Source organism: Fringilla coelebs (genome assembly GCF_963513975.1).
Source record: "Fringilla coelebs genome assembly, chromosome: 3".
NCBI classification, from domain to species: domain Eukaryota; kingdom Metazoa; phylum Chordata; class Aves; order Passeriformes; family Fringillidae; genus Fringilla; species Fringilla coelebs.
In genome coordinates, this window is record NC_140030.1 from 58,256,122 (window position 1) to 58,323,020 (window position 66,899).

Genomic DNA, 66,899 nt, shown 5'->3' on the forward strand with positions numbered 1-66,899 from the left:
GAGTGTGGAAGGACTGTGTAATTAACTCATCAGCACAAAGAAGTAATGTAAAATACTCAGAGAAAAATTCTGAACTAGTACTCTTCTTCCTGTCAGGAAGAAGGGGGTTCAACCCATTCTCACAGTAGCAGTGTTTTCTTCCTTCTACTCATTAATGTGCCCTAGGTTGTGCTGCTTTTGATTAAAATGCAGTTCACAGAAGGAAGACATGAGACAATTTCTTCTGAACTCTGAGTAACAAACCATGCTCATGATTTGTCACTTTGGTTCTATTCAGCTGATTTTAAACATATTTGGATGCAGTTCAAAAGATGAATAGTTACCTTTATGGAACCTTGATCCCTGTCCCAAGCAACGTGGAAGAGGTCATCTGCTGAAGTGAATGAGGGGAGGTTCTTGTTCAGAAAAAAAGCATATGGTGAGGTCACATGTGCACATTGTGCAGAACCAAACAAAAAATTCAGAGGGGAAGTGTTGCCTCACAGATGGCACAGGGAGACACAGGAGATAATGAGGTCTGAAATGGGTCTTTTGCATTTCAGGATGTTCAGACTTCATAGATCAGGAAGGGTAAATTAGAGTTTAAGTACTGTGGTATACAATAGGTGGCTTCAAGCATGGGGTTTAAGTTGGCTTTGTGGGCTCATACATTTTGCCTTTGTTGAGTCTATTTGAGTTTTGTCCATTTGCTTTTAACTGGGAAAGGTTGTGAACTGCAGACCAGTTGTGGTAAGTCACAGACACTCTTGGGGTGTCATAACCCCATTTTGCCTTTACTGTAAATAACATACACTTGTGTGCTCTGACACCCCAGCTGGCAAGGTTTGGGGTTCCATGCCTCAGCCAGGTTTGAGGAAATAAGCGTGGACTAAAACTTGGCCTTATGTTGGCAGAAGTGATGTAAACTTCCCTCTACCTGGCCTATTTACCTCCCACACTTCATCCTTGACAAACAGGGCTGCTTTCTGTTCCAGGTAGTAGTTTTGTAGTTTTTTACACAGCACAAATTCATGTTGCAGCTGATGCACTCTGAATTTTCCTATGAAAGGCTGCTACTGTTCTCATACTCTTGGCAGGGTGCTAATGAGATGCTCAGCAGGATGTGCTCAGGAAGTAAAATTGTATTTCTTTAAATTATTAATTGAGTGGACATAACTATTGCTGAAATATGTACGGAGGAGATCCAGCTGCCCATTGAGAATTGCCTGAAAGCTTCAGAAGGAGAAATGAAAATAACTCACTTTGTGTCTCATCATACCAAACTTAGAACTTGAGACAATTCTGTGCCTTGTAGCAAAACTTTTTTAGCAACAACAGACAATTTTAATAATGACTGTTTTTGGAGTCACTCTGAGATCACTTTGACTCTCTAAGGTTTCTTTTAGTCCAGCCATTTTCATCATATGCTTCTGAGCAACTGACCTGGTAGACAATCTTGAGAACATTCCCTGATGCTTCTGAGAAGCTGAAGTCCTTTTTCCAGCCATGGTTTGGCTTATGTTTGCATTTTATGTGTTTGTACTATTAACAGGCCATGTGTCTTGTTTATTATGCTCTGCCAAATCCTTTTTCAGCTATAATGTAGAAGTGGCATCAGATAAATCAGTAACTTTTATTGCAGGTGCCTTATGGGCTAGGAGGACACTCTTGAGGACACTCGCCTCTGGTTAGGAAAATGGGTGATTTGGAGCACCTGCCAAGGCTACTACTCTGATCAGAGCTCTAGAGAAGCTCCTCTCCTCTTGATATACAGGCAGCCTCAGGACAGTCATCTCTTGGGCACAGAATTAGCCTTCAGGAATACTTTCCCTGTGGGTCATCTTCCACTGGGCTTCCTGCTTTCAAGTCCTTTACATTCCTGCGCTCAAATAAGTTCCCCGCTCTCTCTATATCTGTGTTGTCCAGGCATTTTGTTTGAGTGTAGAAATATTAAATTCATCTCTTTAATGCATTAGGATCTGGTAGTTTTAAGAACTATGTTGAAATGTCTTGCTCTGCCCTCTTTAGAACAGGATTATACATTTCTGTTGGCCAAGGAAGTGGCGACTCTCAGTTGTTCACTGAACCTTTCTGCCGTGTCTGGTTTCCGCCAGCTTGCTCAAAATACACTTTTCATTGAATTATGAGTGGTTTATAACTGTCAGTCAGGAGTGTTATAACTGCAAAAATCAAAATTTTAGCAGGTGTATTTAAAAACGTGCTTCTGAAGTATGCTGATCCAGTCATTCTAGATTTCTCTTTGTGTTTCAGGACTCCAGTGTAGAGTGCAGCTCACTTTTTCAGGTGTTTTAAGTAACTATTACTTGAAAAATATAGAGCAGAGTTACTTTTACACAATTTCCCCCCCTTTAAATATTCCTTGTTTACAGCATGTTTCCCTGTCACGCAGCTCAGACCAATTGTGTCATGGGCTCTTTTTCATATTAATTACTCTGTGTTTATTGCCTGTGTCTGGTCTTTATGCCCATCAGCACTCTCTGAATCTTCTATAGCTTTTCCCTTTGCTCTTTTAGCTTTTGCCATTGGAAACTGAAAAATCCCAATTCCTGACGCACATGAAAACAGCCAGCACAGACCTCAGTGATGCATGACTATGGATTCTGTTAGGGCTTACTAGAAAGGCTCTCTCCCTTTGTTTTGGGGTGGCGTGTTTGTGTTGCTATTGGTTCATGCCTCTGGCTGGCTCTGTGCAGTTTGGGATTGAAACTCTTATGCTTTATCTAGGATTTGAAAAGCAAATGGAGCATCACACTGACCTATTTCAGCCTTTTTGTTTTGCAAATGTGCTCTTGGAACTGCCCCTGCTATTATCCTATAGTGCTATGGAATGATTGCAGCGAGATGTTCACGCTAGCATCCCCTGCAAAAGTGGGCAGCAAGCAGCCCATATCATGGAAAAAAAAACCCTTACTTCTAAATATGGATCAAACCTAGGTAAGTATTGTATTGTTTGCTACTCTGAAGTAATTTCTATCCTTAAGCTGTCTGAAGGGCAAAACAGTTTTAAAAAAATACTCTATGTGAAATAAGAATCTTGATCAACATTAAAATACACTGACAAAATAAATTTTAATGACCTCTCCTAATACACAGAGGAGCAACTTCCTCAGGGCTATGCAGTCAGGGTAGTCAATATTCTCTGCTTACCTAAGATACTGGTAAGGATAGGTGGAATAAGCATATTCACAGATATGTGGATAGACAAACATCAGTGTTTAGGACAGAAGAAACAGATCTGACAGACTTCAAATAGTGACGACTTTCACACAGCGTGTCTCACATCTTCTACAGGGTAAACACTTGTAGGCCCCTTTTGACACAGAATATTCTGTGATCTGTGACTGTGTAAAAGTGCCCAGCTCCGGGGTCTGAATGAGAGGCCATGAATGCAGTTTTAGTAAAGCAACCATGAAAATGGACTGGAAGCACTGCCTGCTCTGAGCACTCCTTTGACATCAGAGGGAGAGCCCCAGCCTTGGTAGTGGCTGGGGAGGGGCTATAGAAATGGTGTCAGCAGGAGGCAGTGACTGTGAGCTGCCTGAGGAGAAGGGGAAAAGCATTCTGAGCATGTTAACAGTATTTTCTGCTACTCCCAGGTGTCCTCTAGCTCAATAGTTCAATATGACTTACTTAAGATGAAATAGCATGAAAGCCATTAAATGCAAACACATGGTATTGAGACCAGTGTGTGTGTGCCAATTGCAGGAGCTGCCAAGCCAATCTGTTACTTTGCCAACTTTGTCTTGCTCTCCATCCAGCTGACAATGCCCCCAGGCTCTCTGTTAAGGTGAAAACTATTTTATTTCAGTCCAGCCCTGGAGTTTGCTGTCACCTGGGAAGTAACAGGCCTTAAGCTGGTGGCCCACAGGGCAGCAACTGTCACCATTTCCTGTCCCAGAAAGAAGAGTCCCTGGAAGACTGGCCACTCTAAGGCAGCACTAGACAGACTCCAGACTCCTGTACTTTGCTTGCTGTCAGCTGCTCTCTGCAGACCTTCATTCTCAGCTGTCATATGCAAAGTTCGTGAAGGTTTATTCACTAGCAGCAGCACAGAAACAAAGCCTGCTGTTGGGTAGAGTGACTGGAAAGCTGAGCAGCTTCTTGCACCGTGGCTGCACTGGCTGGCTTGTGCTTTGTGCCAGATCTTGCTGTTGTCCTGCCCAGCAGAACAAAACCAAACCTTTTGTTCTGCTGCTGGCTGTGTGCCGGGGTAATGGGTTTTGGTAATAGGAGCACAGTGGGCCCAGAGAGAAAAGACCACTTTCTTGCTGCTTTGGTAAGGTGGTGAAGGACATTTAGGTATTTAATTAAAACCCAATGCAAATTTCAATAATGGAAAGTAAGACCCCAACCAAATGGGCAGTGAGTCTTCCCTAAAAAGCTGCATTTAAAATGTTGCCTTCTGGGTCTTGTGCTATTTGCCATGTCTTCTGGGGGCTGGGATGGAAGAGAGGCTGTACTCCCAAACTGGAAATGGGCAGCATCCTCAGATGGTCTCCTGGACCCACTGTAACACTGAAGTACAAACAACCAGACTTTGCCTCATGTGGCACGAGCAAGGAGCACTGGCAACCAGATTCCCTGAGTGGCTGGTACAGCCAGCTCTACAACTGCTGTCCTGCTCAGCTCAAGCACTGCTCGAGAGACAGGTCACACAGGCAGATGCCCTGTCCTTCTCTGTCTCCCTGAAACAAGTATCTCAACAACTTCCCCCACCACACACATTCCAGCTTCTCGTACGGCTGTTTCACAGAAAGGAGAAATTCTGTCTGCTCTCACGATGCAGTCTTGTAGCACAGAATTTAGCTGGCAATGGAAACGAAAGACAATGCAATAAATATAAGAATAGAATCGGTTTATTAGAGCTATTTTACATAAAGTAATCAAGAACAAATTACTTGAAGAACTATTTGTATACCATGACAATATTCTTGCTGACTCAAAGTTACTGAAGTACAAAAGACGACATACAAAACAATGCATGCCTCATTTGACTCTGGTTTTATTGAGACCCATGAGGAATGTGACATCCTTGGGACAGCCAAACAAGACAGACAGCACAGTGTGTGTGTAAATATATATGTATATATAACATGTACTGTACACATTTTACTGGTAACACATCTGCAGTTCACTCACATATATCAATTACTTGCTCTAATTCTATGAGAATTTTGCTGGGGTGAGGGCAGATCACCGAAGCTTTCAAGCTTTGCAGGGAGCTATGGGATAACCAGCAGGAATCCTACACTCCATCATCTCGGGTAGAAACTGCTGTGTGCTGTTCTCACACTGTGTGAGGGTGGTGGGCTGGATGTGGAAATGGCTGAGCCCTGAGCTCCAGGGAGAGAGACAGCTCTGGGATTGTATGTGGAATCACAGAAGGGTTTGGGTTAGAAAGGACCTTAAAGATCATTTAGCTCCAACCCCCCCTGCCCTTGGCAGGGACACCTTCCACTAGACCAGGTTGCTCAGGGCTCCATCCAGCCTGGCTTTGAACATTGCCAGGGATAGGGCATCCACAGCTTCTTTAGGCAGCAGTACATGACTGCTGTTCAGCACTGGGAAGTCCAAGCTCATCCGCTGAGGAGCTGCGTTTTTTAATTTCAGCATTTAGCAAGCATGGCTGCTGCTAGCAGCACAGAGGTTTAAACCACGTGAAAATAACATGCTTTCTTCCTTAAATCCCAATTTTCTTTGCAAAAGCTGGTGCCTGGATAGCAACTGCTTTTAATTAACAAAGCAAGACACATTCTTTAATGAAAATACTCCCAGTGCATCAGGTGGAAAGAACACACCTGGTCTCTGCAGGACGGTGAAGGAATGTGTTGGCTGGAACATCCTGGTCCCCACAGTGGTGGCAGCACTGAGAACAGCAAGATGGACAGACTTCCCCCCACACCTTGGCCAATGCAGCCAGGCTGTGGAGCCTTGGCTGCTCCAGTGCACGGGCCCTGGGGTGCACTCAGCCCTGCCTGCTGTGGGAAGGGCATGAGCCAGTTTGGGGTCTCCCCACCTTGCAGTGTCTTCTGCACAACAATCAACTACAGCTACTCTCCAGAGCCTGAACGTTTTTTATTTTCTGAGCAACGTCATCTACCCATTTTTTATATGATCACCAAAGGGGAAGAGTATGTTCTTCATCTCATAGGCTTCTTCTACACTTGAAAATAAACTAAGGATTTTGGTCCTTTTATAGAGGCAGAGATTCATGGACACAGGAGAAAGGGGAGAAAACAACAGACCCAAATCCAGGTTTTAGAGATACATCCCATTGATGAGGTAATCGGACTCTTCAGATGTAATGGGTCGAGCTTTTTTGAGCTTCTGTTTCACTAAGCGCAGTCTGCAAGCAACCATAAGCAGCAGCAAAGCAGTGATTGCCAAGCCTAAGGCTAAGGGTAACACAGCACCTACAATGAGGTTAAGAGAAATTACATTTTATTTAACACAGTGAGACGCTGCTAGAGAAAACCTGAAATTTTTCTTTAAAAATACAGCTAGTCTACCACTTAAATGTTAGTAATTGGAACAACTCATACTATGAAACTAAACTGCAAGATCATGTTAGGGACAGTTCAGAATATATAAATACATGATTCAATTCTTGACCACTTTATCTATAGCACCTGACTGAAAAACTGATGTAATTCAAAATTAATTCACATGGTTGGTCTTACCTGTTTCTGGGACTGGACGACCACCTCCAAGCTGATCTCTCTTTGGCATCATTATGCCATTCCCATTTTTATCATCTGTTCTTTTCCCTGAGGAACTGTTATCTGCACAAAATCAAGCAAGATAAATAAATACTGCATTTCAGTGACTCAGGAAATCTTATCCACAGGATACTAGTATTAAATAATGTGAAATGCTTAAACTTATGGGGAAAAAAACAAACAAAAGAACAGTTTAAGAGCTTCTGACTTTGACTGTATAACTTGAATTTTTGAAATAATGTGAAACTAAAGCTAAAATTTAAATTCAATTTTACATCCCAAACTACAATGCATCTCAACCAAAAGCAAGGGCACTTTCACTGTGCTGTGATACATTTGCTGGCAGCCTTCAGAAGTGTTACAGAGCTAGCAGAAACACACTATGCTACAAGAGCTGTGAAATATGAATGTGAAATGTTGTAATTGGAATTACATGTAGTGGTGGGTACTAAGGAAGTGTTTAAGTCAATTAGCCTGGAACATGCACTGTGTGTAAGTCCCACCCACCAGCACCAGCTCTGAAGAGCTGCAGAAGGTGTCCCTGGCAGTGGCAGCAGCAAATGCATATGACTGCTAATTAAAGCCTAAATTGTTTCATCGGTACTGTCATGAAAGTCTATGCTAATGTTCCCACTCCGAGGCAGAAGGCAGCCTCCCAGGCTGTGGCTTTACTGCCCTGCCATTTCGGCTGGGGTGCATAAACACTGACTTCACCCACAGGGAATGCCGTAGAAACAAGCCATGGCCCTCTCCTCACTGGGCTCCTGATGTTGTCCTGGCATGTAGTGGGCTTGGAAAAATCCTAACAGTGAATGTACTGGCCTTAAAATACCCAAATGGTATCAGAGATGTGCAGGACCACCTGACTGTAACTGACACCAAAACCAGCAGCTGTTTTTCCTGAATTAAACTAAATGAATATTTGTCTTTATTCTGGAAATACCCAAAAGACATCAGCTCTTGTTAAAAGCTGCTCCAGCCTGCATCTAAATGCCTATTTTACAAACTTGTTTCCCTGCCATTTAAGTAAAGGGAATATTTAAGTCAACTGCTAGTAAAGAAATTTGGCAAATATGGAGAAAAGTTTAGTGGGAAATTTTTGGAAGGGTAGAAGAATAGAATTCTTTCAATAAAGCTTGTAGGGTTTTGCTAGGACTTGTGGCTGTTCTTACATGACTGGAGAGACTAACAGAGTCAATGCTGCTCAATATCTTATCTGTTATCTCTAGAACACAAAGAGCAATTTCTCCAAAGAAGATTAGGAGCCTGGCATAAAACATTTTACATGGCTTTAATTTGGTTTTCACTTTCTCTTGATTTTCTAGTCTACTCCAAATTGGAAATTGTCACTTACAGCCCTTTCCAATTACCCTAAATTACAGATCTAGGCTACGGCTACTGCTGTGGGTGCCTCCGCAGTAAAAACATGACTAAGGCTTGGGCACTCAGTCAAATGTTGTAATGCCAGCCCCAAACAGCACTGCACGGGCAGCCTGGGACAGGCAGAGGCCCTGTGCCAGGGGAATGCAAAGCTGTTATGGTGATTTATACACTTGGCTTGGCTGTGCTGGGGAGCGCAAATCTTCAGCCTGCTTGTAAATTCAACCCATCTGCATGACCCTGTTTGCTACTGGCCACTGCTGCTTATAAACCAGCCCCCTGCTCACTCCAGAGTGCTGTGCTGCTCCTGAGTGTTTTCTGTGTTCATCTGCAAGTTCAGGAGTACCAGAATATGCAGCTAGGCTTAAGAACTTCCCTGGAGAAGGACACCGGGGCTATTTGGAGGCGGCCATGCAGAAATGCTGCGCTGGCCTTTGTAGGAGATGCAGTCTGGGTAACTTTACTACCATGGAAACATGTCTGCAGAGAGAAAAAAGACCCTTTCATTGACATCAAATGCCTCTTCCTCCATCCATTCTCAACTTTGAAAGAAAATGTTTGGCCTTTCAGCTTGGACAAAAGTAGACCATGTGTCTGTTGCAGAAGACTCAGTGCCCTGAATGCCTGAGGAGGTTATCTCAGACTTGGTGTTCCCCTGGACTTGCCCTGCTGTAGAGGAATCTCACTGAAAATGCAGGAGTACAGAACAAGATTTATCCATCGTAAACAACCAACGATTTTTGGGTTTTGTATTGGTTGGTTGTGGATTTTTTCACTTTACTTTGAATAGATCCCCTGTTAGGTCAGGCAGAAATTTTATACAGTCCTTAACTTGGACTTGCATATTTTCATACTTCAGTGTAAATCCTTAAAAAGCTTGTATCAAGTCAGAGCTAAGCATGAAGGGCCACTGTAAGGAAGGTTAAAGGAAATTTGGAACAGAGAATCTATTAAGAGAAAATGGATTCTAGAAGGAAGTTCCCTTAAGTATCACCCTCATAGGTAGAAAGCTCATATATCTGCTGCCAGGAACTATATCTCACAGTCCAAAACATTACAACTTAGCCCAGCTCCTTTAGAGAAAAGGAGAAAAGATAAATTTGGTTATACTTGACAAGGAAGTCCCTTTATTAGACATCTTGACTGAATTCTCAGAGATGAAAGCTGCTTATGGAGAGGTAAGTAGCAGAAGGGACAGGCCTTTATTGGTACTTTAGCCACTACTAATAAACAAATGTCAAAAAGAAAACAAAGAAATTCCCAAGTCCTACAATGTCTTGGGAAAAACTTCTCTTGTTAAAAATCAACAGAAAGCTCCTGTACCAAGCACAGAGTGTAGCAGGCAGCTGCCATATGCCACACGCTGTCTCCAATAGGTGAAACCTTCACTTACTCTGCCTGCAGTTCACCTGATTTAAAAGCATCACGTTTTCCTTTCCATGGATTGTATTTCCATGATGATCTGAATCTGTTAGCTGAGAATTAAGAAAAATATGGCCCTGAATGGAGCACTTGCAAGTGAAAAGCCAGAACTTGTGCTGCCACTGTAAAGCCATATCCCCTAATATGTATCTTAAGTAGACAGCTTTTCACCATAGTGACACTAAAACCACTAAAGCTTATTTTCAAAATTTATGTTAAGTAGTATATAAGAAGCCTGGATGTTTGCAATGTCAGCTCCAGGCCAACTTGAACATGATTGCCTTGGTCCAATGACCTTTACAGTGATTCAGAGGCAGAGGTTCTACCTTGGCCCCAGCAGCAGGAGACAATCCCTCCCAGAACAGGATTTCTGCCACTGGAATTGTTGAACTTTTGAGGCTGCCGATATGATTTCTGCTCAGCATTGCTTACCTCTTCTCAAAAATGCATCTAGCATTACTGCCCTCCTGGACACGTTTCCAGATGAGCTTTATGGAGCTGCTTCAGCATTTCTGAGCCTCTCATTTTTGTATCACATAATTATTGGATTTGATCCGTAACCTCCCTGAGATGGCAGTGGTGGAGGGAAGTCTAATTAATGGTTCTGGGTGGATTTTAAAGAATAGATTAGATGCATGTCTCTCCAACTCCACAAAGATTGTGGTGCTTCCCAGTAGGGCAGGACTTGAGCCTCTCTGGAACTCTGTGAATCATTAATGCACAGCATGGGACTCTGTAAAGTTTCAGTGTCTGCAGGAGAAGACAGCAGCTCAGAGCAGATTTTGGCAGAGCAGTTTTTGGAGGTGCCCTTCAGACTCATGTACCTAGCACCTCTTCAGGCCCCACCCCATGCACCCTAACTGGAATCAATCTGTAGGTGATTTTAAACCTCGCTGAGCTGTTTGCTGTTTTTTGTGGTTAGAAGTATTGGGCTCCTGGTCAGTAAACACTGGATCCTTTTATTCCACAGGGAAATAATTAAGCATCTAAAATTAAATTTTGACTGAGCTGTGTCAAAAGAAGAATATTAAACCCACAAGAATTAAAACAGCTTGAAATCTTGCCAGTTGAAAATGAGAAGATTACAACAGGTACTGGTAGTACACTAATCACTGAAGGCCCATCATGCTTCTTTACTTTTCTAAGCATCTTTTTCTTTGCTTGTGTACTGCTGCGCAAAAGGCTACCTTTAGAGCAAAACTGGTGCAAGTAAGTAACTGTGCAATGGGTAAACACAGAAAATGATTATGCAAAAATGCTTCTGCATTGTACTTCCAGTTATAACCCTTGATTATCAACTGCTGAAGGTGGTGACCTCAGTTCTGGTTTTATGCCTGGATTCACAAGCCAAATGATTTTTGAGACCTACTTAGCAGCTGACTTCCCACTGGAGCCTGCAAAGCCTTTAGGAAGTTTGATGTTCAGTTTGGGTGGCCCCATATCAGGCATCACTCAAGACTATGTGAGTGAGAAGGGTTTGAAGAGACTTCAGAATTTTAGTCAGCAGTGAGAAGTTATCTAGAGGTCATCTATACTGCCAGAAAAGGGGAAAACATTTGGGAGAGGATTTTTCTGTCAGTCCCCACAAATTCACTGAGGCCCGAGTGTTCACAGAGGGTTCCCTTTGCGGAGTTTTCACTCCTTCTGCACTCCACAGATGAAGCACAAGCACGCTGAAGGGAACGTCCAGGTGCCAACCAGGGCAGTGCCCTTTTCAAAAGTCGACAGCAGAGGGCACTGAGCACTGTTGCAACTGGAAAATAAAGCTGTGTCTTGGAGCACATGAATCAGTCTAAACCATGAAGAAATAAAAGTCGGGGTTTGTACTGATGCCAGGCTCTGTGCACACAGTTTTGCTTTATATAATCGCAATTTCAGATCATTTTAATTCATCAGCACGATCCTTAAAAGACACATCAATTTCACTGCAGCTTCTGGAGCTTTACCAAGGCCAGGGCTGGGGCTTTGCCTGTAATATCACACAACAACTCACTACAGGCTTGCAGCCACTGTGCAGAACAATACTGGGGACCTGTACATGGGCACCTGAGGTACCTTGTTACCAAAGCCCAAAGACTTTTCTACAATGATGAAAGACTGCTCCTGCCCTGGAGACAGAGTTCAGGAAAAAATAAAAGCCTATAATAGTAAAGATATTAGTTCAGGAAAAAAAAAAGAGAGAAGTAATACTTAGCACCAGGAGAAAAGCAATTACTCTCACCCAAGTTGAACAGTACTTTATTATGGGCTCCTGAAGTACTCCCCTACAGATTTCAAGAGCCTTAATACATCAGCCTACACAGCTGAACCTGTGGCAGAATATTTATTTAGTTCACTGCACTTTTTGTTCCTTAGACTGTATTATTTCCCTAGCATTCCTACATTTCAACTTTCTTTTTCCACCTAGTATAAAAGAGACTTAACAATAATAAATCAAAACCTACTTAGAACTTCATTATTACAGGTTTCTTTTGTATTTATTTACATTTGAAATTTTTTTCCTCTTAGCCAGGCACCAAAAGACAAATTAAATTTAAGGTGCAAGACACTTCCTTTCTTTAAGGGGAAGGGTTTATTGAAACTGATTCAATTCTTACCTGGCACAAATCCACTGATTTGTTTCTTTGGTCCCTGAGAAAGCGATTGGTTAGACATGTCTGCATCCACTGAGAGAAGTGGTGGATTTCTGGCAGCGGCTTTCAGGGTGTTCACTGCAGAGTTTTCCTCTGTGTTTTCAGTCAGTCCTGCAGTTCTTTGCTGGGTAGTGCCAAGAGCTGCATGTGTCACCGTCTTCCGACCCGAGCTGACTGTTAACAGAAACAAAAATTTTTGTACAGTGCTTTTGTTGTACAAAAAATGCTTGTACAACAAGGGAATGGAAGTGTTCTTAAGGAAGACTGTCCAAGATGGGCCTTGAGGCAGAATGAACAACTTTCTCGGGTTCATGAATGTGAGTCACAGATACCTAACGCTTGCAAGTACACTCATGACCCCTACAGTGAAATCCAGCAACCAAAATACAATGAAAGAGTGGTTAGCCATTGTGCCTTTCACCCTCTGGTGGTTTTTGCTCACTTAGCTGAGAATGGGCGCATGCTGAGGGATGACTAACAAATGCAAATAGCATGATGGTCAATCAACTGGTTCCCTTTCGTGTCCACAGAGTTTCAGATTCTTGCAAGGTGTCTAACAGCACAGTGAATGGTACCTCTGAGACATCCTTTCACACAGAGACCACGGTTCTTGTTTCCACAATCATCATGCAAGTGCAAAGCTGATCTTTTAACTGCTGAACACAAAACCTGTCACTTACAGACCCTTGACAGTTTTAATATGCTTTGAAGAAAATTTCTGAGCACCTGCGTATGCAAATATTAAACCTTCCCATGTGCTAATTCCAATGAAAGACTGGGAGCAAACTGCTTGCTCACAGGGAGAGAGGCCACAGAAGTGGCATTGTCCCCCTTTGGTCATTGAGGCTGTGGTTACTTTCACAGTCTACTGTGCCACTGTGGCCTGGCACACTTACGATTCTGGCAGAAAGTCTCGTCTGATCCGTCAGGACACTGTCTCACACCATCACACGCAAACGTGATGTCAATGCAGCAGCCATCATCACAGATAAACTGGTAGCGAGAGCAAACCCCAACACAGGCTGTTGAGAAACAATTACCAAAAGACAAATCCAAGTAGTAAATACTGAGTCAGTGACTGAGTCAGTGACTAAAATCTGCAGCATGGAGGAAAAAGCAAAACCACGCTATGTCAAGAAGCACCAAGAACAAGGCACAAAGTCCAGACTCAGCTGTGTGACATGGTATTGACTCAGAAGCAAATATAGGCAATAGCTGATCCTGGCACCATCATCACTAGCCTGGTAATCTGTTTATCACAGGAATACTCAACCTGGAGGCTGTTGCACCTTACACCTTGTGCAGCACCCTTAAAGTGCTTTGAATTCTGCTGGCCTAAGCTGAAAGGAGATCTTCCTAGGCTTAAAGGATGCAGAACCAGTCCTGAAAATGAATAAATGAGATCTCTGTGGCTGTAACTGCATCCCTCCAACACGTAATTCCTGCTACATATCCATTCAACACCAATATGTTGCTTTACATGCACACATTTGGACCATATGGGATCTTTTATGGCATATTTTCTGCAACATAATTAAAATACGCAAAGAATGCTCATCATTTATTGACATCAACAATCCAATGACTTCAATACAGCACAGACCAAAATAGGACTAGGTCACATTCTCACAAATTACTTTCACCAGAAAGAACTGACTGCTGCCTGCTTCAACATTTAAATTCCCTTGGAAATGGAGAGTATCCCCCGATACCCCATTTTGCATACTCAAAGCTTTCCTGAAACCCATTCTGATTCTGTAATTGTCAAGTGTTTACATCTGTGCTTTTGTCTTTCCAAAAGCAGTGCAGTTCATCACTTCGTAAAGCACTATCAAGTTCAGTGTTTGATTAGTGTTGTAAGAGCAAATCAATTTGCATAAGGGAGCACAGCCTTTGGTTGTTATCCTGCTGTGTACCAAATGAAGCACCAGGCTAAGGGAAGGATGCCAGGAATGCAGACAACTATTTAAAAGCCCTAAAATCTGAAAATGCACCTCCCGAACTTCAGCAGTAGTAATAGCACTGATCTTGCACGTATCAAGGCATCAAGAACTGGTCTGGCTACAGCAGGAGCACTTGAATTGCTAATGTAGCTGGGGAATTAGAAAAAAAATGAAGATGGTAAATCCCCTATGTGCTTCATACAAAAGATACCCCAGATACCCACACCAGCAAATAAACAAAGCAGCAAACCTCTCTGGCTGCTTTAGCTGAATTAAATATTAATGAACAGAACTCTATCATCCATTACTGGAACACAGGCATTATTAAGCAGATTTTTTTTTTACTGACAGCTTATTGCCACGGGGACTACCCTCTCACAGAGAGATATTGTGCTGAGGCAGAGCAAGATTTCCACTGGTTCTGCTAAACATGGTGATAATGTTATTTAACTTTGTGCCAGAGCAGCAGATCTGCACTAGCAACTTGTTAATTACAATGTAATTAGAAGTTATTACATTTAAGAGCAGAACTGACAGCCACTGAAATCTAACTTACTTTCTACCTTTTATGCTTTTCACATGTTTTGAAGCTCAGAGTTTAAAAATGATAGGTCAGTTCCAGCTTCAGCTTCCCCAGTAGCTTAAATGCATTAAAACAAAAAACCATGTCAACTTTCAGACTATAGGCGCAGGTCAGTATTATTCTTAGTCTGCCTCAAACATACTATAAAGTAATTTTACTGGGGTCTTCCCAATAGCACAAGCCATGTCATGATGCCCACACCATCTGACTGTTACAATGCACCTGACACTGTGTTAATATTTCACTCTTCCAATCCTGCATGCTTATTAGCAATAGAAGGGCAAATACTCTGCCTGAAAGTATTATTGCTTTAACAGGCAAGTGATGCTTGTTTCCTCACTTTGAAAGAGCGATTCAAAGCTGAAAGAGATGTCATTATGTAATAAGCAAGGGCAAACTAAAACACTGAAAATGGAGAACAACATTTTTACCTTTATCAAGACCCTTGCTCTGCTCTGAGTACCATACCCTAGATGTCTCAGAGGCAACAGCTCCAGCCATTTTCTCACCTGCTGCAGAATGAACCATGGGCAGAATGGTCACAGAGACGTTGTCAGAGCTCCGCTGACCTGCAGTGTCTGTCACAGTTAGCTGGAAAATATACCCGCCTTCCTGAATGTGGGACAGTTTCAGTGTTCCTGGCTGTGGTACCTGAGTGAAGGCACACAGTAAAAAAATATATTGGCACAATGAATCCATCCATGAACATCCAGGAATAAGATTAAATACTTCCTACACTCCAGTCAGCCTATTCAAGTGTGTATTTCAGCATGTAACATTTGATCTCTTTTTTTTTTTTTTTTTTTTTTTGCATCCATTTGTAAAAAAACCCCAACATTCAGGTTGTGTTGTCATGATCTACTCAGTTACTTGGAGCTGTGAATCTCAACACACAAATGGAAAAGAAATGGTCACATATATTTAAATCAATTTTTGAGCAATTAGAAATGTAATTTTAGAGGATAGACAGTAAAACATTGGCCTTTTGCTCTTTATCAAGTTAGTCTATAGACAATATAACATGGGTCCACAGAAATAAATTTTCATGCCTGAAAGAGAATAAGAATTTTTTATTAATATAGCCAGAGTCCTAGACCTTCCATTATAGAAGAGTGTATTTATACGCACATTTTTTCTCTCAGTGAGAAAATTTCCTACCTGAAATTTCTTTCCTTTTCTATTTACATGAATGCACTCAGTTATCTGATCAGACTGTTGAGTACCTCCTGATGGAGTGTATGACCCCTTACAGTTTTATTCTTTAATGCGGTAAAGAAATTATTATGCTCTAAAAAACACCTGCTGTTGTTAACTGTGACTGTTGGTAGAGCAAACGTGGTATTGAAAACTCATGAGCCATGGAGCCCAAGCCTCTTCCCAGTGCTGAGACAGAGAAATGCAACTGACTTCTCAATATACCACCACTCCTCCTGGTGACCTCTGTGCTTTCTTTTTTTTTTTCATGCTGCCCTGAAAAATGCTGGCCTGTTTCTGCTTACACAGAAACTCTGGCTCAAAATAGATAATCAGCATTAAAAAAAAAATCCAACCCATTACTGTCCCCAAGTGTCCAGGAGCTGTGCAGCTACAGAGTGGGGGTAGCAATCAGATTACCTAAATTACCTAAAAAAGCAATAATCAGTCACAACAGGAAAAAAAAAAGGCTTCCTTTTACAATATGATAAGATCTCTTTATAGCAGTCCTTCCCCCTCCTCTGCCTTCTATTTATTCTTTGCTACATAAAAGCAATGCAACAGCTGCCTTTTATCTTATTTAAACACACTCCCATCTCCCCTGTAGCTATGGATTCATACATTATTATCAAAGAATAAATTAAACACAAAATCCAGTAACTTCAGGGCAGTAACCAAAGCACTAAAGACATCAACTGAAGAATGCATGAAAAAAATCATAGCTATTAATTCAACTCTAGAATTTAAATTATCATGGTTAATCACCAGGGTACATATCTGTAGGAGAAATCCCTGCTCATATGAACACAATGGGAAAGTATTTATTTAAGCATAAACATGTGTCAAATTCATTTTCTGTTAACAAATATAAAAAAGCCACCAAGGTTAATGTGAATTTTACAACTTTGAATGAATATACAACTAGTCTGTATTTTATAAAGTGACTTTGAGTAATATTAAAAATATAACATTTAAATGTTTTTATTAAATTCTAATTTTTGTTTTACTCTATGTTACTAAATCACAGGTTAATTTAAAAAGTATTTAATTGCTCTTTAAAGAAAATAATGCTGCAATGGTCCAATTAACAAGTCTTTGATAATAAAGATGATATCTAGCAACTAGTCTTAAAGCTTCATTTTGCTTCACACTCTCTCACCTCTACATATCCTTCCTGCTCTAGGTGGAGCTCCCAGTGTGTCCTGGATGTTGTGGGCTGTGAAGAGACTATGAGTAGAGTCTGTGGACTTGAGACTTTTTTTTTCTTTTTCTGCTAATCCTACAGCATTCACAAAAAAGACTAAACTGAAGAATTGCTCTCTTCATGGGTAATTTGAAATCCAAGTGCAGTAGAAAATGCATGGATAAAATATCTCATAGGATTTTCATCATGCTTCTTTGTAGCTTCTCCATAAGCACTGACAGGAGACGGTTGGTGAAAATCCCTTATTATTTTTAGTAACTGAATTACTGAGGGGTCTCTAACTGGGGTGACAGAAGCTGAAAACCAAGTGCAGCGAGCACAAATAAAGCTGAGCTCAAATCCAGTGGAATATTATTATCTACTTGTTTGCTGCTGGCTGTCCCACGCCACCCAGGAAAAGGATTAACTGTGTAAGCCACTAGAAATAATCACTGGAACTACCCAGGGACACAGTGTAGTCTCCTTGACTGGAGGTCTTCAGGATGGGATTGGACAGATAAAATAATCTCATTGAGGCTCCTTGTCCCACAAACAGTTGGACCAGATGATCTTTTGAGTTCCCTTCCAACCTGGGCTGCTCTACATTTCTGTGAAATAAATGTTCAAGTTGTAAAGATATCCTAATTTTGGTGCCTGGCAGACAGATTTCAATATAGTTCATATTTTTAGCTGTACATTTAAAACTTGAACACAACAATCTGGAAGTAACTGGCCGCAAGAGGGGCTGCAGATGTACCTGCATTTCAACCGATGAGTCGCCCTGCAGCAGTGTCCAGTCATAGTGCACAATTCCATGGTCATCGGAGCTCTCCCGGCCATCCAAAAGCACCCAGTCCACAGGTGACTGCAGCACTACGTCCTGGCCCGCCCGACACTGCGGAGGCTCATCGAATTCTTCTTCTTCTTCAAAAAAAAAGAGAAGATCAGTTATTTATGAGGGAAGGCTGAGTGATTATTTATATAAAACACTTTTCTTTCTTGGTTAAGGTATTGTTTCACCTCTGTGCAACTTCCTGAAAGAGGAACATGTTCATTAGTGCACATTTTGTTAAGCAAAGTAGTGCCTGCTTCTATTTTAGTTAATTGTCCTATGATGTCTTTGGAAATTAACATCAGAAGCACATGGCATAGAAAACTTCTCTAGGTACCTGGGTGTTTCAGCAATACAACGAAAGGATTATTAGCATGAGTGTACTTTTTTTTCATCTGAACTAAGGAAAATAGGTTTAAATATAACTTACTGCATCATTTTTATACCTTTTATAGCACTCTGCTTAATTACATAGGCTTCTAGTCCCTATTTATAATACATCATTATAGGAATGAAAGACTGATTTAGCATAAGGTGGCACCCTGATGAGGCAGTGCACATGATGATTAAAATTCATCAGACATCATGAATTTTAAGTGCCTCATTTAAGATATCAAAAGCTCGATTTTCAGACTATTTAGGATATTCAGAATATTTATTCACAGAATTTTGCTATATTCAAAGTACAATCTTTACTGAATAAAATTGTGAGTACTAAGTACTTTTGCCAATTGGACCACAAGCTTTTGGGTTAGACTAACAAAAGTGTAACCCAAAGACTGTATCTTTCTACAGCTCTCCACTCGAGTGTCATTCCTTCTCTGGGCACCCTGAACTGCCAGGGTGTTCTCTGCTCTTCAAGCTCTGCAAAGGATACTCTGTAAAGGATATTGATGTTATGCTCAGAAGAGCAATTACTGAAATCAAGGTTGTAACTGCACTCCATGTGGGCAGAGCTGCACAAGGAAAGGTGCTTTCCCTTCAGTGTGGGGAATATTCCTTGAACCTGCTCTTCAACAGCATCATGAACACGCTTGAAGCCTTGTAGATCATAGGAGCAGTGGGACAACTGTTTATCTCTGACTAAACAGCAAAATTCTTATTTCTTGGTTTTCTCTGCAGTACTTCAGACATAGAAAATTTCAAGGTAAATGTCTAAAGCTAGGAAAACATACAATAACTACTTTCTATAATAACAGTAAGTATGAAATGGTTCTTACTCATCCGATGACAAAGGCAGCTTTGTCTAATTTGTATACACTCACTTCTCAAAACCAACTTTGTTTAAAAAAAAACATCCAGGTGCAAAACTCCCCCCAAAATTCATTGTTAATAAAACCCCAAAACAAATTGTTAATTAACACCATCATTATAGTGCCAGGGCAACTTTTATTTGATATAAATGAGTTACGTACAGTCTTCACACAGTTACTTACTTTACAAATAACTGTCAAAAAGAAACTAACCTGGGTCTCAAACAGCACAGCCCAGTCTTCTGCTTTCTACCTTGGAAAGGGGTTTCATGTCACCTGTCTGGTTAAAATGCTCTGCAGGGGCAGAGAGAAGCCTCACTTCCCCTAAGCAAAAAGGATGCTCTCTTCCTGCACTAACTTTATACTCCAGCAGCATGAGTTGCAAGGGAAGGACCACATCGAGCCATCACAGAAGTTCATGCCCTTTGTTAAAGATGAGTGAGGGACCACACAAACCTCTGGTCCCAAAGGATGGAGGCACCATGCTTTGCTTGTAAGCCACCAGATCATCTTCAGAAAGGTAAATCAGTGGCAGAAAGGAAAATTTGGCCTGATAGAGACATACGGCATGGGAGGAGACAGCCTATTGAGCTGAAGATTCTTTTGCCACAGCAAAGTTTTAAGCAAGGGAATACATGATCCTTAGTGAAAGACCTCCAAACCTGGGGAATAAGAAGTCAGCATAAAGCCAAGGAGACAAACTCACTGGAGGCATACTCCAAGGAGCCACTGGCAACCACCACTCGTGGGAATAAAGCATGATCAGCCACAGGTCAGCATAAAATCTCTTCACTTCTGCTTTCAACTTGTATGTAAGTTGAATGTAAACAAGCAGTATGGAACTGAAATACCAGGTCAACCCTCTGAGATGCTAGAGATGGCTGCTTTCTAGAAAAAGGGGTGAAACACGTTTTTCTCTGGGAGACAACACAATAGGCTTTTTTTTCCTCCTGCTTTTTATTTATTTTGCTCCCTCCATCCTTTATACAGACTTGTCCTGTCAATAATGAAGCTTCCAGTTAGTTTTCTGAATGAAGGCTTTGTTATTAAAGGTTATCTCACTGTCAGCTCCTGAATGTGTTTGGTATTAGTTTACCTTGATGTTGAATCCTCCCATTGCTCACCACTAGTGATCTTAGAGATCACTGTATCCCAATGGATAGAAATATTTTGGAATTATGAGGGCACCACATCTGTGGTTAAATGTTGGTTTGGTATTATCAGAAAGAAAATAGCGGAAGACTCAAGAAAAAAAGTACTCAGAAAGAAAAATAAAAAAAGGAGCAGCTAAAATGTGAACCCCTCATGGAAAAAAATCTTGAAATGAAAAGTTCTTTCCTAAATTTTTTTTAAACTAATTCATAGGGTGACAGAAGGGAAAAGAGATGTGCCTTCATCATCCTGTTGTCCAGATTGTTTTTCAATGTAATTCAAGAATGCAGTGGTAACAAAACATCAGAGCAAAATAATTCAATCTTAATTTTATCTCTCCTGGTCTATGTCACATCTGACAGATGTTTAAATAAAAGTTCATTCTCCTTTGTGGCTTTGTTTCAGCTCCAGTGTAATTGCATTAAGAAATCATAATCCCCTGTTTCCAATACCACCATCACCCACAAGGCAGACTTTTAAATAAAACCAACAGAACACAGAGCAATTTGCAGACTAGGAACTGAAATTGCCTTGCAAGTCCAGTGTTGATAGTCAGAAAAGCTGCCAAAAAGGCAAAGGATTTAAGAACTCTAGAATTCAAGAGCTCAAGGAATTCAAGAAATTCAGGGTTTCTAATTGACAGAGCATCATTTGTACAATATATTATTTATATTGTGCCATAACTGCACCCTAAATTAGTTCTTAATGTGTTTTAATAGAATTAAGGCAGTTCAAAATGAAGCCTAATTCTGTGTGACTTTGATGCAAAATCTCATCTTAAGCCTTATATCATGCAACTGCATACAGGCTAATGAAATACAACTACCACAAAGCTGCTACATAAATAATACTGTGGAACTAATCCTCCTCCTGTTGAAAATATCAAAATCACACCTTGGGTTTTTCTGGTTCCTTAAGTTTGCCTTATCTCTATTGCTGAGAGATCCTTTCTTGCAGCTCTCTAATCTACCTGCCCATGAACTTTGCAAAAAATATTTAGGAATCATAATGCCTCTACAAATCAAGTCCCTGCTCTCTAGTATTTCCAGGGCATTCCCACTGATATTCTCATGAAACGTGCAGGACTGAATGGACCTCAAGCCTGAGGTCTCCCCTCCCAAGAGAGCAGTAACAGCAGGCACATCTGGACACTGTTTTCACCCGCACCAACACCACGTCTTCCTCCTGTTGCATGCAGTGACTAATTTACTTCAGATGAGATCTATCACTGAGTAAGATGCAGATGACATTTGGGAAAGTACTGTCCACAGAGATAATGAAATTAAGTCAAAATTAAGAAGAGACTATTTAACAACAGGAGGTGGGGAAAGGCAAACAAGTTCTTTGAATCAGGTGCTAGGAAACAGACTCCAAATTTAGAAATCCAGATTTGTTTTTATCTACAGCTGCTTGCTCTGGATAATATTGCTCTTAAATATACTTCAGAGTTGAACAAACAACTGCTTTTGATGTGGCCTAGTTTCCAGAGGTGCTTGTCGAGAATGTCCATGCTGTGTCTGGACTACTGGGGAGGTATCCTTGTCTTCTTCAGCCTAGCTCTTGAGTTCTTAAGCATGAAAAATCTCGATTTAAATGAGTAAGAAGCTGTCTCAGGCAATGACATTTGGACAGCAGCCCCAAGAACAGTATGTGCTTGCTCTCAGTCTATGCACCAGGTTATGGCATAGCTGGGAAAAAAAGCACTTCATGCTTTTGAAGGTGCCAGATTTGCACAGTTCCTAGGGAGCTGGGACTTCTCTGGTTCCCCAGGGAGTGTGGTGCCAGTGAACACGCACATCCCACTGCCTGGCTTCCAGCCACTGGCACTGGCACAATGCCCTGCCAAGGGCTCTGCAGAGGTAGAGATACTGAGGGATGGGTTTCCCCAAGCCCAAAACCCCCAAAGCCCTCACAGAACGGGTCAGGTCAGAAGGGACCATAGTGGGCCATTTGGTCCAACCTCCCTGCTCAAGCAGGGCTGTCCCACAGCACATGGCACAGGATTGGGTCCAGACGGTTCTTGAGCATCTCCAGTGAGGGAGACTCCACACTCTCTCTGGGCAACCTGCTGCAGTGCCTGGTTATCTGCACAGTAAAGAAGTTCTTCCTTATGTTCAGCGGGATCTTCCTGTGCATCAGTTTCTGCCCGTTGCCTCTTGTCCTATGGCTGGGCACCACAAGGAGAGCCTGGAGGCATCCTCTTGGATGGAACCCCCTCCCCTTAAGGTATTTATACACGCTGGTAAGGGCCCTTCGGGCACGGCCGGGCCGCCTCTCCCGGCCCAGGGAACCCCGCCGAACGGCACGGCGCAGCCGGCTCTGCTCGCCCTGTCCTCCCCCCCACCGGCGACTCCCCACCGCCCGGGAGCGGCTTCCCGGCGCCGGAGCAGCCGCACGGACGGCGCCCGCTCCCCGCCGGCGGCTCCGCGGCCCTGCCGCCCCCGCTCCGAGCGCCGCCATCTCCCCGCAGCGCAAGCCGCTTACCCGTAGGCGGCGGGGCGACGCCGGCTGTCCGGCGGCTGTAGGAGCTGTAGCCGCGGTGCGGGGCGAAGCGGCAGACGGGCCGGCCGCGGTGCGTGCAGTTGAAGAGGTAACAGCCCGGCTCGGCCGCCGTGCCCCGCGGGCGGGCGGGCCCCTGCACCACGGCCAGCGTGCAGCGCGGCTCGGCGCAGCAGGCGTCCAGGCACTGCCGCCAGCCCGACACGGCGCCGGGCGCCCGCAGGAAGGTGGCGCCGGCCGCGATGGAGTCCTTGGTGCGGATGATGGAGTCGGGCCTGGCGGAGAAGCCGCCGCTTCCGCCGCACCGCTCCCCGCCGCCCCCTCCGCCGCCCGCCGTCGCCGGCGGTCCCGGCTCCTCCTGCTGCAGCTGCCGGCGGAACTCCTCCAGCAGCGTCTCCACGCCCGAGATCTGCGAGCGCAGGTCGGCCAGCGGCGCCGCGCAGCGCCCGCCCGGCAGCACGGCCCGCCCGCCCAGCGCCGCCAGCAGCACCAGCACCAGCGCCGCCATGGCCCCGGGCGGCGGCGGCGGGAGCGGCTCCCCCCGGGGCACCCCCAGCGAGCGCGGCGCGGGGAGGCGCCGGCCCCGCCCGGCTGCACCAGGCGGAGCGGCCGCGCTCAGCACCCGGCGCCCCGAACAGCTCCGTCGGGCCCCGCCCCGGGACCGCCCCCAGAGCGACATTCCTGCAGGAGCCGCCGTGATAGGAGAAGCGGCAAGGGGCACAAACTGTAAGAGAGGGATTTTAAGATGTATGTTAGAAAGTAATTCTTTACTGTGAGGGTGGTGAGGCACTGGAACAGGTTGCCCAGAGAAGCTGGGGATGCCCCATCCCTGGAAGTGTTCACGGTCAGATTGGATGAGGCCTTGCACAATCTAGGCTAGTTGAACGTGCCCCTACCCATGTCAGGGGGATTGGGATTTGATGGCCTTTAAGGTCCCTTCCGTTCTGTGGAAGCCCTTAACATTCTGTGATTCGACGGTTCTATGACTCCACACGGGGAGATGACACCTGCAAACAATCAGAGTTGGGTAGGGGTCACTGAAACTGCTGGTGGTTCTGTGAACCTGAGGAGACAAAAAAGAAATTGCAGAAGACTCCATTTCAGGCATGGCATTTCTGTTCAGAAATTGCAAAAAAAGAAAGCCAGTAGTCAAAAACTTAATGTGCAAAGCTGTGACCTCCTGACCTGTGAAAAAAATCCCAGATAGGATCTTAACCCCACAAAACAATGGTGAAGAACTTCCCATGCAAGTTTTTGAAGTCTTTGCTAAATGAGTTTCAGAGAAATACATGCAATTAAATTAATCAGTTTTACATCTGTCACAACAACATCTGTTTTATCATTAAAATATTGCTGATTCTGTAACACAAATTAATAACTATTACCGCTGAAAATCAATAATCCTTCAAAAGAGCTGCTTTGTTATTTTTTGTCAGATGCATGGAGCCTCAAAAGTGCTAGAATGGCGCGTTGAGACCTGTGTACAAGCACTGAAAAACATAAGCCTGCCTGTAAATGTGGAGAGGTGGTGATGGATTTTGAGCTGCGTACTAAGGGATGTCGTAACAGGTGAAGTGCTAGCTCTGTGTTTTCATTTTCATTTGGTTCATGCTTCCAAGCATCTTCAAGCAGACTCATTCATTTCTTTAATTACTGGAAAAAGCTAAATAGTTGCATCAAAAATATTATGTCAGGATGCTTAGAATAAGTAGCAAAAAAAAAAAAAAGACATATTAGGAATGGTTTTAAGACTTTTTTGTACTCCTTCGTATTTTTGGCTTGTTTTAGGCCATGTTCCCAGCATAACTCAGAATTGCCTCCAAAACAAATCCACTTTAATATTCTGCTACCATGGAGCCTTGGGTGTTGCCCAGGAAATTCACACGCAGCTTGTAGTTTGGATTATGACTTCTCTTTCTCCTCTCCCAAACCACAGAACTATAGTTCAGTGATTCATTGAAGCATGCTGGCCTGTCAGCAGTGCAACTGTTGAAGATTGATTTTTTCTGGCCATGCGCTCTATGGGCTTTCTAAATTTCTATAAATTGTATTTTTGACACTTTCAGTTTCCCATCAGTTTTAGTTGAAACTGATCAATACATTCAAAGATTACAGGAAGATGAAGGAGCTAGACAGTCAGATGATATAATCCTCGTTTGCTTTGAAAATCAGGCTAAAATGCCACAATTTTATTTTTAGGAATATTTTGGAGAGGTGATCAATCTATTCATAACAGAGGTACTTACTATGACGCACTGATTTCCTAGAGATGACGCTGGTTTGCTGCTTCTCTGCCGTTGTACCCTCTGACAGTACTTTTACTTCCAGAATATAAACCAAAATAAAGCTCACACCAGCTTGGTGCACATTAGAGCTGACAGAGGAAAAAATGCACCAAGTCATCTCTTCTCAGAATGATCAAAGATTTGGAACTACTCTGTTTGAGCAGAAGCTCCCTGTTCTGGATCAGCGCACGGACAGTGTTGGTTAGTGGGGGCCCATTGACAGAGCACAGAGGGTTGCTCATCCCACCATCCTTGTTGCATCCAGTTCTACCAGAAAGTTGATCCCTGGTTGTCAGAGGTGGTGACACTGAAGTAGCAGGTTCTTGCAGAAAACACAAAGAAAAATTATCACTTTCTAACACTTTATAGTGAGGAAGCTGTGATTGGAAGGTATCTCCAAGGAGAGTGGACCCTTGTTCAAGCAGGTGAGCATTTAAAAGATAAAGAAGGATTTGGGAGGTCACAGTCCTGTTGTCTTCCTTTAGTGTCACATTTACCAGTTTGAAAGTTAATAGGATCCTTATCCTAAGTTAGGATAAGGATGGCATTTTTGTGTGGAAGTGTTGACACCACTCTCTGATTAGCTTCTTGAGCAAGAATTTCTAATTGCAGCAGATATTTTTTTGTATTGATGCTGGAGGAGAACTTGTTTGGTTGCCCAATTTTCTTGGCTCAGAATGTGTATGTTGTTACCCTGGCCTTGTGAGAAAGATGGCATTTGTAGTCATGCTGAGCTTTTTTCAGAAGGTGGCAGCATATTATTACTTATATAAAACAGATTGCTGCTAAACATCAATGTCTGCCTAAGGGAAATCTTAGATTCATAACTACTTATACTTAATTTTCACATTTCTGGATCATTGTTGTGAATGCCTCAGCTTTTCTTTGGGTTTTGGAGTTGCAGATCAAAACTAATAGTTGGCTTATAGTAACACTAAAAATATTTTATTCCTGTCTTTCATCAAATTGAAATTTTGGGATGGCTAATTTCATGCAGAGGGCCTTAGAATTTCAGAAGGATATTTGTCAGGTTTTACTTTTTTTTTTTTTTTCCCCTTGGTCCTTTTCAAAGGATACATGCATGTACCACAGTTTATTGTCCAAAATATCCACTTCAACAGGCATGGAACAGCTAAAGAGACTGCTAGGACTGCTAGATTTCTTTTCCAAAAGTGGAGATTAGACTACACATATATTCTTTACATCCAAACAATACCTGGCAAAGTAATACAGGATTTCAGAATTAATGAATATTCATGTTTCCAACCATCTGTTGATTAGTTTCTATCTCTATTCATATTCAAAATTCATAAAATAGCTGAAACTATGGGAATAGAGTCTGAGTGCATCTGCTTTTCTCTTTCTTTAGTTGATTTTTTCCAAAGTAACAGAATAAGAGGAATTAAGAAAGAGGGGGGCAGAAAGGCAATGGAGTAGAATGAAAAGAAATGGAATATGTAGAAAGGGAGCAGGAAGAAAAGGCAAAGTTTTATCTAGGCTTCCTTATCTGAAGTGCTTTCCTATGGAGTCATGATTTTGTTGTTGTTGTTGTTTGGGGTTTTTTTGGTTGGAATATGTGCTCAGAAAAAGAAACATATCTTCCTTTTCATTTGATGTATTCCAGACGCTGTGCAAACAGTAAACACATAATGCAAATGTTATCTGCAGAAAAGGTGTTGTCGGCGTGATGTTATCATTAGACACGTTTTCTCTGCTCCAGTTTCCTTGTGAGAATCTGTCGAGTAAACACCCGTGATAGATACAAATCAGCTCAGATGCTGGAGTGGACTGTTGATTGACAGCTAAGGTTGAGTAATTTGCCCACGAATAAATTGAAGTGATAACCTTTTCTTTGCAGCTTGACAATTCAGGTTTCTGACCGTGAGAGTAAGAGGAGTTCTGCATAAATAACAGAAGATAGGGTGTTAAATGTTAGAGGCAAAGGAATTAACTCAGGTATTAAACTCAGGTTTTGTCTTTTTAAAATATTGCACATCCCTCTCAAGCAAAATTGGGTAATGCTGTGGTACCAGTGTTATGAAAACAGCAGAAGGAATAATTTTTCAAATTCCAGAATGAAAAATGTAAGTATGATCCTGAAAATGCTTCATATAATATTGATTTTATGAACATCCCATTATGATGCATATTAAAAAGGTATGACTGGTTCCAGCTTGAGGTGGTTTTAGTCCAAATGTGGTAAACCTGTTTTCCTTGCCCTTTTAAAGGAGAGAAAAATATTCCCTGTCTTTGGAATGTGTATGAGTGGGTATAATTGTACTTGTCTTTCTATTGCTGTATTAAATATCAGTGTAGTAAAAATGAGAGCTCTCCTGATTGATAAAGCAGAATATTATTAACAACCCCCCTCCTTTCTATATGCCTTTCTATATGACTGCATTTGTGCCTAACACAAAGCAAGTATTTTACTACAAAACAGAGAAGGAGACAGAGAATGAAAAAAAAGTCGGGAGATTGCATTTTAGAGATGCTTTCCCACTAGCAGCAGAGGAAAGGATGGGGCTGAGGCATCAGGTGATTGCTTTAACGTTACGTTCGTACATGCTGCGATTGCTTCTCTGCCCAGATACTGCATAATTGACTGCACAGCATCAGCCAGGCACCACGTGGTATCAGCACAGTTCTCTGACTGCAAAGGCACTGAGGTTCTGCTACTGAGATAAATATTCCTAAAAAATAACAAAAACCCCTCCTTGTAAAGAACAAGGATGGGTAGGAGTGAGGAGAGCCATTTCTGTAAAGTGAAGTTAGCAGTGTTTATTAACTGGTGTAAGGTGAAATTCCCTCTGAGGTCACATAATCATCATGCTCCTTGCTGCCTTCTCCTAAGTGATTACTAGGGTGAACTGACTGTTTCACCAAAATCAAAATCAGACAGAGTAAAAAGAGAGGTAGGGTAAAGCTAATCAAATAAATACTAGTATTGCTGACAGAATAATACCAATCTTACCACATGCCTTTGCTGGATCTTTGAAAAACACATTTCTTTTCAACTGGAATCCACCAAATACTCCTTCAGTATCCTTCTGGTCAGTGCAACAGCAATGGCAGCTGCTTCTTGGGGCATTAAACCTGTAAAAACACACTTTGAGAGATGAAGGACAGTTATTTAAAAAAAAAATAAAGTACTTCTCTCGGAAAGGGTTAGTTAGGATAAGAGCTGCAGGTTTTAACTCAGAATTTCAGCCAGTTCTATAGAAATAGGTTACCTATGATTTACAAATAGCAAAAACCTAATTTAACAGCCAGAGCCCAGGATAAGCTGGGAGCAGAAAAATTAATTTGCCTTGTAAACATCATTAAGAGGGCAACAGTTGAGAGAAGAAAGATGAATCAATCATATGCAATTTTTTACAGTCAGCATAATATAACCTTTGAAGACATTGTCTCTGTCTGTGTACTATAGCAGAACAACTTGTGCTCCAAGGTGTTAGCCAAACAAAGATTTGTATAAGCTGTGTCCACCAGTCATTGAAAACAAAACCAACTGCATATCAAAAGTGTGGAAAACTATTTCATGTACTGTCTGAATATACAGAACTGACAGCCCAAATCCTTTATGCTTGCGGTTTTTGAGGTTTTTTTTTGAAATGCATGAAGTTTTGATATGCATAAAACTACAAAGGATCGCTTCCCAGAAGAGAAATATCTAGCTGAAAAAATTACTCATTGCTATTTCAGCCATGGATTCTTCTGCAGCACAGCATGGGGATAAAAATCAGTTGGGTAATATGCTCATGATTAGTGAGTCAATGGGAGCTGGTGGCAGCCCTGACATTGATCAATAATGTCAAGATTTTGAAACAGGTTGCAAAATAATAGCGGGCTCTGCAGATGCCACTGAATTATCAAATATATTGGATGTAACTACCAACACACCCTTTTCTGGTCACTGGGAGCAGTTTTATATGGAATTCTTCATTTATGCACTCTATCATTTAGTACGCTTCTCTTACATGAATAGTTTTGAACTTCTCAGCACTTTTTCCTTTTTGGCAGTTTCCAAACTCTTTGAGAATGTTTTGCAACGGCAGCAGAGCCTTTGTATCTTGATTTCACAGGAAAACAGAAATAAAATGATGATAATGTTTACTGGCAACAGTAAAAATCATGAGCTGACTGGACAGCTTGATCTATACTGAAAGGAGTCAACTTCCTCCACTCCATTCTTTTAAAGGCTTCCTCCATTGCAAAAGACAAAAAACTCCTTGTAAGCTCAAATATACTTCAATTTTCTTCCAGACTCCTGTGTTTTCTGCTGTTTTCTTGGGGATATATAAATAATTGCAATGAGTGTAGCAACCATTGCACATAATTTTAACCCATTGTGTTACAGATAATAGATCAGTGACATTTCTAAAGCAATTTCTTGGATAAAGCTTTGTCTCTTAACACTGAGAATGCATTGGCTGGTTTAATAAATCAGCTAGCACTGGGAAAAGGTGCAGTTTGGTTCTGTCAGTCACCTGAGTTGATGCTTTCCTGTCCTTCTGCTGCCTTAAGAGCACACAAACATGATTATGTGGAAAGATGATAAAATTTGTGTAAAGGAATTCTGAACCTTGTCGTTCAAAAAGAGTAGAAGATTATTTTTGAGTTTTCACTTAATTTTTAAAAATTGAAGTGATAGCTTATGGCCTTGTCACATTGGTTTGCCTAGCTAGTATTTTGTCAAAGAAGTAGGATCCAATGTATTTTTCTGTCGCAGGCATAAAAAATGAACCCATGATAGCTGGAAGCACAACATCTTTTCTTAGTCTGAAGGTGTACAAAAAAGATGGGTAGATCCTCTCTCTGTCTTGGAGAGCAGATCACATAGCTTGTCTTCCCACTCTGACAAGTCTTCTGCTGGCTTTAGTTGTCTTTGGATCAGATTCAAAACCTGCATCTCTTATATGCAAATTGGAAATACTAATAGATATCTATAAATGGAGAGTTACAATAGAAAAATTAATTAATATTAATAACACACTTTGAGGTCATTGCGTTGAATAATTAAGCGATGCAATTAAAAATATTGTTGACTGCTTTCTCACTCAGTACCATTCAGTTCCTCTTTTGCTGTTGATCTGACTGTTTGCTTTTGATTTCTATGTTTGGATATCTTAAACACGTTGACTGTACAATTCTAGCAGTTGCACTGTAGGTCATGCTCACACAAATCTCTCCAGATGAAATCAGTGGTGTGTTGTAGTGGTGTTTCTACTTTGCTGCCAGTGGAGAAATGGGTTTTAGGCTTTTGTCATAACTGGCATGTTAATTGGAGCACTTATATGAGTTTATCCCAAGCATTTTACTTCTATCCTCATTAAAAATGTCTTTCTGGACTTCAAAGCAAGAGAGCTGTTAAATTAACTTAGACAGACAAGAGAGTGGGATTTTCTTTAAATTGGGCTGCAAATCACAGATTTTGTATTGAAGCTTGAGGCAAAATGACTTGAATGTAAATAATCCTTCAATGTTCTTCCTACTGTTCTCCAGTATGTGCCTCCAAGGATGCATATGTTTTCTCACAGGTGACAAACTTGGCTAGGCAAATAACACACAGGGTGTCAGCATTAAAAATTCTAGTAATTTTATCTCAGTCATCTGTAATTTAAGGGTTCTCACAGGATATTTGCTGTGGTGGAAGAATATCTGCATTTTGATGCAGGTTACCCAGGGTAATTGTGCAATAAAGATTACTAGTTGCATTAACCAAAAAAGGTCCTAAATGTGATATAGACTTTATTTCAGGGAGTGTAAGTTTCAAAATTTTCCCAACACCTCAGATTTCATTATTATTTTATAAGAACCCATAGCTTGAATACATATGCAACCTATTGCATATTAAAATTTCCAGAACTGGCTGGTAATATTATTGAAAAATACGTTTTCAATGCACAAGAATACTTTCTATTACTTCAAATATGGACTTGAAATATTGGGTTGGCAACCATTTTCTCAGAGTTTCTGCACTTCTTATCTGAGCTAATCTCGAAACTTTATTTCAGACCCCCAGAAACAACTCCCCTGACATTCAGTTATGTAAGGACATGAAGATTCCATCAGGTTCATGGTTTGACCAAACCAGTTTGTCCCTTCTTGTGTTTCTTTCAGAGAGAGATAAAAGAAAATACTTGGACTTGAGCAATACTGACTTTTCATGTTTGTGTGTAGATATATATATATATATATCTCCTGGGCTGCATCAAGTGGAGTGTGGCTGGCAAGTCATGGGAGATAATTTTCTCCCTTGATTATGCTCTCATGAAACCTCCCCTGTAGCATCCAGCTCCAGTGCCCCCAGCAGAAGAAAGACATGGAACTGTTGGAGCAAATCCACAGGAGGACCACAAAGTTGATAAGGGCACTAGCGCAACTACTCTATGGACAACAGACTGAGAAAGTTGGGGCTATTCAGACTGGAGAAGAGAATGGGGACCTCATAGCAGCCTTCCAGTATCTGAAGGGGCCCTACAGGGAAGCTGGAGAGGGACCCCCCTCCATTGGGAGCTGTAGTGATAGGATGAGGAGTAATGGGTTCACACTGAAAGGGGAAGTTTAGATTGGATGTTAGAAAGAAATTCCTTACTGTGAGGATGGTGAAGCACTGGAACAGGTTTCCCAGAGAACTTACTGATGCACCATCCCTGGTAGTTTTCAAGGCCATGTTGGATGGGACTTTGAGCAACCTGGTCTGTGGAAGTTCTCCCTGCCCATGGCAGGGAGTTTGGAACCAGATGAACTTCGGGGTCCTTTCCAAACCAAACCATTCTATGATTCTGTGATTCTGTTTCATGAAGATACTACATTCCTACTTAAACCAGGCAGTGCTTTAGCCAGTGTAAAGGGCTGTGACAGAACACAGTTTAAATGCATTATGCAATATACTTTTAACTTCACTTTCCCATTGCTAATATTGCACAGATATTGTACAATATCTGTATTTATTTATTTATACCTGAAACTGGGAAACTGTGATTAGAAGTGGTGCAAGTCACAGTAAGAGTGTATTCAATTTGAATCATGAAGCCATTTTAAAAGGCTTTCCCTGCACAGTCAAGCTATTGTGTAGTGCATATGTGCTTGGCACTTCTGGAGTTGAAACCCTGCCTGTATTTTTACATCTCCAGCAGCTGCAGAAAAACCAAAGGACTAATCCTGAGCCTGTGTCACTGGTGTAATGTTAGCTCTCTGAGTGAGCTTGCTGGTAACTCATATTCCCGACTGGAACTCATATTCAGCAGAGTTACTGAGGTTTTTGCTATAGGATATTATGGAGCTATTTGACTGTAGAACATCCTCATTATTATTGTTTGATTGTAAAGCATGCACGCACTGCAATAGCTCATTTTGATAAAATTACTGAATTTATTTGTTTTTCTAATCTAAGTAAGTGTTGCAGAAGAGATCTTGCTGGATCTCTTCCAGCCAGGCCAGACCTCAACCTCTTGCTCTCTGCCAATATACAGTCTACAAGTGTTCAGATTGCCAATACTTAGATAAATACTGGAATGCATACTTTTTCTTTTCCATCCTCCTTTCTCTGTATAAAAAGTAAAAGTCTTCTCCAAGGGCTAAGAAATTTGGCTATGTGTGGAACAGTATTCAAATGTGTTGCTTAGTTAGATCAACCTCACAAATCACACTGTTGGGTCCATCCAGACTGGAATGTGAGGAATTTTCTCAGGTTCTGTATAAACTTCCTGCCAGATGGTATGGAAAGTTTGGATAGTGTGTGGGATTGACAGTTTATTTGAGAGGTAGATTAAAGTGATAATGGTATGTGCTATAGGGTTTTCTGGTATTTTTTAACAGCTCTCATAAAATTATATATGCTTCATTTAATGTTGTTAAAAAACCTCTCCTCTAATTCCTTAGCTTTACCATTTTTATCATCTACTTTTTCAATCCAGAGGGGACAACAATATGTTTACACTTTTTTTTTTTTTAAAAAGAAAAGAGGCAGAAACATAATGTAATTTAATGCTTACATGAATTAGCAATTTAACCACAGTATCATAATATTTTATTTATGTAATTGTTACTCAACTCCTATTTTCAAGAAAAAACAAGGTGAAATATATTTAGGTAATTTCCATACTTCGTACAAAAATTTTTAAGCTCCTGCAGCAAAACTCTCCTCTCCTTAGTAGAAGTACAATTTTTGTGAGTAAGCACCCTCCTCAAAAATAATAGTAATACTGTAATAATTTTTCAAGTATAGTGCCATTAGCCAGTTAATGTTTTAGTTACAGCATGCATGGCAAAGAGGGAAAGACTTTACTGTTATTTTGTCAGCTATGGTATTAAGAGGGCATTTCAGATTTGCTTACTCACTTTCCACAAGCTGTTGTTGAAACTTCAAGTCTGAGGATCATTTCTTTGGTGTTACTCCATATTCAGTATGTCATAAGATGGAACATCATCTCAAGGTAAAGACTGTTTAAACCCTGGGATCTGACTCCGTGATGTCTGGGCCTTCCATGTCCTCTGGATATTCTCTCTTTGTCTCTCCACTGACACAGACAGGAATGGCAGATGTGTTACACTTTTAAAAATTGCTTAAGCACCTGTAGGCTCTTCAGTGACTATAACACACCTATCCATGGGTTGGCATTGCCTTTGGTCAGGATACCACGTAGTCATGCACCTATTCTTAATGGAGTTTGCTTTTGCACCATGTGTCCCTTGATTACAGCAAACTCATTGTCCTATTCCTTTAAGCTGTTTCAATTATTTATTAATCTGTGTATTGCTTTAAAGAGCTTAGCAATAGCCTGCATGAATACCCAGTGTAATTTTCTCCTGTAACAAAGCTGCCAAATCCTCACAATATATTGCCCAACCATCACCCTGTTGTGTCCCAGCTAGCTCCTGGCCTTTCAACATCTAGGCAGCAACAATAATCTGGGCTGCCTTTCCAAAACCAGAGACACTGGGATCAAGCCTACACAACACTTTCAGCTTTAGAATTTCAGAGATAGCATGTTGGTTTTTTGTTTATTTATCTGAGGGGTGCTATTACTTTGGCATTATGGGATATAACACTTGTTAGACAAGAAGAATGAAGGGAACATCTGCTTAAACAACTTTCACATTCAACAGTTCTGGATCAGGACACTGAGTAACTGGAGCTTGATCTGTTGGAAGAACCTGACCCTGCACTTTGAGAAGTAGCTTTAATTTGTGCTAGAAAGAAATTCGCATTCCTTACACCCCAAGTTTGTATAATGTGTGATAGTCTTGTCCCCTGTCTCTCTTAAACAGACCACAGCCCTTATGAGTTTTCTCTCCTTCCCTACACTAGCCAGCATCACGCCTCACTTCTCCCAAGCAGGACATAACCACTCTATTCCCTTTTCCCCTGCCCTGCCTTCCACAATCTTCTACAGCACATGCCACAAACAGGACAGACCTTTACAGCCCTTTTCCTTCCTCTGCACTTTGGGACCAGCTCTCCCAGACAGACCTCCGTGCTTGTATCCCTCTATTCTTCCTTTCAGGCCCATAACTTTCTCCCAGCTAAATGTGATCTGGGTTTAATTCTATTAAAAAACCCCAACCCCTTATTTGATTTATTCTGGTTATGCAAAAAGAGGAGAGAGACTTCTGGCTGTAAAGCCTTTATTACACACAGTACAGTGGAAAGTAAAGGAACACGTTCATCAAGGTCATGAAAAGACTGTGTTTTGCCTCCTTCCCCCAGTAAGGTCTCAGGGCTGTTGCACTATTTCTTATCTAGCTAAGACAAGTTTGTTCATCCTTCTGAACTTTGACTACATTAAAATAATGGGATAAGAATTTAGTAATTTTGTTTGATAGTTTTCCATAGCTTTTATTGAAAAAAGTCTTGTGATTCACTTGGGGAATGACAACACGACACTTTTATCCTGGTCTGCTCTAGAAGGATATAGATTGAGATCAGAGTTTTCTGCATCCCTTTTCCTGAATTGTTTGTGGATCAAGCTTGCCATGGTGTGGAGAGTTGCTCAAGAAGACTTCCCTTAAGCCAGACCATCTCCAGCTGTCAAGCTGAAGGAAAGGAGCTGAAGAAGCTTAGTCAGGTCTTGAGCCTTTGTGCTCCAATTATTTTTCTGCCCACCTATTTGCACACAGGTTACCCCATCTCTGAAGGAATAAGGGAAATGAGTGAACTCTCTTAGAGTGGAAAATCTTGTGGTCCCCATGCTTCCTCAATTTAAGTGATGTAAATAATCTACATGTTTGTGACATGGTGAAGCACATTGTCATTGTCACCCCACCATGTTGTTACCTGAAGCCTGCAGGCAGCCTGGAACTCTAGCTCAGGGTTGTGCCCACCTCTCTATTCTTACAAGGATGCTCTCTCTTGCACATTCAGTGATTCTGGCACATGGAGAGCGAGTGCTCCATTATGCTCCATGTGGCTTTTCATTTCACTTTCTTCATAGCAATATCCAAGTACAAGTCTGAAGTGATGGATCTGCTATTTTCCACTAACAGCTCAGCCTCATGGCTCTCTTGGGGAAAATTGTGCATTTGGAGCACTGTTTTTTTTTATTAGGTTTTGGTTTTCTTTTAATAGGATCTTGTTTCTAGTCTATGTATAAATAAACCAAATATGTGTATATTTGTATGTATAAACCTATGTAAATGTAATTAAAGTTTTGGGGGTTTTTTTTCCAGAGAAGGCAAGGCTCAAGAGGAATGTCTCTTTTGAAAGGCAGGGAGGATAATGTTTAAGGTGGTTCTTGGTGGATGCAAGAGTTCATTCTTTAGCCTGAGGCTCTGTCCTGAAGATGATATTGTTAGGTGGGTTTTATCCTCACAGTGGAAATTGTCACTTTATCTTAGGAATGGAGTTTTAATGGCATTCTTTATGTCTTATACAAATGCATGAGTAACTGTGCTATTCTTCCCACCTGCTTTTCAACATCAAAACCCCAGAATTACTGTTAAAAAGTCTAGGCCCTTGATAACCATCATCAGCTGGGATGCTGCCAGTGGTAAAGAAGTTATCAGCAAGCTCCTTAAGTAAGCTGAAATTGACTTCAATATCAGTTGAATGAATTCCTAAATAAACCCCAAAAACCCCGAACAACAGGTTTGCATTTGAGGCATAAACTACCTGGGAGTGAGAAAAGATTACTGTAATCTATTAAAAGAATAGTTTCCTATCTGCCCTCATACATTGTAATTAACCTATATGAGGCCAGAACTATGTATTATACATGAGGTAAGAGCATCCAAGCTCTCTGTAGACTAGGCCACTTACCTGCTTGTGTTAGCACAGGGCTGTGGTTTGGATTTGTGCTGAACACAGGGTTGATAATACTGAGATGTTTTTGTTATTGCTGAGCAGGGCTCACACAGAGCCAAGGCCTTTTCTGCTTTTCTTACTGCCATGCTGAGGGGGCAAGGGAGGTTAGAAAGAGAAACAGCCAGGACAGGGGGCCCAAACTGACCGTAGGGATATTCCAGACCATATCACATCATGCTCAGAATATAAAGTGGGGGCAAGAAGGAGGAAGGAGAGACATTTGGAGTGATGGAGTTGTCTTCCCAAGTAACCATTGCAGGTGATGGGGCCCTGCTCTTCTGGAGATGGCTGAACACCTGCTGGCCCAGGGGAAGCAGGGAATTAATGCCTTGTTTTGCTTTGCTTGTGTGCATGGCTTTTGCTTATCCTATTGGCCTGTCTTTATCACAACCTGTGAGTTTTCAAGCTTTTAACCTTCTGATTTTCTCCTGACTCCAGCTGGTGGGGGAGTGAATGAGCAGCTGCTTGGGGCTTGGTTGCTGGCTGGGCTTAAACCACAACACTGCAGCCATGCAGCACCTTGGAGTATAGACTTTAAGGTCCTTCATTTTAAACAATAGTCTCGCAATTTGCAATTGCAATATCCTGCTGTAAAATATCTTTACCATGCTCTGTATTACCTCTGTGGCCACTCATTCCTCAGTAAGCTCTGAAAGGATAATTCAAACAAGTTTTGTTTAGTTTTGCTTCATACTTCTTCAGCACAATAATATGCCTTGTTACCAGGTTAGCAAACACTCCCTGCTCTTCTGGTATTACTAACATTCCCTATTCAATTCCAGTTATCTCTGTCAATCTCCAGCTTTTTGATCACATGCAGAGACCTTTTCATAATTTCTGGCTGGGGCACTGCTTTCAATTCCCTCCCCATGGAAGTTATACTGTGTGGATATGATTCTATGACACAAAATATAGATGTTAACACTTTTATCTGCACTGTAGATGAAGATGCAGATCTGACCCAGACAAGGTATAATAACTATAATGTTAAAATTGCTTACCATTGTCTACAAAAGGAAGTGTGTAATTACAGAATTCATCATTCACATTACATGAGAAGGACATACAAAGTGGATGCAGTGTGAAATAATCAGGTTTTATTCCTTTACGCTTAATAAATATGTTTTAAAAATACTTTGACTTTTAGGCAGGCCATTTTGTATACTGTGTTAGGACAAGTGAATGAAAATCAAAAGGTGGCATCTCTGCATCTCTGAAGTTCTGAGGAGAAGTGATATGGAGAACACTCTTCTAGCTTGGGTAAGTTTCCATTACTTGGATACTCAGTCTCCATAGGAATTAAGATACAAACGGATGTAAAAGAAACATGCAGTGTTCCTTTGTATCTGATTATCTATCCCTCTATAAAATTCCTTTTTCCTGACACTACCTCCCTTAAACCCCAAGCCGTGCTCACAAGTTCCATGCAAATGTATTGCCAGACTGTGCATTGCCCCATGGGTGATGGGGCTTGGGAACAGGAGGTTGCAACCAGAGCCAGCCAGCTTACTCTTACAGTAGCACACAGGCAATTTCTTAAAAAGATTAATAAACATGCAGTTTTCTTTCTGGCATGGAAATGAACAAAGAAGGACCAAAGTCACAGAGGTAGATGTAGCTCTATACAGAAATGGGAGCAGATGAATGGTGAAGCCCTTTCATTCATGGGGATGGTTCTCTTTAGACACACAAAATAGGGACTATATTTACTATTCCAGACTATTCCAGTGCCACGCTGAGGTCTGAGGCAAACTTCAGCTCCCTGTTTTGTTTAAAAAACTCTGATTGTGTGGTATCAGCTGGCACTGTCCCCTCTAGATGTGTGTATGCACAGGGGGAGAGCATGCAGAGATGGTTTAGGCTGCATCTCCCAAAGGGGCAGGTGCTGCACAGGCTCCTGTGTCAGCAGGTGTCAAAGGATTCTGATGTTTCTAGGGATGCATTTGGGGCCAGACAGGGGCCATGAAACCTCTGCCCAGTGCCAAACACCTTTATATTAGGAAAGAGCAGAAGGCTGCTGTTCTGTAGGGCAGAGCAGAGCTTGCTGGAGGTGCTTTACAACTCTTCCAGGATGTTTCTGTGATTTCAACAAGTCTAGCTGCTCCAGCTGCACATTTGCATGCTGGACTGCAAGATGAACCACATATTTATGTTTTCCTTGAGTTATCCAGTGTTATGAAACCCCTTTGGATTTTGGAAAAGGCCATGGACTTCCTGGAGACCTGGAGTAAGGATCCTTAACCACAATTATGCCTTAACCACAGATTTCCATAACTGCAAAACACTTGGGTGTGATTGAAGGAGAGGCATCAGACATGTGCCAGTGCCTAAAAAGGGGAAAAATATGGGGAAGAGTAGTGCAGACAAAAACTGGAGGAAATCAACATTGCCTCTGTCAGTGCATCTCCTATCAGTACCTGCCTTCACAAGCTGGGCAGATCCTGCATATAAACCACTTGAGGAGATTCATGTCTGGCTTTGAGGGCGTGTCCTTAGCACAGGCAGCCATACCTCCCTCCATTGTCTGGGGAGCCAGGCAAAAACACTCTGGGCCTCTCCCATGTACAGGCACACAGCCTTCCAGGCAGCACCCAAAGAAAAGCACAGATGGGACAGGCAAGGGGGCCTGGTTTGCATAAAACAGTCAAGGAAACAATGAGCAAAAGAGTCAGCATCTTCCACTAGTGAGTCCCAAAGTAAAAGATAAGTCCCAAAGATAGGGCTTTGGGTACTTGTTTGCACCTGCTTGGTAAATGATGCCCTAGACACGAAGGACAAAGTCAGGGACCCTTCTGTTTTCTCCCCCTTTGAAAGTGAGGAGTTCAGCACAGCATATCAAGTGGCTGAGTCATGAATCAGAAGACTTTAGCAGCAGAGTACAGCAATAAATCATAAAATCAAGCGCTTGCCATCTCTGAAACAGGGACTTTCCAGAATGGTTGGGAATCTTCATTATTTATGCTGCACAATTAAATATTCACCATTTCCTGCTAAATTTAGGTTTGTTGAAGTAAACAATGATGCATAAGGGCAGAACTGGACAATTCCATTTTTAGGTATTAATAATTCAGAGCCGTATTTGAAAACAACAGAGGGATATGTACAATACATCATAGAGGTTTTTATTATATCCACCCACTACTTACCCACCCACACAGAGATCTGAGTATGTTTCTACTTGGAAACAATATAGCATCATCATATCTTAGGCTTCTTTTAGTGTACAGATATACAGGATACATTTACAAGAATGCAGTGTTTTTTGTTCAGCTGGATGACTCATTCTTTTTTCCTGCAACCAAATCAGCCTCTTATTACTTAAAGTTGGTATTGACAAACATTCATGCTTAGGATAACAGAAACTATGTTTATCAGATTACATGAAAATAGAGAAAACTGTTTTCTGTGAGAAAATCTTATTCTGGCATAAAGCTCTGACGGGGAGCTCTCAGTTTTAGTATTACCTTCAAAATCTGAACACTTTTGTTTATCACATTGTCATTATTTATCTTGCTGTCACTTGAGAGCATGTAAAAGTTTTATTGCTTTGGGAAATATCTGATAAATTCCTTATGCAACACTGGCTGTTATCTGTGTGGTCTGTCTTTGACCACAGCACAAAGAGCTATGTGGGGTGCATGGAAAGGGCAAGAGAAGAAAAGGAGAGAGAGGATGCATCTCTTAGGGATGTGTTTTTACTGCAGGGTAGAGCTGTAGTTTTTGCATAAGAACTGATACCTTTGCTGTTGTTCAACAACTTCAGGATTGATTTAGCTTAACTTAAGGAGGTTTCAGACTTTCTGCTTGCCCATGCAATGCCTGCAGAGACATAAGGATCACTCCTGCCTCATCAGCCTCAGGATCTCTTCATCCCAGCTGCCACCTCCAGGATGCACAGGGCTGAGGAGAAATTAATGTAAGACGGCTTTCAGCTTTCTGGTGGTTAGTCTAGATGATGCTCTATAGACACTGTGTAAGAGATTCAGCAAGAGATTTAATAACATAAGGACCCACATTCAAGCTGGAGAAAGAAGATGAATTTCCAGCAAGTAAATCCCAGCATGAGTCCAAATTAAGCAATGACAAAAGATACACCTCAAGTGAAAGAGGTAAACAGCTGGGTCCCTTCAATTAAATTGTTTCAGGTTTATTTAGGTGAAATGAAGATAAGAACTTGCCTGGAAGGAGCTTGCTTTATTTTATAGCTATCTGGTTATTTTTTCTGCTGCCCAGACCATCTGTTCCATTGGTGGGTATGTCATCATTCGCACACCCACTGAATGCCAAATTAATCCAAGTCACACAGCTTACACCTCCCTTCTGACTTAGACCAAACTATATTTTATTCCAGCATAAAATAGGCATCAGAGCTAAGTTTGCCTCACTCACTTCCAAGGAGGAAACGGTGAGCTTTGGGACTTACTGTGATCTTTTAAGGGAACAACCAAAAAACACCAGAACTTTTATAGCGGTTGATGAATGGGTCCACCACAGCTCATCAGCGCTGGGCAATAATGGATGAACAGCAGATAAAGGGATTGACAAACAGAGCAAGGACACAGCCATGCTGCCAGACCCCTCTTTCAAGCTCCCAGGGTCTGCATCTTTGGAAAACTCTGAGTCTCCATATCCAGGAATTCTCAACAGATTTCCTTTTTCCCTTTGTCTTTTAAGCCCAAGGAGATTTTTTGTGCTCACAGCCCCCTGTGGCAATGAGTTACACAGCTGAACTGTAGTTTGAAAAGTTACCTCCTTTTACTTGATTTGAAACTACCTCTACTGATTCCATTTAATGCCAAATTGGAAGACAGTGAACGCTTTTTCTCCATCTGCTTCCTTCTAGGTACTTAAGATTATTTAGATGTTTATCTAAATTTAGATGGGCCCTCCCTGGTTTTTTCTTCTTTCAGACAAAGGTTTCTGATCTTGTTGACCATTTCTCACACCAAAACTGTTCCATATTTTGCAGCATCTTTTTTTTTTTTTAACCTACACACTTCTTTGAGCTAGGAGGATGGGGACAGAAGAACTCACACTATTTAAGTGCAGTCACACAGTAAACCTGTACAGCAACTTCATGCTATTTTTTTTGTTTGGTCTTATTTTCTTTCCTAATATTTGGTTTGCTTTTTTAAATGCTTCTGAGCACTGAGCTGACATTTTCATAGGCCTCTCTATAATAACCTCAAGATTGCTTTCCACAGTAGTGGCAGCTATTTTGGGGGCTATCATTACATTTGTATAGTTGGGTTTTTACCCTCATGTGCATTACTTTACATTTATCAATATTGAATTCAACTGCATTTTTATTTCCAAGTCATTCTGCATTATGATATCCCTCTGCAGCTCTCAGCAGTTGGCTCTAAATTTACTTTGAATAACTCATTATTATCAGCAAACTTTGTTCCTCTATCTCATCCCACTTTCCCAGTCACTTAGGACTAGATCAATCAGTGCATTCCTGTGGGAATACACTGTATATAATGTATAATAATAACAACATGTAATACAGCCCAGTGGGAGTCCACTGGTGATCTTCCTCCAAGGACTTTTATCCTTTTTCTCCTATCCTTTAACCATTTATTTCTCCATGAGAGTACATTCTTTTTATCTCATTGCAGCATAAGTTCTTTACTTTCAGTTCAGCTTTCTCCCACTGAAAATGCAGCTTAATGATTTTGAAAGGAATTTGAACCTTAGTTGTATCCAAAAGCAACAGAGTGAGACTCTATGGAGACAGAACCAAACTCACTCCTTTTTGTCACAACTCAAAAAAATTTTATCTCTCCCAGTGATCATGAAAGGGTGCCTGAGACAAACTTCTGCTGCACGTGCAAGACCCAAGGACATTCACACTCCAACTGAAGATGAACATAGACATCTACAGAAACAGAGATTGCACCTGTTGGCAAAGATCGAGGTTTGTTCCACATTTGATTCACTGGGATGTACTAGAGCTTCCTGGCAGTAGCACATAATTATCTGTGCTTTAGGGGGTGGATTTGTTGATCTGAGTTTATGTCAAGTGTGAGAGAGACTGTGGCCTGCAGAGATGAGGTCACTGAAATGTGTGGCTGGGAGACAACTTTGGGAGTTGCTGGCAGATTTGCAGACCTGGGAGGCAAACAGTAATGATGGCCTTGGGAAGAAAGGGCAGTGGGGGCAATTGCTGAGTGAGACATTTCACAAGGCATTTCTGCACTGAATGCCAGAGCAGCAGTAATTTAGTGTTAGTGGAGGTCAAACTAATAGCAACAAAATATATTTAAAAATAGGGAATTATGAAACTAAAGGGCAAATACATAACTGCCACATAGGACTCCTTGTTACAAGACATTGCCAAAATGACAGTTTCATTAGAGTTCAGATTCAGCGTGGACTAAATCAACTGTGGAGTGGCAGGTCTATCTTTTCAACTCTGCTACAGATGCTGTGAAACAGCTTTCTCTAGTGATTATTCCCATCCACCCACCCCATGTCTCCTTGCCTAGTCCTAACCACATTTTTCATGTGCCTATTCCTTTGCTGAAGTCTATATTCCTTTCCAATGGCATTTTTTAAACGTTTTCTTGACAAAAAGATATTCTATATCTGATTTCAACTTTTACTTTAAAAAATGGGGAATATTTCATGCTTTCAATTCTTTGAGATCCTCGGCTTAATAGGCTTCATCTCCTTCATCCCTGGATGTATCAAAGTTGGCCTTTTAGCTGGGAAGAACCTCAACTTCTCCTCTCTTTCTGTCTAACTTAAAAGTAGGCCTTTCCACACAAAATATTGATGCACTTAAAATGTCATCAGAGCATGACAGGATTGAACTGCATGAACTGGAGCATGAGTCAGGGAGGTTAACAGTGAGTAAGGCTGGTGAAGGCTTCTTGTAAATGAGCCAGCGCCTGGAAGAAGCTGTTGTAACCTGTAGTAGAAAATTTTGACTAAAACTTGATGGCTGAAAAGTGGTTTGTAAAGCAGAGACAGGACAGTGCTGAGGCAGGGAGCTGTGGCATGGCTGTGGAATGGCCTCCTAGGTCATGGCAGCTCAGGGGCATGGTGAGTAGAAAGGGAGCCACACCAGTTGTCCCTCGGGCGCAGCACTGAAAGGGAAGTGACTACTGCTTCTACTACCCCAGGGTGTGGGGATTTTCTTGATTCAGAATCTGTGCTTCACAAGGGAGGTAGTCAGAAGTAAGCTGGAAGCCCGTGGGGGTAAAGATGGGGAATTCCTGTTGCTGGAGCTGCAGGCAGGCATGATGCAGTGTGCTTCCCCACTGTGGCACCAGTCTCTCAAAGGCAGGCTGGGGGTCTGTGCGATAAGGCAGCCCACCATGTGTGTCTTAAGGAGATGGCTGCTTTAGTGCCTCTAGTGAGCAAGTGTGATCCACAGTGAGTTCCTACAGCCAAGCAAGGTCAGGGAGTGCTGAGGGAGAGGGAGCAAAAGACCATCAACATGTCCAGATGAGAGAAAAGTCTCTAAGAACGGAAATTTGACATAAAAATCTGGTGGCAGGGGCCCAGGGGCAACCCCAGCCCTGACTGTGCCTGCCAGCCCCCAGGGGCTGCCCACAGCCCAGCACCCCGTGTCAGCCCCCAGGGCTGTCAGCCTCTGCCCCAGCCATGCTGCAGCAGGGCCGGTCTGACGCTGCCCACAGCCCTGCCCAGCCATGGGCCCCACCAAACCAGGCCCTCTGCCCATCCCCTGGGAGATGCCCAGGGCTGGGGCTGCTCCTGGCTGGGGGTGGGATGGAACCCAATGGAGAGCAGAGCTCCTGGACAGGAGTTTGCTGAAGCAGGATTCATTTCTGGTCAAGCAGCTGTCTCAGCACACCCCAAGCAGGGCTGGGAGAACAATTTTGTATCATCTGGGCATTGTGACCATGGCAGTGCTGATTCACTGCCTGTATCACAGTTCTCAAGCAGAAGACAGACGTGGTTTTGTGCCAAGCCAAAACACATTGGGTTGAGTCCTGTGAGCATTAAAGCTTATGGCTGCATCCATGTACCTCATCTCCTTGTTGCTCCTTGTTCTCCTGAGGAGAATCTTTCCTGCTCCTCATGCCACCACAGCTTGTGTCTGGTGAATGCTGGTATCTCTCTCCACGCTTGGGAAATTTGGTGGGTGGTCTGGGGAGTTGTGGGGCATACACACACAGGTGTCATCTAACTCTTCAGGAGCTGCAGGGATGAGCAGTCATCCCTGATAACCTATTTAGTGTGTAGGCCATACCACAGAGCTCTCCTAGGGCTTGTGGAGCTGGGATAACAGTGCGGAAGAAGTGCTCCGGCCTGAAAAGCTGGCTGCAAGACACTATAGTCACAGGATGATACTTCAAGAGCAATTCTGTCAGGAGCTGCCTGTCTCCAGTCCAAGCATTAGACTGAACAGACTTTTTTTTGTCAGTAACACACAGGTGTTCAGATGTCTAGGCCTTTCGTACAAAAAAAATATTTGCAATTATTTCATGTTTAACCTATTTATGTTTAACTCGCGAGATGTGTACGACCGAGAAGTTTCTTGGGGTAGACTTTTTGTCAGACCTTTCTGAACAAAACACTATATGAAATAATTTCCCACTGAAAATGGCCTGGAGTATTTTTTGTCATCTTTGTTTCCTCTCAGGTGTCACCAGTGTTCTTTGCTGGCTGAAGGGATTAGAGGAGTAGATTGACACAATGGAAATTCAGTCAAGCTAGATGAACATGCCTGCAAGAGAGGTCATGAATTGTGTGTTACAAGGATAAATGAGGTCAGGATTCATAAAAGACAACCAGGTACCATTGAGCCATGGACATGCTGGTCCTGTTGCCTTCTCCTTTAGCCTGAAGATGGTTGTGTGGTTTGCTCCAGCCTGGACCAACTTCCACTGCATGTTTCTGGAGGCACAGGGAGATAATCTGGATCCTAGATTTTATAGTGGGTACCTGTTCTTGGAAACCTGTTTGCATCTTCTAATTTTCTTAATTTCAGTGAATTTGGATGCTACTTAAGGGTTAATAATCTCTATAGCTTCAGTGGAAAGCTAGACACTCTTTGTTGAAGAATACCCACACTTCCTACAGAACAAAGCAGCACGGATAATGAATATTTCTCCAAGATGATTTCTGTGATTTAAGAGAGAAATTCACAGGCATATTCAAGAACAACATGCAAGAAGGGATCAAGACTTTTGTATGATCAGTGCAGCAATCTAAGCATTAGGCAGTCACGTCAGGGACCTGCAGGCATTTGGGTTGTGTCTCCTTGAAGAAGTCATTTTTATATATCAGGGATTCCTTGGGGGGAGAAAAAAAAAGAGAAAATGCTTGTGCACAGAGCACTCTGAGCCAGGAATCTTCCAGTTTTATTAAAGAAAGGCTTTTCATGGCCAGAGGATGTGACAGCTGGACATATAACAGTGTCCAGTCTTTATGATCAATAGATGCAACATTGAAATGAACTTTGGGAAAAGTAGCATGTAAGGTCTTCCACGGGTATATGGTCCTAGGGATTAATAGTCTCTTTATTTTCTGTTGATGTATTTCAAAATGGCTAACTGTGGGTTCCATCCTTAGCAGTGCTGGACCACTGAAAGCAAGTAGTGCTTTTGTGAGTCTTATTTTATCAGAAATCTTGCGCTTTTGCACAGATTGAAAATGGAAAGAGAATTGCAAATCTTTTTTTGTAATAAATGTTTTGCGGCTCTCAAGCTGATTCTCAGTGGGTGGAGACAGGTAGCAGTGCAGAAAATAATCTCTTACTGGTAACTGAGCAAATGTAAATATAGATGTGGAGTATAAAAGCTTTCTGGCAAATGTAGACCTGGTTCCTATGATAGAAATGGCAGCACAGTGGAGTAGAGCTCCATGCAGGTGTGCCATTTCTGACAGAAGCCCAGTATCAGCAAATTCATCTGTAGAGAGTAAACAGAATGGCTTTCTGTCCCTGCTTCAGTCTGTGTGTGGGCTATTAAGACCGAAGGGGGAATTATGCGATTCAGGCACAATATGGAGCTGCCTGACAGATTGCAGACAGATGTAAGCTTGCTTTGCCTGAGCTCTGCACTGACTGAAGCTCAGCTAATATATTCTGTTTCTCTGCCAGGCTTATTGCATCAAGCTCAGCATTATGCTGATAATGCAGTCACGTGGCCTCTGCATCCAAACTGGCTCGCTTCCCACCAGCTTGAAGCAAACTTGCATCTGTCTTCAAAATAGGATGTAGACATAACCTTTTACCAGGCCAGCACTTCTCAGCCCGCATACTGGGGAGCTGGGACATGCTCAAAGCACAAGGGAAAGGATCAGAGGTTGTTCAAACTCCTTGAAGTGGGAGGGATTTGATGCTATATGGGGGTACATTGGAACCTGGAAGGGGTTACAGGGAGTAGGAGCAGATGGTGGCTTGACTGACAAGTGGAGATGCAGAGTGTCTAAGTATACCAAACTAAGTGGGTCCCTGGAAGCAGGAAATCGAACAGAATATGTTTCACGCAAGCTTGTTACTATGGCTATTCCCTGACTAGCAGATTCCACCTGTGCGTGAATGTCCCTCTTTATTTCTCTGATGTGTTCCCTACTTGTGATACGGAGCAACCAAGCAATTTGATTACTGCCATGCTGATACAGATACTTTGAGAGATTTCATTTGCACACAAGATGTCATTTTGTCATAAAAATGGAAATATTGATTGCTCCACAAATTAAGCTGATTATAAAGGAGAGCATAGCAGGGACTAGTGAGATGGCTAGAGAATGTCAGAAAGAATGCACCTACTTGCTTCTGAGCAGGAAAAAAGATAACTCTTTTATTTACAGAATCAATCAAGAATCCTCTATGTACTCACGGTTGGTTAACTCTAACTGCTTTTTGCTTTATATTTGAAACTTCAAGTAGAAACTCCTTTTTTTAAACTTTATTTTAAAAACTCCAATGAAATAGAGAGTAAGATTCTAATGAGCTCTAAGCGCCCTATTCTGCTATAAGTCCCATTTTGTTTATATTTGGAAGAACAGCAGTTACCATAAAGACAAATATACTGTGCAGACTCAAATTTCCCTTTTTTTCTAAACAGTCCACATCACTCCTTTAAAATGCAAATGGATTAAAAAAATATTATTATTGTCCTAATATGAAAAATATATATTCTTTCCTGTATAATGGAGATGTTTTCTAAGCTTAGGCAAATTTTGTTCAGTGGCAAAACGTGTGTGTCCATCACTTTCAGCTGATTTTCCAGAGAAAAGGATTTCCATCAATTCCTTGCAATTGATGGAAATAAAAACAGTAATTCCTACAACTATAGAAGTGTATGTATGTACAACCTAACCACCAGTGAAAATATTATATTATTCACTTGAATTTGTATAGTAAGAAAGAATGACACAATTTAGCAATCATTTTATTTTTGTAATGGTAATATAAAGTCACGAATATAGTTATTTACAAGGCTCTATATTTAATCCTGTGTTTAGTTGGCCATTTACTGTTTAAAATTAACACATTTTATGCCTCAAAAATTTGTACACAATTAAGATTTCTGCAGGACCTTCACTTATGGACAAAATACCCCTGTCCTGCTTTCCACTGTAGCAGGACTAGCTCCTATGTCTTTTGCTCTTCTGACAGGTGTAGTGTTGAGAATGTTTTTACCTCCAGGTAACATCGGTAACCTCAAGTGTTGTGTAAACAAAGGACCTTTTCAATTAATAAAAGACTGTATCAGCCCTATGAAGTTAACACTGGTGCTTTGGGGCTGAGGAGAGCATTCAAATAATGTAACTCTTGGATGCTCTATGCGATTGTTATTACATTAAATTTTTTTTTTGTTTCAGTTTTTACCTTGAAGATGAAGATCTAACTTGAGACAATTTCTCTGAAAACCCAGAAAGACTTCTGATGGTTTTACATATGATTTATAAAGCAAAACCTTGCTTTTCATTTGTTTTAATTTCCTCAAGGCTCTGATGTGGTGTCTCATGCTCAGTAGAGTGTGAATATGTAGTTTCAAGACTTCAAAACCACAGAATAATTAGCAATGTTTACTAATCAGCTGAGCAAGCCACTTCCCACCTGAATACAGGAATAACTGTTTCTCCACTTAAGAAAAAGAGTGAAAGGTCCACAGTTTGGCTTTACAGAACCAGTAAATGGAAAGAGAGATGGGCCTGCTTCAGCAATGGTCAATTTGTTGTGCTGCAGACACCTTCTGTGTCTGCCTCAGAAGGTACCATCTGAAAGCAGCTTCCTTTTTGAGTGGTGAGAGATGGATGTCATGGAGATACACATTTAAACTGTTAATAATCTTATGTCAAGACCCCTATAAAAGCAGTGGATTTATCCCTTATTACTTCAGTTAAGTACTCCACTACTTCCCCAGTGGATATTCCAGTCTTGAACTGCCATTAACCATTAGAAAGATTTTCCAGAAGGTCATCTGAAGTCTCTCATGCTGTAGCATAAACCGTTGCTTTTTTCCCTGTCTTCGGTGACATGGGAATTTATTCATTCAGGTTATTTTGCAATAATGTTTTAAATATCGAAAGGCTTCTCACATCCCCCATTTTCTAGACTAAACAACCCCATTTTTCTCACAACTCCTCTTCTTGCCTACCCTGGGCTTTTTCCAGATGGTCTGCATCTTTCCTAAAGCATGTGATATAAACAACTGTACGCAGAGCTCCAGTTGGGTGCTTATATCCACCACCCCTGTCTCTAAGAGACTTTGTTCCTAAATATTCAGCTCTGAAGCTACAGTCAGTAAAATGCATACCTACAGAGCATAATGTAGAATATATAACAAAATATATGTAGGAGAGTAAAGAGTAAAGTAAGGATGTGTAGGAATCTAGGGTACAAACTGGCTTTGGTGGAAAACTGGTGCTTAGCAAAACATGGTTTTGAGGTGTTTTGTAAGATCCTGGGGCAGGTATAATGAAGTAGAATATGATGAAATGATGCTAATTAAAGGACTTAGAGAATTAATATGCCTACCTATTTAGTACTCACCCCTTTTTGAGCACTCTGGGTGATTGTCTTACACCGCAGGAAAAATTAAATTCGTTATTCTTAGCAAAACTTAAACAGGTATCAGTGAACTGACTGTATTTTCACTAGCTTCAAAGTGGGAATATCTAAATACTCAGGACCTCAGCCTTGCTTGCTGACAAATAACAGAGCTGAGGTGTAGACAATAAGCCTTACATTTGCCTTGCAGTAAGTGTTTACTCCTTGAGCCATGTTTTAGAGTAAGTGGACATCCCTAAAAGTTCAAAAGCTTCCTAGCACTTCATTTGGCTGTATGTTAGGAGGTCCTAAACTCAAGCTTTTCTGAGTCCAAATCAAGAGGGAATGTTCCTGTCTCTGCCACTGAACACTTGAAAAGAATCAGTAAATCTCAAGTACTTCTCATTTTCTTAGCTAATGAGGTGAAATCTGACTAATTGAACAAGTGATGGGCGAGAAAGAAAGTGATAATTGTGTTCAGAAATGGAAAAACAGTGGTGAAAACAAGATACAGTCACTTTTCCTGTTTTGTTTTGTTTTTTTAATGCAAAGCTATTTGTGGAACAGGGAAACATAGTCTAGAGGGACAGACTCTGACTCAACAATAGCTTGTCTGAAAGGAACCCACTGCTTGCTTTCCCCAGTTCCCTTCTCACACTTTCCTGACAGTTCACAGATTACTTCACTGCCATAAGAAAGAGGTCATCTCAGCAGTACTAGAGCAAATGCAGCAGAGCAGAGCGGGAGCTTCTGAGCCTTTCCAGCTCACTCTGGGAACCAAAGGCAACCAGTTTTTCTCTTGGCACAGCTCAGTACCCATTGCTTTGGGGGCAGTGGTGGTCAGGGTGGCAATTGCTAGCTGTATTAATCCCTCCCACGTTTAAGGGACTCACAGATCAGGAACCCTTGCTGATTTTACCCCAGCTGCCACTCCTCCCCTTTGATTCACCCTGGAGTTAGGCTTCTTTACCTCCTCGAAATGGAAGCTTTAATTGCCCTTGTGTTAAACCTCATTGTGGTTACAATACATGTAATTAGATGACCTCAGGCAAAAACTGAGTCTTTCAATAAATTGTCATTATTATTGGCTGCCAGTCTACTGACCCGCTGCTTCTCAGCTCTTGCATTTACTCCAAAAACTGAGCAATGATCTAAGTTGATCTGGTTTTGTATTTCAAGGGAGTGCCAAAGAAGTTTATGTAGAGTTCTACATACTGCCCCATAAACTTTTGCTTTATTTCACATATCCAGTAGGCATATAGTAGAGTAGGCATTAAATGCAATGTTCAATACATATGGCCAAAGGAAGTGTGTTTAGCAAGCATGGCTAATAGTGTAGGGACAAATTCCATTTTGTTTCCCATAGATATTAAGGCTGACAGACTGTTAGTTGCATGATCATTAGCTAAAGTGAGCTCCACAGCAATGCTTGAGGCAAAATAATAATAATATGGTGGCAGATGAAGCAGGAACAACACAAGTCAGCAGCACCCAGCCAGCAGTTAGCAATTCCTTTGCTTATTAGCAGAATGCTTAGAGTCCAGGCAGAATTGTTAGATTGGGTTTTTTTATTAATTGATCTTTTTGAATCCTTCCTATCTTCAGATCTTTTTTCAGATATTTTCTTTCAGATCTATTTTTCAAAACAATACTTAGAGACTATGAATGTAATTTTCTTTTACCAAGTATATGGGTAAGGGAAGTTTTTTATGTCTTACAAGACATGTTTTATAGCAGCATGCATTTTTCAGGTTCCTAATTACTGTTGCATTTAAAAAATAATTTATGCATGTTTATTATTAGGAGCCCAAAAGTATGATGTAAAAATCTGTGTCCTGATGCCTCTCACTAGGATTGGAACACAAAATTACACCAAAAATCTGCCCTTAAAAAAAACCCTTCTTTTTATTGTCTTTTTTCTTGAAATTCAGAAAACCCCAGGAGGATAGTAAGGACTTAAATACATTCTTCATGATCTGTGTTTCTTGCACTAACTGTCATAACAGTTACAGATTTTAAAGGTTTGCTCAAAGTCAACCAAATGTGAAACAACCTATACAGAGTGGTGTTTGGTCCCCAAGGGACACATCCATGAAGAACCATGAAGTCATATTTCATAATGACATATCTGCGATGCATGGTTAAGCCTTCAAATTTCAGAGGCACAGCAAGTTATTGTAGTCTCATTTTATTTTTTACTTTGGTTTCCAACTGAAGTCAGCCAGTTCTCCACATCACTTAAAACTTCTTCAGACAGTGTCTGGTCTCTGGCTGCCCTTTCAAGAGTGAGTCAGTGTAGCAGCACTACTGACCACCTCAGTGCTGTGCTATGGTGGTATGGACTCTAAGACACCCTTCAGAATGTGGTTGGAACAGGGATACAGAGCCCAGAAAACTATTCCAGGAGGTGTGTGTGCACATTGTTCAGCCTGGAGAAGGGAAGGGTCTGGGAGAACCTCATTGCAGCCTTCCCAGGGGGCTTATAAAAAAAGATGGAGAGTGACTTCTTGCATGGGCAGACAGTGATAGGACAAGGGGGAAGGTTTTTAAACTAGAAGAAGAGATATTTAGAAAAAAAGTCAGGAAGAAATTCTTTATTCAAAGGGGAGTGAGGCACTGGCACAGGTTGCCAGGAGTAGTTGTGGATGCCCCATCCTCGGAGGGTTCAAGGCCAGGTTGGATGGGGCCCTGAGAAACCTGGTCTAGTGGGTGGAACCCCTATCTATGGCAAGGTGGTTGGAATATCAGAAGTCCATTATCTTCTGATATTAACCAGGGTTTCCTGCAGTCTGGTCTAAAAAGAAAAAACCCAGTGCTAGACTGGATTGATTTTAAAGTAATATTTGACAGAAGTGACCAGATAATGGATGCTCCCTAATTATAGAACATGTACAAACACTTGTGATTTCTCTCAAGATGTATTATTAGAAATTTTTTAACCACTTGTGTTTATGTTTTTATGAAGTTTCTGAGCAATAGCATGGTGTCAGCTGTTTCAGGTCACTAGTCAATAAGTCATATGGCACCCAGTCTCCACCTCCCCCAGTCTCATTACAGTTTCAGTTCTGGGGTCCCTCATGTCAATAGATGAATATAAACTGAGCCTGGAGGAAGGCTTTGAGATGGAAGCACACAGTTCAATACTGTCCACAATATGGAGGGATTTACCTGCTCTCCTAGACTCAGAAATGTGTGAGCATTTCTAGCAAGAGTAATTGCTCATGCTAATTCAAACTCATTAGCCACGAATACTTGCATATGCGGCTTTGTAAGAAATGAAGTGTAAATACTGCTGTCAATCAACATCTTAATCGACCAAATGTTTGTGGAAAACCAAGATAATTGGAACATGCTAAAAATGAATTTGCTCTGATATTTCGGCACTTCATTATGAAAGTATTTGCAGTACTGACCCGTCTCCACCTGGAGCTTTATCATTGCTACAATTTTTTTTTCTAGTTCTAAAATTGGTCTTGTAATAATAGAAATGTGAAATTTGCTGACAGATTTCCCAGTGAGCTACGATGGGCTGAAAGATGCTATTTTAAGCACCCTTGTGAGAAAAGTGATTGGTAGTATATGCACTGAGCCCTGATTCAGCAGGAATTGGTGCAGGATCCCTGCTTCATGTTCAAGCTACAAGGAATGAGGAACTCCACATAATTGACGAAGAACTCCACATGAATGAATGGATAGAAACACTGCAAGATGCTTGGAAAAGCAAATTAGTAATTATGCTTGTAATAGAGACCTGAAGATTACTCACAAAAGTTCAGCTCTAGTCAGTCTCAGCTGTTGAAAATGAACAGAAATTCAATTAATTCAACAGGGTTATAATGATTTTACACTTATTCAGGATTTGATCTTACATCTAAATGTGAATTTATTTCATCACAATTTTATCACAGCTTCTTTCAGTTGAATACCCTTACATCTTGTTGTTCTGCAATGAAGACAAAACTTCTTTCCACCTCTGTATGCTCAGCTTAAGTGAACTGGAAAGTGGTGGAGCAGGCAGATCATCTTTGGGAGAAGAGAAACTTCTGAAAGAAATATAATTTTTTTAAATTTAACATCATCTGCGCCTGGAAGTTGAAATTGATTTTAAGGGTGATCATCGAGATCATCGCATGTTAAAATAGCCTGGGAAAAGACAAAGTTTTAAGAGTGGTTCATAGCTTTAGTTACTCTGCAGCTGAGATCTAAAGCATAGTGAGCTGAATTAGTTGCATATTTCTTTTCAGTTGAGGCTGGATTTAGCTGGGGATTATCTCCTGGCATGGCATGAAGTTAAACGTGATTTAGAAAGTCACTCTCTATAATAACTTTAGTGGTTTTGCGCTTACTTAATTTTATTTCGTCAAGATCAAATTAAGCCCATTCTAGCGCATTAAGGAGGTGTGTGCACGATGAGCCTGGGGATGTGGAAGGCAGAATGAGCCTTTGGCTGCATGGATGCCAGCCCGGACAGATTTCATACTCTCTTCCCAGGGGGGATGGAAAGAATGATGGAGCACAGCCGATTTTATCTGCGTGTGATACTCACTGTTATTAAAAGGGAATTTCAGGGTGTGGAGTTAACCCTCAGAAGTCTGTGCAACCACCCGCGCGTGTCACGCAATTTGTGTCAGGTCAAATCCACTCGGGGGTCCCTGGTGAGTCCTGCTCTTTGTTCTCTTGTAGTTGCCTTTGTCCACTGCTGCTCTCCCCAGTGCTATTGCAAATGGAGAAGTTTAGGCCTTCTCCACACCCCCGCACTTTTCTCTGTCACTCAAGGAGCATCTCCTACAACTTCTTTCTACTCTTGTCCTGTGTCAAACTCTAGGTTTTCCCTCACCCTGATTTACATAAGAGCTGTGTGCCGCTAACATCTCATTGTTAGTTTCATTACTTAAAAGAGGGAAGTGCTTTTGGGTATGGAACTGTTATAGAAAACAAGAGTAATCTGGGATGGAAAAGTTTAAAATGAGCAACATCCAGTCCAACACGGGGTTTCGTTTTGGGTTTTTTTTGGTTTTTTTTTTGTTTTGTTTTGTTTTGGTTTTTTTTTTTTTTTTTTTTTTTGTGGCTTTTGGGTTCGTTTTGGGGGTTTTGTTTGTTTGGAATTTTTTTGCTCTTGTTTGTTTGGGTTTCTGTGGTTGTTTGTTTGGGGGTTTGTTTTTTTGTTTTTGTTTTTGATTTGTTAAAAATGGTGTATTTCACGCCTTGGGGTACCTCACATGAATTAAGTCTCTAGAGATTAAAAAACCCAGAACGCCTCTGTAGATAATATTCTTCAAATTTAATACAGAATAAATCATTTTAACCTGTAAGGGTGTTTGGAGGCAAGAGAAAGAGGGAGGCAGAGTTTGGTGCTTTTCCCCACTGAATTTTTCTCGCAGTAAAACTGCCATACCCATTCTCTCATGTTGATTTATCACGTGCCCATTATTTGCTCCAAAGTAAAGAAAACATCTTTTCTTTTTCCTTAGGAAGTGTTAAAGAAAAAAGCCTCAGTCTCCTTTTCCAAGCCTGCCTGCCTTTCTGGGCAGACTGCCCACAGTAGAGGATCCTTGTTTATCCCAAGGAGGGCAAAACAGAGCAAAGAGAGGAGTCTTGTCTAACATCTGCAGCTTTCCGGGGCAGCCGCAGGCAGAGAAAATCACAGTGGACGTGGAGAAGGTGAGGGAGCAGAGTGCATCCCTGCCCACCCATGGAACATGGCAACGGTGGGAAAAACTCCAAAAAAGTTATGTCCTGCCTTTAACGGCACAGCAGAATCCTGGGCTTCCCTGCAGTCACACTGGGAAGAATTCCTCTCTGGGATTGCACTGGGCAGAACACATCCATGCAGCTTCTCCTTGAAGGCTGAGGCTTACCAGTTCAGCTAGATCCTAACTATATGTTTGATTCCACATTTTGCCTTGCCTGCCAAGAAGTAAAAATCAAACCTCCATTTCTTTGTGGCTTGTTCTTTTTTGATCTCTGGAAACTGTACTCCTGAACTGCATTTTCAGTAATTGCAAGATTTATTTTTGCGTTGCTGAACATTAGTCACATTGAAATATGAGGAAAGCAAAAGGGAGAGAGAAGTCCATAATTATTGAGCAGGAAGGATAAAATCAAATCATTCATATCTAATTTTCTAAGACTCTTGAAAACAATGATGTCGTTTGGGAAATTAAAAAAAGTAGAAGGAGCAAGCTGCCAAAAAAGTACACAAAAGCAAGTCAAAACTGCACAAAAAGGCATGATGTTCCTTTAGAAAGCTACATGTAATCACCAGGCTACCTGACTAACTGTTCTCCTAAGCACAGTAACTCTCCCACTGAGAGAAACAATGTGAGTCAAACAAGAATATACATGCTTTGGAAATACTTTTCCAGAACCATGAAACTTGTTCCATTAGTCAATCTGGTACACTTTCAACGGGTAGAAAACTGTTAAGTCTTAAAGGAAACAGTCACACAGAAAATAGAGAAGCCAGGAGTTTGTAAGTTTCAGAAAATTAAACTTCTGCAGAAAACAAAATATGAGGACCAGCTATGGTGCTGTTGGGGTCAGGTCCTGTTAGAGGCCCTCAAAATGTTGCTGTAGTCCAAGCCACAGAAATTCCCACTATTTATCAAGCAAAGATAAAACTGCTATAATCTTGCAAATAAATTAACCAAAAATAATAAAGAAAGAACTGAAAGCTGTAGCACTTAAGCAAAGAACTAAATATTCGCATCTTTCCAAATGTCTACAGGTCTGTTATGCCTGACTTACTACTGTTTTTGTATTTTCTGGAAATTAGGTTAATTTTTCTGGATAGCGTTTTGTTGTCCTTGAGGCAAAAAATAGACCATCAGCCCAAAAGCCAGCCCTGAGGAAAGGAGGGACTCCAAGTTAAGACTCAATTTTTGCTCCCCCAATGGTCAGTGCCATCTATAAGCAGGGTGATGGCAGAAAGGCTAGAGTTTTAGTCCAAAGTCTCAGAGACTAAAAAATGTCAACTCCCTCCATGTCAGGGCCCTTTGCAACATTAAACATGGGAGAAACAAATTAATCATGGGAAATTTCTGTTGCTCTGCAGTGCTCTGTGGTCACTTGGATGGCATTCCACATGGATCTGCTGGACTGGTGGCAGCAAGGGGCAGGTGAGCATCTGGCACAGTCACCTGCTCAAGGTTTCAGTTCCACTGAACTGGGCTTGCTCTGTTCCAAAGCTGCAAAGTGAGCAAAATTTCCAGTCTCTTTCCAGATAAAATTGAATGTGTTGTTGATGGGGCCTGAAATATTGATGAACCTTCAAGATTTTTGTTTCCTGTACTCTGATTGATTTCTGGTGCCCAGTAAATGTAAGAAGAGCCCTACACATGTGAAATGGTTCCCAGCTAAAATAATGGGGAAAAAATCTCACAACAACCATCAAGATCTGATGCTTCTTTTACCTAGCTGGCTACAGAAGCCAAATTTGCTCCAAACCAAACCTGTTCCATTATTAATAAGAACAAATGAAGAGCCCCTGAGAAATGGAAAAGTATTATGGAAATAAAAACATCTGTTTCCTGTGGTCATCAGAGATCGTGGCAAGGGAAGGCATGAGCAACCAATTTGCTGAGAGAAAGTACTGCCTCAATAGAGTAGTTAAGATGAACTTCCCCTAAAGCTGTCTTTGAGCTGGGCTTTCAGCTATAGATTTCAGTAAGCCTTCAGTGTTCAGGAAAGAATGATGATTTCAAGGATGTTACAGGTGCTTGGTCTGGGGACCTGCTTTGACTCTACACACTGCATGCTCCTGGCCAGGCCTCGAACATGCAGGATGTCCCCAGTGAAGCACGGGACAAAACTGCAGCTGTTGAAGTAGATATTGCTGGCTTTAATGCTATCTTTGGCCGAGAAACAAATTGCTATATTTGAATGTGTTTGGCTTTTGAAATGGTGTCAGAACACCTTGACATTGTGTTTGGGTTCACACATCTCAAAAATTATATGTTTGCTCAGTCTTTTTTCCCGCAGACCCTAAGGCTGAATGAGAAGAGCCACTTTGTAGCTCCAGGCAGCAGCTGAATTTCTTCTGCCCAGGTGGAGTTTTGCTCTTGACTTTGGTGGGGCTGCCTTTCATCCCAAGGCTTCTCACTGGATACAGAAAAGAAGTAGGGTTAGAATGGATAGCTGAAGAATGGGCCATGGGAAGACTTGTGCCAGCCATGCTGTGACCTGCCTGAGTCCCTGCATTCTCTCCAGGCATGCCAGAGTGCAGTGGGCATGAGTCCAGCATCCCAGAGAAGTAGCAGTGGTTTGCACATCCAGAGTTGCTACGTGGCTCTACAGAGGGGAATGACATGACCTGTCCTAAACCTGCACCAGCACAGCTCTGCTGTGAACCTTCCTCCAGCTGTGCTGGGAGAGCAGGACCTGTTGGATGTTGCCAAAACCAAGTCAGGAGTTAGTTATAAACAGAACTGCTTTTGGATTAATTAATGAAATTCAGGGCCTACTTACACTTCTGGATTGTTTTATTTGCTTTCACTTGTTTTTAGCTCAAACTTTTTGTCCTGTTTCCCCACACTCAGCTTGAGGCAACCTCCAGGTCAAAGAGGTGATGATGCAGCCTTTCCCTGACACCAGGCAGGGTCCCTCTGTTATGTGAGTATCATAAACCTGCTTTTGTCTTTCTCCCTGCTATGCCCTCTGGGAAGCAAAACAGAGTTCCAAAGCCCAAAATGTGTTAATGAAAACTATGCTTTTATAATGATCCTCAGGACTTTTCTGTCATTTTTCTAAGTTGAATGGCTACATTACCTCAGTATGGCAATTAATGACGATTAAATATAGATTGATAATGAGTATCTGCCAACTTGATATGATGTAGTCCTACCAGGCATTTCAGGCTGTTTCCTGTGGAAATCATTATTCCTCAATTACACTGTTGTATCTTTGTCAGCTAGTGTATAACGTGTGTATGTTGCTTTTCAGATTAAAGAAAAGCTTGGCATTGTAACAGGGAAGAAGCATGGCATCTGCAATAAAAATGCCAAAATCCAGGAAGCTGCTCCACAAGCGTGAGCACTGTGTGCAAAGCAGATGGTAGGAAACTGAGCACATAAGAAAATTCATGGGCTGTGTTACATGTAACTGCATTGCTACATTTTATTAAAGGTAAGTTTTCTTCAATGTGTGCAATATACTGAAATATGTATTTAACCTCTGGTAATGCTCTCTGGAACAAGTGCCATTCTTAGCATTTGTGCAATAAAATAAAGCAGTAGAAAGAGAAAGAAGATCGTTGTGAACCATAAGGATGATTTGGAAAGAACATGAAAAATGCTGCCTGTTCAGCAATGGGGAAAACCTCCAACTACTTCACAGGATGCAGTTTCCAACCCTTCCTGTGTAATGAACTGAGCCAGGTTACACATGGGCACAAACGCTTATTTAATAAATGTTACCACAGATTTCCAAGTGCATTAGTAATCCAGTAAAATAATTCCCATGCTTCAATTAGATATGTGTGTATTTTTCCCCCTATCTATTCAGGACAAGCTGAATTACATCAGACAGGGCCATCATGCCTCCTTAGGCACGGGCTGGCAGTTGTAAGATAGCAGAGCACTGCATTCCTGGCGCAGGCAGAGGATTATAACCTGTCGAGTCAAAGTCTTAATCTTTTCTCAGCGATGAGTCAGTGTTGAAATGACAGTCAGAACATGCACAGGCAGCAAGAGAAAGGTTTGTTGTGGCTAATGGGAACAGTAAGGGAGAAAAAACTTCATCTGACTATTGAAAATTTAGAGGGCTCTGCTAAGAAGAACTACATTTATTGACAGTAGTCATAAGAAAATTAGAAATAAACAACCTAAACATGCTATGAGACAGGCTTATTCTAAACTTTCTATTAGTTTTTGTAAGTACACTGTAAATGTTTTGACATAAAAAGAAACATGTCCTGTCATGTTAATCTAGGAACAGAGAGGATTCAGGACTAGCAAATCCCATTGCTAATACAGGAAAGAGTGAGATCAGCTGGGTAAAAAAATTAAACACATAGTAATTTCTGAATTGCTTAATGGAAAAAAAACCCCTGCTGCCATTAATACCCTATCTCTTATAAAAATAACAATATTGTACTGTATAATATATCTATTCAGGTGTGGTACAATAGAGAGGACTATCAATTCAGAGTAAATTCAGAAGTAATTCCTACATTTCCCTTCAGCAAACAAGGAACACCTGTTTTTTAATTTTCACCTTTTTTAGAAAGAGATTCCTAAAAATATAACTTACACAAGCACTGTGCCACCTTCTTTTGAAGGATGCAGGGATGTGCAGCATCTGCTATCAGGTATATCAGAATAGAGATGAAGCTAGGTGTGTGTCTTTTCATTGAAGCATCTTTTTTTTTTTTAATTAAGATTTTTTTTTTCTTTTTCCCTAAGAGTAGGCCAAAATCCTATGGCCCCAAATCTGAGGGAAGAGAACTGAGAAAGCCTAGAAGGAGATACTGGCTTCATCCATGAAAGAGTGCAACACTTCACTTAAAAACTCATAGAAAGGCTGTTTAATAGTATTTTTCATGATAATTGCTGGCAGAAGGTTTTTAGGGTGTGACAGACTTACTAACTGCTAAGGAGAAGTACTTGTTTTCCACTGCCTAAAGAGCAATTCCATAGTCAAGACTTGCATAGAAAGATGGGGAAGCTGACTATAGAACTGCTTCAGTCACCCAAAAAAGTACCTCTTCCCAGGAGGCTCCTCTGGTGCCTGCTGGGGCAGCCCCCACAGCCTCTGCTGAAGTCAGGCTCTGAGAAATGGGCTAAATAAACCCAAAAAAAAGTGCTGCAAGCACATTGCTAAGCTACTCTTAGCTCCCATTCACAATCAGTGGAGGTAATTCTGAACAAGGCTCACTGCTTCAAACTCAATTTGGGCAGCTTCTGCAAAAGCAAGAGATTTGTTTGGCTTCTTTCTGAGATGCCTCTGTACTGTGTAGAAAATGTAGCTGCCTAACTATGGGCTTGGTATTCAGCTCTTAAAGGGGAAGGCAGTCAAAGAGGATTTATTAACTTTACCTATAACTGTGTATCCTTTCCTAGTGCTACAGAGCTGGACTGTGTACCCTAGCAGGAATAATTTAGATGGATGAATATAAATGTACTGTTGCTAGAAAAATATCAGGGCCAAGAGCACTTATATATCAAAAAGTAGTCACAGGCAGATAATTCAGCATCAGGGCATCTGGGCCGAAGGACCATTTCACACAGCAACAAACATTGGTTCAATCTTCTTCGTGTGCTCTGCCTCTCTAGTTTTTTAAGACTCACCTTCCATTTTCTAGAACAGCTGCTTTAGATACAGCCTCATCATCAGAAAGCACATAACTTAGCAGGTGTATCTTATCAAATTCAATTTCTGACTGTTTTTTCTTTGACTCATTAAGCTTCCATTCTCAGGATGATCCATGGCAGATTGCAATCTTTTCCCATTTACAACATACCAGGGACATTTAATTGTCTGTTCTGTAGAGATGAATTACTAATGTACTCAGCCACAGAAGCTAGCACATATCTACATGTCATTTCTTCAAATGCCAAGGGTTTTTTTGGAGGTCAATCTGGTGAGTTTTTCAGAATCAATAGAGAGTGGCACAGGAATAATAATGATTAGAAATGTCCTAAATGATTAATGATTAATTTAACATTAGCTGGGATGCCATATTTAAAAGTAGAAACATAATACCATTTTTTAAGTGCAAAATATTACAAACATGCCTCAATACCGTGCCTTTTGCATAGGACCAAAATTTAAGTAGAGTTAATAACCTTTTTCTCATAACTCACATTTTATGTAGCAGTGTGTGATAGTGGGGCATTTGCAGGCTGTGGGGTAGACAAAGACTGAACTATGTAATAAAATTCATGCATAAATTACTAATGGTAGCCTATCTAAGGCTAACATATTGACTGACCCTCCTGTGAACATCAAACAGGTCAGTGCACTAAGAGGTTACTAACTAGCTAATGCCTGTGGTGTTTTTCTTATGGGGGTTTTAAAGGAAAAGAAAATAACCCTGACTTTTTTCAGATGGCATTTTCACTACTGTGGGAAATATATGGGTTCATTTTGCAACACTTCTCTGAATTTCAGTTTAGGAAGCAGTTTTATGAAGTGCTGATACCCAGACTTTCAGTGGTGCTTAGAACATGCAAAGCCAGAATGATAAAATAGCTTTAAAGTTGACTACATTTAAAAGAGAGTAACTAGTTTTCACAGAATGTGACAGCATTTCACTCTCTTACCATTACAATTTGAAAGTTAAATATAGGAAAAAAATAGGTAAAGGCCCCCAAATCATCTCTGTGCTACCCAGTTCTTTGAAGCTTGTTAAATGGAGACTATCTGGACAGACATTTAAGAGATTAACCAATATGTATATTTGTATAAGAAAAGGAAGTTTTGGAGCACTCATGTCATTGTATAAAGATTACTAGCTGAACTTCCTGGAAAATGACTTAACCCTAAGTGGGGGTGGGAATGCTAAATTGTGCCTTATACTAAAAATTACTTCAGACAATCTCTTTTTTTCACTTAAGAAAACGTTCTCACATGACCATGATTTTTTAACCTGTGCAGTGTTTGGGACAGGGAGTATCTCTCACTACAGATTTGTGAAAGTATTTAGGCTAATGGGACTTGCAGCTTGGTAATAATGGAATTAATTATTATAACTATTTTGTACTTATTAACATCTTATGCATGCACATAGAATGTTTCTTTTCCTATGTTTTTTATACAGAGCTACTAAGTGAAGCAAAATTGCATGAATGCCCCAGAGCCTGTTGTTGTACACATAAAAGCTTATTCACTTAAATTGCACATATTTAGAGAGAGCTTTTGGATTCTCCTTGTTAAAAATAGCTTGGTACAGAAATACCCAGAGAAATTAGGACTGGAGGGCACTTTTAGGCTTGTCTTTACAAGAAATGGGGTCATGACCTCTTCTTTCTCCCTAAGGGTAAATACCATGGTGCAGAGGAATACTTTCCCCCCTCCTGTGTATGAAAGCCTTGTCCATAGTGGATGTTGGGGACAGTCTTTGGAGATTATTTCCTCAGGTCAGTGACCAGGGCAGGGCTGACTTGTAATGGGGACAGCCCTGGTGGCTTAGTGAGTAGTGGGGTACCAGTGCTTGAGCCTTCTCCTAACCCTTGAGAGCTTAGGGGGAGAGGTGTAGCCTGAGAGACTCCTGGTTCATCTTGTTACCTTCGGGCTGGATAAATTCTCTCTGCAGAGAATAAGCAGACAATAAATATTTGCCTTTTTCTTTCTGAAAAACCTCTGAAGATATGCATTGCACAGTCTCTCTAGGCAGCATATTTTGTCATTTCTCCCTCCTTACTGTTTGAAATTTTTTCAGCGCATTTAATCAAAATCTCTTTCACTTCAGTTTAGGCTCATTATTCCCTGCACTCACCACATGAGATCCAGAGCACATTATTTCCCCCAGCTTTATTGACACATCTGCATTTTACAAACAAAATGTTTCTGTCTCCTTTAGTCTTTCCCTGTAGGATATTAGAAATGGGGCATGTCTTTTAGATGTCCAGTCCTTCCAGTTGCTTCTCTTCAATTTCTACCAAATAGGTCCAATCTCTTCTGGAGTCTCACAGTCTTAACAAGTGAGAATTAAGAGCCCTTACCCACAGAATCTTGCACAGTAAAGTTACCTCATGTCTCATATGCATGACATACTTTATACACTCCACTGCAATGTAGCTTTTTTCAGCACAGCATGTTTTTTACTCATGTTCAGCCTGCAATTCAGATTCCTTTTTGGTCCTTGTTGGTAGAACTGCTGTCAAATTCACATTTTCCAATTGTGTGTTTGTGTAGCTGACTATTCCAAATGAATATGGAGTGTTTGAATTTCTTTTATTGAATTGCATCCTGTGATATACATATAAAACTGATGAAGCGGTTTTGTTGCAGTTCCACATGTTGCTGATCTCCTGTCTTCAATCCTGAGCCCTCCATGTTTTTCATTTACTAGATTCTGAGTGGCATCTTGGAATATTCAACTACTTGAAAAGTGTGTTCAGCACTCTTCTAAAAATCTTTCAGAAAGGCACCTAAGTAGTATTGCTCTACTTCTACTCCTTGTTTTGTTCTCAAACCCTAGCTGATAGCTTTCACCAGCAAGCCTTCTTGATTGTTTATGCCTCCTCCTTCAAAATGGCATTTAGCGTGAAAGAGTGTGCCCTGGGATGGCATCCATTACTTCATGTTTTTAACGTGCTCTTGGCATCCCTTGTCATAGCCAGAGAGGGCACAGGCTCTTTCTATGCTAAACAGCCCAGCAAGGCTCCTTCTTTCCCAAAGGAGTTAACTAAGGATTTGGGAAGTTTAGCACGTCTATCTTGGTTGTACAAGAACCAAGAACAGCCAGGTTTTAGCTGCCAGTTTTTAGACAATCTTGGGGTCATTATGCATACACTCTTCTGCAGAATGCATTAAGAAGTAGGGGTGAGAGGACCTGAAGGAAAGCAGTACTATTGCTAAGTCATTACTGTCAGTCTAGCTTTCTTATTTTTTTCTTCCCAGATTCATTCCTAAATTCCATCACTCACCACTAATTGCCAAGCACAATGGGTAAACCACATTATGTTCCTCCTTTACAGGCTGGCTAAGTTATGCAGAATAACGTATTATCATTCTTCATTATTTCTTGAGTGCAAGTGAAATGGATTGTGTAGAAGAGGTGACAGGTACCATTCTGGGAGATGACTGATCCTGACAATTATCAGTCTAGGTATTAATGTCTTACTCTCTAACCCATACTATCTTTTGATATTTTTGTTTATCTCTTTTTATGAACTAGTACAAATGCTTTCACTCTTTTTCTCCCTTTGCATTTTACCAAAGGGTTAATACTTCTATGTAAGCAGAGTGGGATTCAAGGGCAAAACAACAATCAATATTACTAGAGGCTGTGGGATGTTAATTGTCCAACCCTGCTTCCTGGTTTGTTTTGCTGTTGGCTTTTTTTTTCCAAATCTTTGCCTTTATTGATTCCCTACCTCCCCACTAATCCCTTCCAGAAAAAAGGATGGCTGTCACATCTTTCTAAATAAAAGTGACAGCGCAGATGGTGGTGCTCAGGTGAACAATCATAGGCTATTTGTACCAGGAATTGTTGATGTTATTGAGGGCAAGTGCAAGTAAACAGAGGTTACCCACTTCTTTAGTTGCTACCTATCCTCCTCACAAAGTGCCATGACAGCACAGTCTGTGCATCCTAACATGTGTGAACAGCAGGCACCAAGCAGAGATGCTTGGAGGTGTTGTACCTGACACTTGAGAGCTCTCTAAATTTCTGACTGTGTTCTGAGACACAGCAGTGGGTGCCCAGGCTGTCTGCCTTTGCACACTGGAGCTCTTCCAGAGAGACGTCCTGCTCCAAAGGATGCTGTGTCCTTTTTCACCACTGTCATTGCAAGAGCAGCTGGGAGAGCCAGAGCTGAACATCCCAGATCCCATGTAAACTGCCAAGACAGGCAATCATCGGGAGCCCGAAGGGCAGGCTTCTGCCTTCTGAGGACACCAGCTGGCCAGCCATCAGCAGAACTGGGGGAAGGAAAGACTGCTCCTACGGACAGCTGGTATAGAGGGGTCCTAATGAGTCTTCTTGTCTGGGAGCAGCTACAGAGGTGTATCTTGTGGCCCTGCACTACGTGAGTAAGGTGAGAGTTTGGAGGAATTCTGGAACAAAGATATGGCTGCTGCTGGCAGATTCAGGGCACTGTGGTATCTAGCCACTAACTGGTGTAGGGAGGAAGCGAGGCTACAGTCACATTCCATGCTTGGATCTCTGCCCTGAGACAGGAAGAAATTGTCATTGTGCACATTTTGTAGGAAATAATGAGTGCATGTGTGGAAATTATTTTTCCCTCTATATTTTCTCTCTAATGTAGCACTTACCTTGTACCTGAGTGTATCTTCATCAGTGTAACTTAAGCATATCAAACTCCTGAAATCCAAAACTTCCAAAGTTTCATTCAAGCTATAAACAGATAATATTATAAGCAAAAGGGACCAGAGCAAACACTTCCATATAACAAATATTTGCTTTGTGCCATTATTTTATCTGACTCATAGTATAGAGTTACTGTTTTTACCACAGGTAAAACAGCAGCAGGTTGAGCAATGAGCCACTATTCTCTTCACAAGGAAGAACAAAGGACAAAGCAGCCCTTGGTAACAAACATTTGTATGAGCCAGACTGTGATGAGCTTTGTAATAAAGGCAAAACAAGCCAAAAAAGTAGGGGTTTGGAGCATCAAAAGGATGATGAGCAAGAACAAAAAGTCAGCAATGCTGAGAGTGATAGATTGGAGTATGGAACATCAATATTACAAACAGATGAAAAGCAATTATAAATGAAAACAAAATTGTAATATATCTGGAAAGACAAGAAAGTTATCAGTCAGAGGGAGGGGCATTAATTAGGACATGCAAAGTATGAAATCACTTAGAGACACAGAGCCCATTAGCAACTCATAGCCCCAAGCTAAATTCAAATAGGAGACTCAAAAATGACACTTATACATGGTCTGACACACATGGGGTACTGCTGTGATGAAAGCAAAACTTAGTTCTGCAGTGGTTTATGAAGTATGGTAGTATCCCCCTGAAGTGATGATGAGGCTTACTGATGAGGAGGATGGCAACACTGATCCAGACAAGGCAATGCTCAACCATGACCCCAGCACCCACACCAGAGAGATGAGACCTCCTCCCAGCTGAATGGGATGTCAAGGCTCCTCACAGATGAAACACTTTTCTTACACAAAAATACACTTTTCCTACACATCAATTAACTCAATACAATTTTCTTACACATCAATTAACTCAGAATGGTGTCTACAGGCTCCTCAGATGCCGTCACCAGACACAAGACAGACTATCTGGTTGATGGAAGCTTCCAATAATCATGCAAAAGAGAAGCCCTGCAAACAGTGGATCTCCCTGGTGAGCCTGGAGCAGTCTCATAGTTTACCAACAAGATGCCACACAGAGCTTTTGAAAGGCAGAGTTAGCCAGTAGGCAAAAACTGTCTGGCCTTGCAAAAATAATGGAGTCTATCATTACACACCTAGGAGATCCCTGGCAACTCTTGAGTATTTTGTTAACAAGCCAAGGAATACAAGCATGAAATGACTTCTATGATTGTGAGAACATGTAAAAGCAAATGTGCATTTCAATAAGGAAATAAAATCACCAACTGGTGTGTACTTTGCAGTTTTAAACAATTCTGGGTTGCTGAAAATCTCCAGCTATGAGTCTTTCACTCAGATCTTAATTTCTTCATGAATACCTCATCATGTGAGGTAGAAAACACCAGAACTAAACTCACATGAATTCCTGAAAGACAAATGCCTCAGGAAAATAACAAATGCTGAAAAAAAAGAAATTTCATGACACATACTGATTTATTTCAGAGTCTAGCAACTATTATTTCCAAAACTGTTCAGAAAAAAGCATGGAAAAACATAAGAGAAGTTGCTATGAAACAATGG

At 41.4% G+C, this 66,899-nt stretch overlaps 1 protein-coding gene across 1 annotated transcript; it reads right to left on the reverse strand.

Moving 5' to 3' along the window:
* Window positions 1-6,110: 6,110 nt before the first annotated feature.
* LRP11 (LDL receptor related protein 11) lies at window positions 6,111-23,301 on the reverse strand (the record flags this gene model as incomplete). The annotated part of the gene is made up of 7 exons (XM_084202536.1): window positions 6,111-6,413; window positions 6,681-6,782; window positions 12,119-12,328; window positions 13,051-13,176; window positions 15,190-15,331; window positions 17,815-17,981; window positions 22,779-23,301. The coding sequence occupies 7 exons, from the start codon at window positions 23,299-23,301 to the stop codon at window positions 6,259-6,261; spliced, it is 1,425 nt and encodes a 474-aa protein (XP_084058662.1). The 3' UTR covers window positions 6,111-6,258.
* Window positions 23,302-66,899: the final 43,598 nt, after the last annotated feature.